The sequence below is a fragment of the Cenococcum geophilum genome (assembly GCF_001692895.1).
Source record: "Cenococcum geophilum 1.58 unplaced genomic scaffold K441scaffold_27, whole genome shotgun sequence".
NCBI classification, from domain to species: domain Eukaryota; kingdom Fungi; phylum Ascomycota; class Dothideomycetes; order Gloniales; family Gloniaceae; genus Cenococcum; species Cenococcum geophilum.
Window position 1 is genome coordinate 1679868 of NW_027137585.1, and position 72089 is coordinate 1751956.

General features: G+C 38.4%; 6 protein-coding genes across 6 annotated transcripts; 2 read left to right on the forward strand and 4 right to left on the reverse strand.

Moving 5' to 3' along the window:
* Positions 1 to 2340: 2340 nt before the first annotated feature.
* Positions 2341 to 4404, reverse strand: K441DRAFT_661773 (uncharacterized protein). Its single transcript, XM_067648927.1, has one exon. The coding sequence runs from the start codon at positions 4091 to 4093 to the stop codon at positions 2777 to 2779; it is 1317 nt and encodes a 438-aa protein (XP_067502920.1). The 5' UTR covers positions 4094 to 4404; the 3' UTR covers positions 2341 to 2776.
* A 148-nt stretch (positions 4405 to 4552) lies between these two features.
* Positions 4553 to 5558, forward strand: K441DRAFT_661775 (uncharacterized protein). The gene is made up of 4 exons (XM_067648928.1): positions 4553 to 4639; positions 4694 to 4857; positions 4909 to 4933; positions 4992 to 5558. The coding sequence occupies exons 1-4, from the start codon at positions 4622 to 4624 to the stop codon at positions 5247 to 5249; spliced, it is 465 nt and encodes a 154-aa protein (XP_067502921.1). The 5' UTR covers positions 4553 to 4621; the 3' UTR covers positions 5250 to 5558.
* A 29060-nt stretch (positions 5559 to 34618) lies between these two features.
* K441DRAFT_145482 (uncharacterized protein) lies at positions 34619 to 35633 on the forward strand. Its single transcript, XM_067640161.1, has 2 exons — positions 34619 to 34756; positions 34811 to 35633. The coding sequence occupies exon 2, from the start codon at positions 34944 to 34946 to the stop codon at positions 35457 to 35459; it is 516 nt and encodes a 171-aa protein (XP_067502922.1). The 5' UTR covers positions 34619 to 34756; positions 34811 to 34943; the 3' UTR covers positions 35460 to 35633.
* A 1343-nt stretch (positions 35634 to 36976) lies between these two features.
* K441DRAFT_566258 (uncharacterized protein) lies at positions 36977 to 38316 on the reverse strand (the record flags this gene model as incomplete). The annotated part of the gene is made up of 4 exons (XM_067643733.1): positions 36977 to 37335; positions 37397 to 37738; positions 37788 to 37824; positions 37882 to 38316. 4 exons carry the CDS (start codon positions 38314 to 38316, stop codon positions 36977 to 36979), a joined length of 1173 nt encoding a protein of 390 aa, XP_067502923.1.
* A 1145-nt stretch (positions 38317 to 39461) lies between these two features.
* Positions 39462 to 43481, reverse strand: K441DRAFT_661777 (uncharacterized protein). The gene is made up of 5 exons (XM_067648929.1): positions 41705 to 43481; positions 41607 to 41656; positions 41064 to 41558; positions 40646 to 41013; positions 39462 to 40554 (listed from the first exon to the last, which is right to left on the reverse strand). The coding sequence occupies exons 1-5, from the start codon at positions 43141 to 43143 to the stop codon at positions 39835 to 39837; spliced, it is 3072 nt and encodes a 1023-aa protein (XP_067502924.1). The 5' UTR covers positions 43144 to 43481; the 3' UTR covers positions 39462 to 39834.
* A 615-nt stretch (positions 43482 to 44096) lies between these two features.
* On the reverse strand, positions 44097 to 45515 carry K441DRAFT_145559 (uncharacterized protein). The gene has a single exon (XM_067640162.1). The coding sequence runs from the start codon at positions 45174 to 45176 to the stop codon at positions 44457 to 44459; it is 720 nt and encodes a 239-aa protein (XP_067502925.1). The 5' UTR covers positions 45177 to 45515; the 3' UTR covers positions 44097 to 44456.
* Between the last annotated feature and the right edge of the window lie 26574 nt (positions 45516 to 72089).

Here is a 72089-nt window from a genome sequence, read left to right on the forward strand (position 1 = left end):
ATAAAGGCATTATAAGAAACTATAGTAGGAAAAGAGTAGAGGAACTAAGGATAAAGTAAGGTTCTACGCTAGTAAAGAACTAGCTATAAGCCGCATTATAGAGTACCTTTCTACTAAGAATTTCCCTAGTAGTTTTAGCCGGAACTCTATAAAAGCTTAGTAGAGGCAAAGTCTTAGAGGACTAAGACCCTTAAAGGGGAAGTAATTATAACGGAATTCCCTAAAAGGTATATATTAGATAAGATAGAAGGAGGTCTTATCTATATTCCAGAAGGAGGTCTTATCTATATTTTAGAAGGAGGTCTCATTTATATTCCAGAAGGAGGTTTTATCTATATTCCATCTATGTTCTAGAAGACACGGTTAGATAGATAAGGGGCAAAGGGTTTTACTAGCGTCTTAGAAAGATTATATAGGGAGCTAGTTCTCCTCTAGAGAAGAACTAGCGATTAGTCTCTAAATAGAAGTAGTTAGAAGCATTTGTCCTTTAATACGTGAAACTTATTCTACCTTTAACTTACCTTCTATTTACCTTCGACTTACCTTCTACTTATTGGTGACACTATCGATTAGATAATTATACGTTCCGGTTAGGCTAGCCTCTTACACATTATATATTTTTTACCTTTTATATTTAAAAGAACTAATATTATAGGCTTAGGAGTATGCACTTATCTAATTTTATATTAGATCTAAACGCGTTATAAATTAGTTATAAATATAGTTAGGGTATAATTTAGATTTTTATTAACTTACCTATATAGCTTTTTATATATCTGTGCCTCTTAAGTTAAGGACAGCGGTAGGTGGACACCCCCTAATTGATATACGGACACCCCCCAATTGATATATGGACACCCCCCACTGATTAAGTTTAGATCCTTCCTGATTAAGTTAGAATATCACGCGAATTTAAGTTATTTGCATCTGTATTACGAAAATTAAATTATTAAAATCGAATTCTTGTATACCTTGATTGCGTAGTACTCTGTAAGGCGCCGTGTGAACTTACCTAGGTGCTACTGCCTCTGCTTGATGTCTACGAACTGCCTGTCTATAAACTGCCTCCGCGAGTATGCCCGCGCTCCGCCTGCGCCTGCGCCCACGCTCGCGCCTACGCCCGCGCCTATATCTACGCGTAGTATACCTAGTATTCTGTTTGAATGCTGATGGCTTGTAATAAGTTGATGTATTAATGCGAACAGAGCCAGGTAGGTGGCCGCGGCGGCACTTAACAGTTAGAGGCTGGGGTGGGGAAAGGTAAGGCAAATGTGAGGTAGTGTTTTCGGTATGAGCGTGCGACGGTTATGCGACGGTCACGCGACGGTTGCGCATTAATGCAGATGCAGATAACTCAAATTCATGTGATATTCTAACTTAATCAGGAAGGATCTAAACTTAATTAGTGGGGGGTGTTTATGTATTAATTAGGGGGTGTCCGTGTATCAATTAGGGGGTGTCTATTTACCGCTGTCCTAAGTTAATATAGTAAGTATAACCTTTATTTAGCGTCTATGGGTACTCTAAAAGGCTTAAATAATCCTTAATTATAAATATAGTAAGAGAATTAATAGATGCCTTAGTAAGAAATATAATATAAAGAACTTTAGGCTAAATATATTTAGAACCGGATTAGAACGTATTTAGGATATATTAAAAACTTACCTTAATATAATCTTATAGCTATATTTAACTCTCTTCTAGTATATAATCTTCTAACCTAAGGATACTGTCTTCCAAATTAATTTTAAACTTATTTTTATTATTACTAGAGAAATCTAGTAGCTAATAATTATTAAATAAATCTATTTAAATTAGAATATATTCTAAACACGTTATAAATACGTTATAACTAGTTACCTATAATAGTTAGTTCTGTTTTAGAGCCGTAAGGTAAGTTATATAGTGGGATGAGCGATTTAGGCTCGGTTGACCACGTAATCTTATATTTTCAGCTAAGGCTGCCCCGTACAGGGATTATGCATTAGCGCTTATGGTAGACCCACCCTTTAGCGTGGTAAGACCGACCTGCATCCACCTTCCAGCTCACCTTTCCGTCCAAACTCCCTTAAACAGTCCTAATTATGGAACTACTCCTGCCACAATTCGCAGTCAACTCTACGCGAAGACAGCCCCAAGGGTGAACTGGCAGCGAGGCCCAGAACTGGGCCACTTCGTTTAATGAAAGCTGAGAGCTGCCATCCGGGATAAGAGGCAAGTACCCGCCAAAGTGGATCATACCTGTGTTACTACCTGAATTTTGCAAACACGATTAAGGACAGGCGTGACGATTGTTCGCATTTGACCTGTCTCCTTTCCCCCGAGAGAGAGGAGTTTAGTGGCGGTTTGCTTTTTTGTTCTTAGACATTTGCGGTCGAACTAGAGCTGAGAGCGGAACGGAGATATGTATCTTGAACGGGATTCTCTTCATCAGGTGCTCTTCTCGCTCTCTCCTCGCTCTAACAACCCAAGGCAGTGACATATCAAATTTGCCAGTCATGTCGTTAGTACGGGTTATGTTCAATATGCTGATCGGGACTGCGTTCCTAGGGGAGCTCTTCCGAAAGGATTCGTGCATTCCTGGAGAGACGGATGCAGGCTTCAGCGGAAGAGATCCACCAAGTGCTGGATCGGGTAGCCATGGTTGCCACTAGCTATTTAACTGAAATGTCTCACAGTCTTGGGTGCCTGCTTGATTGGCACTGCCTACAAATGGTACTGCAGTTCAACATTAGGCAAGCCCTGCGCCCAAGGATCCATTGCCCTCCAAGTTCCACTACTTTGGCGGTCCTACGTATGCTGCATCGTAGAGATATCCCCATTGATCATCGATGGAAATCACTGATGCCTCAGCTATTGTAATGGTTCCGAGTTTCACGCCAGTAAATTTACAATTAAGAAAGTCGCTTGCGAACGTCCCGGACAACGCGCATCCTCCTTTTCCACCGAAAGTCATCGAACACTGATATTCATCTGAGTCATGTTCCATGTATCCTTCGCCTCCGTTCCCCCTTCCCCTCCAGCGATAGTTCCAGGCCGCGCGGTCAGGTGATGGTTTTGTGTACAGGGGAATAAGAAAGGAATCCCAAGCCGGTCTCTTTCGTTTTCGTCCAACAGATGGAGTTGGAAGACTCGGTGTTGCTGGGTCTTCAAATCGAAGCCAGCCTTTGACAGTATGGAAGTCGAATTCTCCAAACATCTGCGATACCTTGGTTCCATTGACCCGATAGATCCTCAGGGTCGGCGGCTCGTTACCATAGTAGTCGCGGTCGTGGAAGTCCGGGCAAGTAACCTTCCATACACCTGTCACATCCCATTCTCCCTGTTTGGCGGCCAGGTCGGCAACAGAGGCCTGCAGCCTTGCCTCTTCCCTTGCCTCCGCGTCTCGAGCTGCCTTCTCTTTCTCTTCGTGTTGCATCTCTTGTGCTAGAATTCGATCTTCCCTCTCCCGTCTGAGCGCGGCAGCTTTGGCGTCCACATCAGCAAGAGTGCGCCCGACGATAATCCATTGAGAGTCGAAGTCGTGGGAGTAAGTCTGAGAATGGATCCATTCGAAATGAAGGCCAATTTTCTGCGCCGCAAACCCAAGGCCTTGGCAGTCCCTCTTGAATACGGAGACGGCCGTCGCATCATTGTCGATGAAGATTGGCTTCAGACGATCGATGCCATTCTGCTCGTCCTTGAGTTTTTGATCACGGTACTGCTGGAGCGCTCTTCGTTGGTTGACGTCCTCCTGAGCTTTCCATTCGACTTTCGCTTTTTTCTCCAACTCGACGAGTTCATTGATCATGGTATTTGGCCCGGATCTCAACCGCGCTTGAACTTCTCCCATGCCGCCAGAAATCGTAAGACCGCGAAACGCGCATTGAGCACGCCACCAGTCTATGCTCTTCTGTTTCTTTCCCCGTGATTTGCTCTTATTGATGACGCCGCTGTTGAAAACAATGGGAAGGTAATCCGACAAGTCAGCCTGGAAGCTGGCGCCGCTTCTTTCAAAATGATAACCATCATACGTGTACTTCAGACGGTTGTGAGTGAGCGTGACTACAGTGTACACATCGAACTTGGGAATCTCCTCTTCGGAGTCGGCCATAGTCGATCTGTTGTGGTTGAAGATGCTTGATTGATTAACTAGCTCAGGGGCTCGTATATATATATGTAGATACGCCACACACGTGATACACAACACGATCGATGGGTGGGTGTAGCTGTGCCGCTGTGATTGGAGACAGAGTTTGAGAGCGAGTCGGTGGCAGTTGTGTGTTTTCGTGCGATTTGAAAGCCGATGTGTCTATGGGTGACTGGGTGGGTTGCTCGCCCATCAGCTTCTTTCTTTGCTTCTTTCGAAGATGGTTGCCATGGGATATCCCGCGAGGCCGGCCCGAAGGCCCCGATGCGCCCCCGATGCCCCCCGATAGGACGCCATCTTTTGCTGAGGTGCACTAAAACGCGAATCGCCCAAACGCGTCGCTCAAACGCGGCACCCGAACGCGTCGCCCAATAATATCCCAAGAATAGCCCCTGAATTACCTTTCTTCAGGGCATGCGAGGTCCAGAATCGGTATTTACCTGCGTACTTCGTTCCAACCACCACCAAAATCTTCCAACTCCAGACACAAGTATGGCGGAATCACGGAAGGAAAGTTTTTCGCTCTTTTCATCCATTGCTTGCCGTCCTAACTTTGCTCTGCAGCGCAGCTCAGCAACCCACGAACAAGAAAGCTCAAAACCCGCTGCCAAGAAAGCAAGGACGGCGACCTCGAAAGCAAAGAAGGCAGCCAAGGAGGTTGGAACATGCTCCTTGAACAAGAAGCAGATCGGAGACCGCGTGAAGGAGTCGCTAGCGTTGCAGAAATAGTACGTACTCGGCAGTGGTAGCTCGGTGTGGATCGTACTGACCATGTTCAGTCACATTCCTCGCATGTGGTTCGAGGTGAGGAGCTTCTGATGTTGTGCTACTGTAGCCCAACGCTCATTTTCTGCCTTTCTAGATGAAAATGGATCTACCGTTCTTCCGGTCATTCTTCGTCGACAACGACAATCTTACTCAGCCATTGACTGTCGTGCCGGAAACGTTCGATGAGAGCACACCCGCTGTTATCATAGAAATGGGCTACCGAGCGGCAGGGGAATTACTGGGCGTGACCAAAGTAAAGGGGGGCAATCGAATGGAAACGACACGTCTCGCAGCGATGTGCGTGATCTTTCGGCCCAAGGAGGGGAAGTGTGCGGTATGGTTGACGGTTTGATAACCGAAATACACCGAAGACTACACGCTCACCCTTTCGCCGCGTTTCCAGCGAAATTTGACCCATGCGATGCTATTGTACTAATACTACCTACCTAAGTTCACTTAGGTACCTGAGGTTAAAGTTTGGACGCTGTTAGCTATACTAAACGATACGCGTACACCCCCCAATTAATACGCATACACCCCCCACCTAAACAAGCTTAGATCCTTCCACTTCAAGTTAGAATATCACGTGTGTTTGACTTGTATGCATCTGCGTCGCGAAAATCAAACTTTCAAAATGCAACTTCTATAACTGTACCACCAGAATTAAGTCTTAATTTCAACTATAGTACATCTTATAGAGTTCAAATCAAAGCTAAAATGCGCCAAAGGACCCCTCAGCAAAATTCTCCTAAAAGGGCAAGGCCCCACGACCTCCGTAAGCCTGTTGAATACTGCCGCTAACACCTTGCAAGTCATCTGCGGTAGCATCTTAACTTCCACCACCATTCTCACCACCTATAATACTCCCTATAATACCACCTACTTGCTCCTAAGTTGATTAATTAGATTGCGCAGCGATCTGTAAGGCAGTACGCGAACTGATTTAACTGCTGCCACCTCTGCTTGTCGTCTGCGAGCTGCCTCCGCGGGCACGCCCGCGCCCACGGGTGGTGTATCCAGTATTTTGCTCAAATGCTAAGGGCTCGCGACGAGTTGAGGTATCAATGCGACGTCTATTTGTAGAGACAGCTATAGAGCCAGCCGGGCGGCCGCGGCCGCGCTCAATAGCTAGAGGCTCTTAGATAAGAAGCAGAGGATCAATAGGTGGGCCAGTAGGAGGATCTAGTAGAGGGCAATCGAACCACCAGTGTACGTCTATTTTAGTGAGCTATATTTTTAGTACTAACGTGGCGCTTCGGTGTAGCTGCCTGTGGAGAGTATCCCTTCGCCTGGTAAAATGTGTCCTACGGTTATCGATAAGAGCCGACCAATAGGATCTGTAGTATTAAAGCTCCGTGATCAAATCTACGAGCTTATAGAAGTCGTCAATTTCAGTATACAATTGGTATATACACTCAATCTTTGGATTTGAGTCGCTCAATATGAGGAAGCCAATAGCCGTCCTTCCTACAAAACGGTATACGGCAAACAGAACAGCCGTATAGAGTTCTTGGAGCTCTGCGAGGCCTCTTCCAATCCTTACTATTGCGAGGTTTGCGAGTAGTATTTAGTAAAAGATCTAAGAGAGGCTTCCTGTGTCCTCTATATTGTGTTTAAGTCTTCCTACCGGCTTCGATATAAGCAGAGCAGTACTTCTGCTTACGCCGCGTAAACAGCTTATAATCCTCCATAGGGTACCATAAAATATCACTTATAGAGTATCGCAATGGCCTCTCCCGAATATACACTCGCCGGCGAGTTCACTGCTTAAAGAGAGCCTACCGAAGGTCCTTCCGGAACTGCTTATGCGTATCACGATAAGCATTAGATGATCGGTATAAGGAGAGTAGAAAGTAATTAACGAGTATAATGTTAAGTAGGAAGTGCCATAGAGGCTTCTAAGTCTTTACATAAGGCCTCTAAGTATTATAATAAGATCGTCTTTAGTTTGCAAGATCTACGCCCAATATATAGTAATTATAGTTGTCTATAAAGGTAGGAATTAGTAACTCTTTAACGACGGCGTTACCGAATACCTTACGAGTTTATTTGGCAGAGCTGGCAGTAAGAGTAGGGCGCCTGCGAGTAGTGGTAATAGATTTCCAATTTATAGTAAATATATAACGTTAGTCAAAAATTGAATTAAGAGGCAAGCTGTATATCTTACCGTCGTCAACTGTGCTTATAAAAAGAACGATTTAGGCGTCCTTCTAAGCGAACTCCATCACCTTTAAGTCCTTTAAGGTTGCTCCGTAGAGTACGCCCTATAGTATTTAGGCTGTATAATAGAGCTTAAGGTAAAAGAGTCTCTCGTCAATTTACTCGGTAGGTACCTTCCTTTTAGTGCCTCCACCGTCAATTAAGACATCGCCTTTAGCGTTACCTAATTTCTCGCGCTTAGTTTTAGTAGTTTAAACGGTACCTACGCCTCCAATTCCTAATTAGCGAAGCCTAGTAAGAAGCTTAACACTTATAAATAGATTATCGATCTAAACTATGTGCCTCCCTAGAGGGTAGAGAGGCTTATTTATATCTATATTGCGCTAAGTAAGTAGATTAAGTATAACTACCTGCGTCTTTAAAAAACCTTTCTCCTTAGTAAATATAGCATTAATATTACGAGGCCTTATAGGGATACTACGGTAGACCTAGCCCAGAATAAAGCCACCAATGCGGCCCACTAGACGGGATAAGCTCAAGAGGATGGCGGCCGCTATCTCAGGGACAGACACACGGCCAATGGACTTATCTGAAGCGCAGTATAAGAGAAGTAGAAGGGCTGGGGTACAAGAGGCGTTTAAGGAGCGGTGGAAAAGGGAATGGGAAAAGTACCAGAGCACGCTCACCCACTATACGACGGCCCAGGCCGAGCCATGGAACAAGGAAGTCTTTAAACGCCACGCGAGGCTTATAAAGGTAGAGAGCACGATTAATACGCTGCTCAGAACCAAGTATATAGGGCTTAACAGATACCTCTACTACTGAAAAGTACCAGGGCACCTAACCCCGGCCTGCCTATGCGGCCACAGCCAACAATCGATGATATACGTAGTGGTGTTCTGCCCTAGACACGCTGCTGGCCGGGCGGAAATGTATTACTATGCTAGAATATTCTTATATAAAGAGCTCCTAACTAAGCTAAAGGCTACTAAGGCAGTTGCGGACTGGTTTATGCAGATAAACCTCCTACTGTACCTTTTATTTGCTAAAGAGCTGGCTAGGGTAAAGAGAGGAGGCTAAGAAGTGCTTTAAGAGGCGGAGAATAAATACTATAGGGATAGCAGAATATAGCAGAATTTTGCAGATAGCAACCTAGCAGAAGTTAGCAGAACTTATTAACCTGGCAGAATTTGGCAGAATTTAGTAACCTAATAGAAGTTAGCAGAATTTTAGCAACCTAATAAAATTTAGCAGAGTTTTAGCAACCTAACAGAATTTAGTAGAGTTTTGGCAACCTAATAAAATTTAGCAGAATCTCGGCAACCTAGCAGAATCTAATAACCTAATAAAAGTTAGCAGAACTTTGGCAACCTAGCAGAATTTAATAAAATTTAGTAACCTAGTAGAATTTAGTAAAGGTTAATATCCTAATAGAACTTAATAAAACTTAGCAAGGTATAGAGCTGCGTACGTTAACGTAGATATAAATAACGGAACCTTTTATACCACTATTAGCCTTATAGGCCACCGGCCTACGCCCTACCTAGATAACTAGAGTAGCCAGGAATAGAACCTAGGCCCTAGCTATACACCCCACCGGATAGACCCAGGAGTACGCATTAAGATGGCTTTTCTATAGCGCCTTAAAAAGACATCTATTTGTGCTTAGCAGTTACTAATTAGAAGAGAGGCTATATAGGCCGTATAATAAGCCATATAGGCCGTATAATAAGAGAAGGAGAGGTTTTATCCGGCCCCAGTGGTACGGTTCCCCTCTTATACATATATATATATATATACCTATATAGACCCGCTGCATAGACCCTAATGGGAGCCACAACAGCGTAATTGAATATTATAATATAACATAACATAACATACGGTAGACCTATAAATAAGTTAGGTATATAGATAAATAAATTAACAAGCTCGAACTATAAAGTGTTACCTAATAAATTAACTTTAATTATATTTTAAGAATTACTATAAAGAGAGAACTATCTACGGTAGGGACTAAAGGTCCTTAAATATATAACCGTACTCCTAGTAAACCTCCTTGCTTTATAATATACGTATACTCTATATACTCTATCGCAGATCTTATAGATCCTATAGATTATATAGATTACATTATATAACTTCACTTACTACTCTTTATTACATAGTTCTACGGGCTCCATTATAGACCGTGCTTTAATTATCCAATAAGATGCTTCTAACTCCTCTCCTAGTAGTCGTAATATTATACTTATAGGGTCCGTAATACTATCCCCCTCCTCTTTATCTTCGTCCTTAAAGATATCCCATATCTCTAAGTCGTTAGTTAGAGGTGTAATGCCCCTTTATTTAATTTAGTCTTTTTGTAACTTATTATACCTAAGGCTCCTTCTTCTTCTTCTACTATCCGTTATACCCGTACAGTAGCTGCGATATTGTCCTTAGGCGAGGTTATAGCAATTCCTTATTCTCGCTATTTAAAAGAGGGTTTAGTCTATGTTATGCTAGCAAGTCTATTATCGTGCTAACCTTCCTCCTATTCTGAGTGTAGAAAAACGAACATTTAATTATCCTATAATGTTTGTTTGATTTCTAATACGGAATATACACGTCGTATTATTATTTATAACCTTTAAGTTCCCTAATTAATTTGTTATAGGGTCTTGTATTTAATCTATTGCTACAAAGCTTAATAATAAGCTCTTGCTCACTCTAGCTAAGTTACATTATTCTTAGGATAGGGAGTAGGAAATCGCTACTGCTTAGTAATAGGCCACTAACGCCTGTCTGGCTGCGTCTGCTCGGCTAATAGTAGTCTTAGTAAAACTTAGCAGGATTTAGTAAAACTTGGCGGAATATAGCACAATACAGTAGATTGCCGTTAGATTGTTATAGATTGTAGCAACTTACGATCTTGTAGTCGGTCTCTAATTCCTAAGTTAGTGGAAATAGGTGGACGTATATAAGGTATTACAGAGGTGTCCCATAACACTTAGATAAAATACCTAGATTAAAATCTATATTTATCCCACTATTTCTTTAGGGTAGAAATTATACTATAAGTAGGAAGGCTATAGGTGTATATATATAGGGTATTTAAATAAGAGTAGGGGTAGAATTATATTATTTTTACGGCACTTGCAAATTTAAAAGGAAGTATAGTATAAGCGGTAAATAGGGTAAGATAGGTAATTAGGATACTCCTATATAGGAGTCTTAAAGTAGTAACCTAATGGTATTTTTTCTCCCGTTAATATAGTATGGGCGTACTACCTAGAGAGGTATACTCCGTATTACCACTTACGTTTAGCTTAGAGGTTTTTTATACCTATATTATGGCAGTAGTCTATATACACCTTAATTAGGACCGCATTAGACATTAATTAAGAATTAAGAATAATATTTAATCGAGGTATGGACATATTAAGAGAGACACGTAAGCCTATATTATTAGATTGCCTATAAATAAGAATCTAAAGTTAGAGAAAGAAAAGAGAAAGAAGAAGAGCAGCACTATTTAAAGTAGGGTTCTTTTATACGGTCCTCTAGTTACGTAACTATATATCTCTACTAAGCTCTACTAAGTATTACGGCACTGACCTAACGCATACTGTTTTATACTGTCTCGTACTATCTTATACTATTTCCTACTATTAGCTAGCCTACTACTAGCGCCTTAGCGGCTGGCCCTACTATTTGTATACAATACCCCCTTTTACCTTCTTCTCCTCTTTATACCATAACGTAGTTATTTAGTCTACTTTATTACAGCACCGTAACAGTTTATAGTATCCCTAATTACGCCCTATTACAACCTTTATTTTTTCCTAGTCTATTATTTCTATTTTCCCAGCGTAATTGCAACCTAGCGCAATTAATAATACTATACTATAAGTCCTAGATAACCCCAGTACAGTTATAAACAATCTTAGTACTATAGCCAGCCTTATAGACCTTAATTGCCTTATATAGATCCCTTAAAATAGGCAACTATAATATAGATAATACCCCATCGGCGAATATACGCGAAGCACTCGCCTGCCTTTTTAATACCTCCTATACCCACATTGCCTAGGCAATTAGGAGTAGCCCAGAGTACCTTAAAAACCTTAATATAGCAGGAACCTTCTAGCACCTCTTTATATATATAACTTTTCTAACTAGTATTAAGAGTAGTCTTTAAGCCGTTTATAATAAAGGCCAAACTATAAGGTCCTAACTTAAAGAAGCTCAGCATAAAATTAACTCCCTTAAGACGCTTAAACTACGTATATAATAATACGAATAGTAAGCCTTTATAAATACTTAGACTATACAAAGTCTAAGCCTTTAGATTACTATACTTACCCAGACTATTACCGATAAGAATACCGCTACTAGATCTCCTTTTTTAACTAAGCCCTATAGAAAAAAGTGTAAAGTAAAAAGATTTAACCCTATTTAATAGCAAGGGATCACTAACTAAAAAGTAAGAAATTTTTAAAATATAGGAAATAAAGATTTAAGGCGTTTTCCGGAGGAATATAAAGTGCTTTAAGACCCTAATGGGCGAAGTCCTCTATATATTAGATATGCTAATAGATAAAGCTTATAACTATATTAAGCATGGCCTTAATATGCTACGCATATACCTAAATAACTTAAGTAAATAGACCTTCTCTAACTAAGAGTCTATATTTATGTATATAAGGAAGTACTATAAGACTATAGATATAACCTAAGCAGCTAAAAATAAGCTAGATACCTTAAGCTAAGGTAAGCGTAACTACTAGCCCTAGAAAGTAGAGCTTAATAAGTTAATAATTAAAGTAAATAAGACTAAGGAACAAAAAGTAGATCTACTTAAGAAGAATATTTCCTCTAAAATAAAGGACCTAGCCCTTACCCTTAGCCGTAAGATTAGTAATACTAACTATAAAGGCTAAAGTAAGTAGATAAATATATTTACTTATAACCTTTAGAACTATACCTACTATATTAAGCTAAATACCGCTAAGCTAAGTACCGCTAGCGGCTATTAACCTATATTACCGTAGAATAACCTAATAAACCTTAACGCCGTTAAGTTTAGTAGTAGTAGTAATAGTCTCCCTAATAATGTTTAAAGATATTATATGGATAATAGACTTTATATAGCGTGTAGTTAACCTAGCTACTAGAAAAATGCTTATAACCTTTAAAAGAACCTAAATCCCCTTCTAATACTACCGCGTTAACCTCTTTCTAGCCGCGGCAGATTCTTTAACAAAGGGGATAGTAATTAAGGCGGTAACTGTAGATAAGGACGTAGGTTTAGATATAGAAACCTACCCCTATAATTTCTCTCCCTAATATAGCCTTAGCTAATAGTCTCGTACGTAAACTATAAATAAGTACTTTATACTACTACTAATTATAAGACCGGTTATATTATTAGTAAAGTACCCTTTAGTATATATACACCGTTAAAGACCAACACGTTAAAATATACTAGCTAAGACCATAGCTACTAGCCAAGCCCTATAATTTAGCTATTAAAAGGCTAACCCTTAGACTAAGTTGCCTTTAAGGGTTAGAACTATANAGGGAGGAGGATAAAAGGATTAGATCTATACTACTAGATTAGTTAGACCTTATTTTAAGCTAGCTACTATTTAATTTTAGAATAGTAAATAGTAATAGGAATACTATCCTTATTTAAATCTACCTCTCCTTACCGCGTAACCTACTCCTATAAGTTCTTATTAAAATAGTAAGCCTTATTAACACTAGTAGTATAGCACTAGTGTTTATAAATAAAGACTTAATTATAAAAAAGCACAATATTATAATAAAAAGACTTCTAGTTTTAAAACCACTCCGCCTTACTAATAGACTCCCATCTAGGTTTATTACCCACTACTTTATAGTAATAATAATAATTAGCTACTATATAGAATCTATACTCTTCTATATTATAGAATTATTACCCTCTATACTAGTAATTCTTAGAATGCCCTAGCTTAAAAAGCATAACCTAAGGGCAGACTTCCCCGCCCTAGAGCTTAAGTTTAACTCCGATTACTATGCCTATAACCATCTCCTATAGCACATTCCTAACTATAACTAAGTAGTACCACGCAGACGTATTACATAGCTAACACTTAGATACCGTCAGCTAATAGTAAAAGAGGTGCCTAATACTAGTAAGCTAATATACGTAGTAAATTAAGTAGAGATTCTAGAAGACTAGACTACCGCTTTATCCCTTAAAAAATAAATACCGCTAAAACCACAAGTCCCCTATATATACTCGCTTAACCTAAGTTAACTAATAAAACACCTAACCCTAAGTTATTTGCTATACGTATATATAACCACACGTATAATAGCTAAGGGCGTTATAGCTAAGACTAAAACTAGAGTAATTAAGACCTCCCTTTTATAACGCCTAACCTTACACCTATCTCCCGCGCGTACTATATAGGGCCACCGCCTTATTTCCGCCCCCCTAGGCTAACTAAGCTATACTAGCCTAGCTATAGCACTAGAGAACTAAACACACCCTAACATAGACGATATTAGATGCACTTATACCATTAATTTCACCTAGTTCTATAAATAAAAAAATGTAAAGGTAATAAGGATTTATATAGCGGAGCTAGTAAAACTAGTTAAATAAAAAGAGTATTAATAGCTGCTTAAGGAGCTGCCTATAGGCCTAATAGAAGTACTAAACCTATTAAAAAGGTCTTTCCGCTAGCTAGTAAAAGGTAATTATATAATAAATAAAGCCCGTAAAGCGCTACCCCTTTATTTTTATAACTTCTTTAAGATAAACCTAAAAATAAAGTCTGAGTCTCTATGCCGAAAGATAGTTAATACTAATATTAAGAAATTTTTAAAAGGCAAACTAGGATTAACCCGTAAAGATATTTTATAATACTTATTAAAAGAGTTTCGCGAATATATTAAATACTTCCTCTCTAAAAATATAGATAAGCTACCCCCTTACTAACTATAGGACTATTAAATTAAGATTATACCTAAAAAGTAGGCCCCGTATTATAAAAATAAACCACTTTTACCTACTAAACTTAGTTATATAAAGAAGTGGATTAATAAGATGCTAGATAAGGGTTTTATCCGCGAATTAACCTTACCAGTTACTGCACTACTTCTCCTTACTACAAAACCTAGTGGCGGTATATAAATTTACTATAACTACTAAGGCCTAAATATAGTTACTATTAAGAATTAGTATCTATTACTATTAGTCCGTAAAATACTTAATGCACTCTATAGTGCTAAGTACTTTACTAAGCTTAATATAATTACTACGTTTAACTAAATCCGGATTACGGAAGGCTATAAATAGCTTATAGCATTTATTACCCGGTTTAGGCTCTATAAAATATTAGTTATACTATTTAGTCTTTATAACGCATCCGCTATATTTTAAAACTATATTAACTATATTCTATATAACGCCCTTAATAACTACTACACTACGTATCTTAATAATGTCCTTATCTTTTTAAAAATATACGTTAAGTATATAAAATATATAAATAAAATTATCTAGAGACTTAGTAATGCTAGACTCCAGATTAATATTAATAAGTCTAAGTTTTATGCTACTAAAATAAAATACCTTAGCTTAATTATCTTAACTAATAGCATAACTATAGACCCTAAGAAGGTATAGGCCTTATAGAAATAGAAGGACCTAACGTTAGTTAAGGAACTATAGCAATTTCTTAACTTTACAAACTTCTATTAACGATTTATTTAAGGCTACTTTAAGGTAGTTAAGCCTATAACTAGGCTACTAAAGAAGAGTATTAGCTAGTTATAGGGCCCTAACTAAATATAGGCGTTCTAGACCCTAAAAATAGCGTTTATTATAGTACCGGTCTTAGCGTATTACGACTATATAAAGAAGACTATAGTAGAGATAGACGCCTTAAACTAGGCTTTAGGTAGAATGCTCTATTAAGCCAATAAAAGTAATAAGCTTAAGCTAGTCGCATTCTTCTTTACTAAGCACTTAGCCCCTAAATATAACTATAAAATATATAATAAGGAGCTCCTAGCAATTATTAAGGCACTAAAAGAATAGTGCCCTAAACTATAAGGAACTAAGTAGCCGTTTAAAATTATTACGGACTATAAAAACCTCTAGACCTTTATAATAATAAAATAATTAAACTAGCGCTAAGTCCGCTAGGCTAAGTTTCCTTCCTAATTTAACTTTATTATTACCTATAGGCTTAGTACTAAAGCTATAATCCTAGACGCTCTTAGCCACCTCCTAGGCGTTATACCTGCTAATACTAATAACAAATATCTATAATACCAAGACCGCGTTATCTTACTACTAAAGAAAGTCGACCCTATTATCCTAAAAGAGCTACTAAGCGAATCCCAAGACCAGAATATTAAAGACTTTATTGTAGTAATAGACCCAGAGCCTAAGAAAAAACCCTTAAGGAGCTTATTAAGAATGCCTATATAGAAAATAAACTCGCTAAGAATATATTAGCTACGCTACGCGAATAGAAAGACTATAAAGCACGCCGTTAGCCTAAGTAGATTAGGAAGCTACTCCGCTATAATAAATCTAAATATTTAATTATTAACAGCCTAATCTACTATAGGAATTAAGTATTTGTCCCTAATTACCTAAACTCTAACTAGAAGTTATATACTATATATATAGTTTAGGCCCTATAAGTTACCTAGGCCGCGTTAAGACACTAAACCTCCTTAATTAAATATATTAGTGGCTAAGTATTTTATAGTTTATAGCTACTTTTATAAGAAACTGCGCTCTTTACTTCCGTATAAAGACCCTATACTTAGTACCACCTAGTTTCCTAAAACTACTAAAACTACTAGTCCGCCTATAAACTAATATCTCTATTAACTACGTTGTTAACCTACCTAAGTGCCTTTATAACGGTAAAACATATAAACATATTTTTATTATTGTTAACCACCTAATAAAGATAAGACGCTTTATTCCTATTACTAGCCTAAATACTAAAAAGCTTATTAAAGTATTTATCTATACTATCTATAAGTTACACAGCGCTTTAAATACTATTATTTCTAATAGAGGCTCTTTATTTATTTTTAACTTCTAGCATTACCTAAACTAGCGCCTAAAGGTAACCCTAAGCCCTAGCTCCGTATAGCACCCTAAAATAAATAGTTAAACTAAGATTATTAACGTAGTAATAAATAAGTACCTACGCGCCTTTATAAGCTTCACCTAATATAACTAGGTAGATTAGCTCCCCCTTACTAGGTTTACTATAAATAACTAGGTTAATAAAACCACGAGAATCTTACCGTTTTTTACCAACTATAGCTATAACCTATATCTAGGTATTAAACCAGCAGGCCCCTAGCTATTAGCCCTATCTATATATATAAAGAAGGAGTACTTATAAACTATTACTATTACTAACCGCTTTAAGCGCATTCTAACCTAGCTTAAAGCCCTAGCTTATATCTCCTAGCGATGCTATAAAGATAACGCTAATATAAAACAATATAAGGGTATAATATTTAAAAGGGATAATATAGTTATAGTTAGCCTTAAAAATATAAAGACTAACTAGCTTAAGAGGAAGTAGAATAATAACTAGGATAGACCCTAGCCCGTCCTAGCTGCCTATAGAGGAGTAGTTATAGTTAACCTCCTAAACTATATCTGTATTAATAAGTCTTTCTATACTTTAAAAGTCCGCCTTTAGTTCCCTAAAGAGATCTTTAGTTAAGTATATATTAATAAAGAGGAACGTTATAATGTTATAGGTAAGATAGCTAAAAGGGATAATAACGGTAATATCACGGATAAGTAGGAATTTAAAAAAATCCTTAATATATATAATAAATAAATAGACGAGCACAGCTTAATATATTATATTAAGTAAAAGTATTATAATAAGGAAACCTAAGAACCCAAAAAATCCCTAAAAGGGTACGAGTATATACTACTAAAGTTTTATATATAATACCTTAAGAAGCTAGGACCCCTAGACTAGGCACGAGATAAGGAAAAGTTATACTAAAACTATAGCCGACCATAAAGATAATTTATAGTGGCTAAGATTTTATAGAACTTTAACCGCTAGTTAAAGTTATCTAATTAGTTAGTTTTTTGCTAAGAAGCGCTATATAGTAGCGGTATAGAGTTCTGCTAACTTTATTTGTTAAACTAACTAATTAGGATTTTCTATACCTAGTATAGAAAATCGCTATTAGCTTAGTTAAGAGTAGTAAGTAAAAGTAATATCTTTATAGTAAAAACAAGTTATTTATTTAGTTTAGGGACTAAACCTTTTAGGAAGGGAAGTATTATTACTGCACTAACCTAACGCATACTGTTTTATACTGTCTTAGACTATCTTATACTATTTTCTACTATTAGCTGGCCTACTACTAGCGCCTTAGCGGCTGGCCCTACTATTTATATACGATACCCCCTTTTACCTTCTTCTCCTCTTTATACCACAACGTAGTTATTTAGTCTACTTTATTACAGCACTATAATACTGAGTTCTGCTAAATTTTACTAGTACTATAATATATAGCTTTCTTTATCTAGTTCTAGTCCTATATTTAGTAAGCACCATTTATAAAAATAAAGCTTTAATTAATATTATATAAAAACTCTAATTAAATTAGAAAGCTTTCTGCCCTTAAATAGTGGTACTAAAAGTAATAGCGTATATAATAGCTACGACTATTACTACTAGCTATTTGTTAGGTAAAACCTAAGTAGATAGTTATATCCCTTAGCCCATCAATTTTCGTCTAACGGTTATCGATAAGAACTAGCCAATTAATTGTGCTGAATTTAACTCCCGCACTAAGGAATAGTTTTATAGTAATTTAATATATACGCCCAATTTTGGGAGTTAAGTCGCTCGATATAAGGTTAATAGCACTTATCCTTCTTACAGAACGGTATTTTGCATTGTAGTAGGTAACTAATTAATGGAATCTATGGGTGTACGCGTTGTTTTAAAACTAGTGTTCGCGTACAGACCACTTGCTTGTTGGGCGCTAACAGGTTAAGGGATAGCTATAAGGTATAGGCGACCTAGGGGTAACCTAAGGGTGACTTACCTATAAGGTATATGCGCTATACATACTTAGGGAAACCCCTTCCTTACCTTATATACAGACTCCTCCTTTTCCCTTAAGGATTTGTCTATCTATATAATATATCCTATTATTCTATTAATTGGACTCCCTATCTATATCTTTACCTTATACTATTACTATTCTATTAATTTTAGTAATAAGTAATAAACTAAAATAATTCTTTTTAAAAGCGCGTTATATAGTCTTAAAATAGTAGAATATTAAAAATAATAGCAATAAACTAAGCTCTTACTTAAGGTAATTTAACTTATTTTTTATATAAAGCTTTTAATTTAATAATATCTATACGTTAATATTAGCTTTATATAATCTTTCTAGAGAATATATATATATATATTATTATTGCTACTATTAATAAGGTAAAGTTAAAGTAAAGAGTTAATGTAATCTATAAGCTAGTGGCCTATATAAACAAGTAGCCTACTCTACTAAACACGTGATCGTAAAATAAGGCAATTAATTAACTACAAATAACTGAATTTAATGTAGCTATCTACTAGCTAGTTGCCTGCCGTCTAGAGCACAAACGTGCTATATATTCTATTGATTTGCATATACTCTACTTATATACTACCCGTTGCGGTCACTCAGCCGCTACCTCTACTACTCCCTCTACTGCCCCCTTCTAGGCGGCTTGTATATAAGATAGCCCTTCTACTCCTAATAAAACATCCCCACTAGCTATATACGTGCGCCTAGTTACCCTCTTTTATTTTTAGCGCTGGTTTTCTATATATAGCTTTTAATTTTTAGTTGTAAGTAAGATAGAGCTTAATATTACTATTTTATAACCCTTAATAAGCTAAATAAGGGCCTATTCTGTTAGACTTGGTAGGCTATATATATATATAAGGTAGTATTGCTAGGGTGTACGGTAGGGAGCAGGCAAGCCAAGCATAAGTTACATAGGGAGTCGATAGAAGAGGATGATATAGTAAAGAGTAGGCAATAGCCTTATACGGAGACGAACTGATAGGGGAGGAAGGAGGCTTACCTTAGCGAGCTTAGACGCGATTTTTTAGCTAGCATTGGAATAACCTACGCCGTCTTCCGAATTGCAAAATCACGTCTGAGAGGGTTTAGCGAGATTTGTTAAAATCCTAAGCAAAATCTATAAAACGGAGATTGCGGATATCTAATTTATTTATTTATATAACGCGTTATTATTACTAAAAGTTTATATATTATTTTTAGGACTTAGGGCTTCTAAATGGTATAAATTTTATAATACGGCTATTGCTTAGTCCTGATATTAATTTTGTTAAAGTTAAAAAATACGTTATTAAAAGCCTAAGCACGTATTATATCTTATTAAATAGTCTACTAATATTAATAAAACTATATAGATATGTAGACATCTACTATATAAAGCTATTACAACACCTAAAAGGTGCTATAGTTGGGTCCTTCCTTAAAAATATCCTCCCTTAGCCTAGAGTGCCTCTACTACTACTAGGCGTTATATCCGTATAAAAAACCCACTATAGCTCTAAAGAAAACCACTAGATGTTAGGGTCGGAAGCCTATAGTTAAATGGGAATGCTAGCAGGTCTTACGGAGCTCGTGGGAGCTAGATAATTATATATGGGAGGATCTTACGTCCCTAGTAGAGAGGCAGTTATAGGACGTATAAGACGAGCTTCTGGCCTTATAGGAGGCAAGCAAGGACGAACAGTTAAGCGCGATAGATAGAGCTATTAATCTTCTATATCTGTATAGCGGACGACTAAGTTAAATTAAGGTATTAAGACGGGTAATATATAGGCGGAGGGACTTATTCCTAGCGGCGAAGATATTATAGGGTAAGAGTATAATAATGCAGGCGATTCCATTACTTGTTTAAGCTTCCGTTACTATTATTATATTACCTCTAAATATAATTAGAGAGGAGCAGCTGTTAAAAATACGGGCTATCCTAGGAGCAAATCCCGTATTTATATATGCGGAGGTAATAAAAGCGTATATAGATATCCTAAAACATATTAAGGCGGGTTAGTTTACGCATATTCTAGTATTACTAGAGTTACTATTAAGTAAACGGTTCCACTATATCCTTACTTAGCCCGCTTTTTACTTATATATTTCCTTAATTATAATTAATAAGTATTATCTAGTTGCTAACTAGAGTAAGAGCTTCCGGCCCCATTATATATAGCTCTTTAAGGTCCGACTACTGCTTAGTCCAATAGTACCGTGGTTTATATATACTGCAACACTTAATAAGGAGATATATATAAAGGTAATGAAGCTAGCGGGGTTTTATTAGAGTATGACGGATCTTAAATAAACGGATATTAATTAGCCTGACCTATCTATTATTAGGGGCTATATTAAGAGGAGGGATAAGAACAATTATAAGGCACTATTCTTTGTTATTAAAGAGGCATTTAAGGAGGCGGTAGTAGAGGAGGATTATATATCCGCGACCCTTAGCTAGATATCCGTAGGGTCTAGTAAAATATCCACATTATCTAGCCAAATGCCCGTAGCGCCTAGTAGGATATCCGCTACCTTTATTTATTAATTAGTCGGGCGGATCTAAAATCTGGTAGGAGGTACTATACAGCTAAAGGGAAGAAAGGTTTTAAGTCCTAAATTAATTCCTAAGATAATTATCTTTCTTTATGCCAAAAATTATATCTATAGGTGTATAAACATTATCCATTTGTGGCTTATAACTAAGGGCTATACTATAAAGTAGGCTAAAATAGCAGTATAGAGTTATTATACGATATTATCCAAATATAATAAGAGTAGGGAGTATTGAAATTTCTATATAGAAGACTTACCTACCCGCATTCTTATTACGTTGGACGCCCTAGCCTATAGTGCAGATATTCTAAATATTATCCGTTCTATTATATATGGTTATTATCCCAACAAAAGCCTAAATATAATACTGCAGTAATTTGGACGGGCCGCCTAACGTAACAGTATTACCGGATATATAATTATCCTTATTAAAGACTAGTATAAAGGTGCTCTTATAAATATTGCACCGCTAAAGCAAAAGTCTCAAAAACCTATAGCCCCTCTATTTACTCAACTTGGTTATAACTTTATTGCCGCTAAAATGGCAATATAGGAGGATAGGGCAGCGGATTTCGCCAGTGATCTGGCTTTATTCGTTATAATTAATAGTAATATTATCTTGCAGGTATCCGCTTAGGAGGAGGAGGATTAAATACTTAATATGAATATAATATTATTAGCCCTACTAATCGAGCATATAGAAAAACAGAAGAGGGTAAAGACTAATATAGAGAAACGGGCGGTACTTCTAGATATATTATACGAGCTCGTAAATAAAGCTACTAGATATCTACGTAATATTCTACTTAAGCTATATAAGGAGACAAGTCCGTTATCTAGAGGTCTACGCTGTTACTTTAATTGTAATAATTTATTGCAGGCTTATAAGGAGTATAATATTGTCGCACTATATACTAGGAATACTGCGAAGAGTAAGTATTTAAAGGATATATTTGTAAGTGTTAAGAAGTGAATTAAAGGATAGCTTAATATAATATACTAGGATATAGTTTAGAGTCTAATTTCTAGTTATATTATATCTAATAATTAAATCTACGTACTTTGTATCTAACCTCCGCTAACTTATAAGGGCCTTAAGCGGATATTGCCTAAATAGAATTACAGCTTCCTAGGAGATAAAGTGGACGCGCTTATCCGCTTTATTTATAAGGAAGAAACGCGATACTTTAGTACTAGTGTCTTATAAGCTGCGTTATAATCTAGTAAACGTGTTGCCGTATCTAGAAGCTCGTCACAGACGCCTTTGCTATTAGTGGGTTAATAGGGACCTATTAGTGCATTAACTATAAAGAGTGCTAGTCTTAATCAACCGTTATAAACCGAAGTATTACCGCCCTTACAGCTATTATTAGTATCTAGCTCGCAAACTAATATAACCGAGTTTTAAATATCTTAGCTTGTATTAACCTAAGACTTATAGGCGAACTGGTCCTAGACTATATATGCCACTCTATTGCAGTCATCTTAACGGCTAGATATTTAATATCCGTATACTCTGAATATACGGCTGCCTGCTTAAAAATCGTCTAGTGCATATCTATAGAACCCTTAACTTGACCTTCGGCATCCTAATAACTCCCTACAGCGCCTCCATTGTTCTTAATAGCTTCTTAATATAGCTCCGCACTATTCTCACAATTCTCTACTACCTTAGTTTGTATCTCAGAACCTAGGTATTAGTCCGTGGTGTAGCCTTTAAGCTCTATAGCAGAAATCCAATAGTATTATTAGCTTGAATATAGGTGGCGCTAGTTTACAGCGTGGTGTTTGATCTCCGTAGCGATCTCCACAGCAATCTCCGTAGCGATCTCTACGTGCGGTTATTGCGAATCAATATAGCCTTGTTAATAATCCTACTGGCAATAGTCTATTATTGGTAGCAATCTGCGGTAATCTAGTATTAACAGCGACGGCAAACTGCCGTATTATGGCACCCTCTATAGCAACTTAGTAGCAGAATACTAAAAGGGAATTAGCCTATATAGCGGGTGTGGACGAATATCTATAGGGTTAGTATAGTGGTTCGGTAGCTTATCTATTAACCTAGGCTTGTCGCTTATAGCGGCTTTTAAATAGTTTGTCTAACTAATTATATATTAGTGCTTAATAACCGTATACTTCGCCTAGTAGCTTACTAGTACGGTTAGGAAGCTTATCCTAACGCGCAGACTTACGGGCCAATGTATTAGCCACTATAGAGTTAGCTCCCTTCTAGCCGGTAGAATTAACTAGAGGTAAATCTGGCACTTCCCGCCGCTCTGCTTAAGTAAGAAGTACCACCTCTACTTGTATAGCTAGTGCTAATACAACTCTAAACCAGTCTCTTTAGCTAATCCTCCCCTTTAGTACTGTACTAGCTAGCAGTATGACCTTAAAAAAGACGCTAAGACGTCTATTTACTAATATTAATGGTAATATAAGTGTAAATAGGCCGCAGCTAAAGCGCCGGATATTAGAGCTTATAGCGTAGCATTAGGTCTTAGCCCTTAGAGCAATCCGGATATTAAAGCTTATAGCGTAGCATTAAATCTAAATCCTTAGGGCAGCCTAAGTGTTAGAGCTTATAGTGTAGCACTAAGTCTTAACTTTTGGACGGGCCTAAGGTTTAATATTCGCAATATAGCACTAGATCTCCGATTACGAAAAATTCCAAAGTTTAATATCTATAGTGTAGCACTAGTTCCTAAGTAGTAGGAAATCCGGAAATTTAGAATTCGCAATATAGTATTAAATCTCCACTCCTAGAAAATCCTAAGGCTTAGGATTTAAGTTATAATACTAGATCTCCGCTCCTAGGAAACTCTAAGGCTTAGGGTTTATAGGCTAATACTTAATCTCCGCCCTCTAAACTGGGCGTAGCTTAGAATAAGTATATATAAGGTAGTTAATGTTTACTAAGGTAAGTCACTATAGCAGCGATTACTTATTAGTAAGCTAATTTAATAAAATCTATAGCGCGGATATTCACCTTTAATTAACCTCCGTACCTTTTACCTCATAGCATTGCGTCGTAAACTTTATCATTGTTGTTTTATCTACTATCCATTAGTATACTACTATCTATAATACCTTCTTTTACACCTCTAAATACGTCCGACAGCTATTTAGTTAAAGAACTTAATATACGCGACGTTAACGATGAAATAATTAAGGACGCTTTTAAGGACGCCCTTTTTTTTACTAATCCTTTAGGGTCTTTACCTAAAGAGTAAGCTTTCTAATACTAAATTATGCCTGCAGCTAATATAATTTTAGGAAATACGTACTAAAGCACTCTTTATTAGATCTAGCAGAGCACCATAATAAGGTTATTGCGAAATCCGCCAGAAATCCGCTTACCTCTTCACTACCTACCTCTTTACCGCCTACTTTTTTACCGCTTGCCTCTTCGCCGACTACCTTTAAGCCGCTTACCTTCCCACCGCCTACTGCTTCTAAGAAGTTTAATCCTTATCATGCTTCTACTTCTCTTAAGAGGTAGGCTAATAAAATTACTACGCAAAATATTTAGTATAAGATAGCCTTTAAATCATATATGTTAGCTATACTCTTTTAGTATTTTATCTACTAATTTACCTCTTATAGTAACCTAACAGAAATATTAGAGATTTTAGATAATAATAAAGAGAATAATCTTAATAACGCCGACTTTCCTAAAAGCCCTCCTCTATTCTTTTATAATCTTTACAGCCCTTATAAGCTCCGCAGTATATAGACGGCCTAAGCTATAATGTCGGATATTAACATAAACGAGCGCCTTCCTATTTAAGTGCCGTTAGTAAATAAATAGTACACCCTAAAAGCTAGTGCTTAGGAGAATATAAAGGAAGCTCGCTAGCGGATATATACCCACGTCCAAAATATTAAGGGTAGCTCTAGTATGCTACGCGATCCGCTATATACTCTATATATTAAGCAAGACTATAAATATCGCGTTTATAAGCAGAACTTTAGGCTATATTTTAGAGGTACATGCTTAAGATATCGCTTAAGTAGTAAGTCGTGTAAAAAGGTATATGCTAATAGTATACTATTATTCTATTAGCTAATACGCATATAGGATAGTTTGCTAAAACTAGAGCCGGTTATACCTTAGCATAAAAAACGTATATAATTAGTTTCTGCTAGTAATCTAGCTAGAACGCCTACCAAGAAGGTATAATATCCGCATTTTAATAATACGGATATTACTAATATCTATATAACTTTATACCTGCACCATCCCCCCTTTAGAGACCTCCCCTTCCCCTAAGACTCTTACTTATAGTGATATACGCGGCCGTAAGGGCACCTATTTTGCCGCTGCTTCTCCTACTCTTTTACTAATTCCTAGTACGCCTAGTACTGCTCCTAGTACTACTACCACTCCCGCTAGCATAGAAAATATTAGGGTATATTTAGCAATTGCTGTTTCCGCATATGTTAATATAGTTTATAAATAGGTAACTAAGATAGTAAAAGATGTTCGGGCTATAGATCGCTAGTTAGGTAAGCTTAAAGATTCTCTAAGTAAAATAAAGGATAGGCTTGCGTTTATAAGGCGTAGTATTATAGCACTTATATATAACGCCGGGTTACTAGATATAGAATTTAAGTAGATGCCGGTTAGTAGTTACTACGAGTTAGCTATTACTACGGGTTAACTGTTATTACGGGTTTAGAGTAATAAAATAGTAGCTCTTACCTCTTTGCTACTATATATATAGGAATTAAGTCTCTACCTTATATTTAATAGATATAATTAATATTATAATATCTATATAANCTAAGATAAAGATATCCGTATAAGCTAAGATAAAGATATCCATATAAGCTAAGATAAAGATATCCATATAAGCTAAGATAAAGATATCCATATAAGCTAAGATAAAGATATCCATATAAGCTAAGATAAAGATATCCATATAAGCTAAGATAAAGATATCCATATAAGCTAAGATAAAGATATCCATATAAGCTAAGATAAAGATATTTATATATCCGCACTGTTGATAATTACTAAGGTAAGTTACTATAGTAGCAATTATTTGTTAGTAAGCTAATTTAATAAAATTAGTAGCGTAGATATTTACCTTTAATTAACCTCTATACCTCTTCTTCCTCTACTAACCTTCCACCTTATAGCACCACATCGTAAACTTCATTATTGTTATTTTATCCACTATCCCTTAGCATTCTACTATCTATAATGCCTTTATTTACACCTGTAAACGATATTAATGCGAATAATAGTAGCCAGGCAGTTAAGAAACTTAATATACGCGAAATAAACGAGGATATTGTTAAGCGCGCCATAGCTACTCTTACTAAGCCTTTAGACTTTATTCCTAAAGAGTAAGCTTTTTAATACTAAATTATACCTATAGCTAATATGATTTTAGAAAATATGTACCAAAGCGCTCTTTATAGGATTTAGTAGATGACGAAAATATAGATAGAACGAAATCTACTAAAAATTTGCGCATCTTTTCGCTACCTGCCTTTCCGTTGCCTGCATCTTTACCATAAACTACTTTACCGTCCGCTTCTTTACCGTCTACCTCTCTACTGCCGCCACCTAATGCTTCTAAAAGGAGACTAGACAAGGCTTATTTATCTTCTTTTCTTAAAAAGTAGGTTAAAAAGGCTACTAATACGAATCTAAAGGCCAAGATAGCTATTAAATCGTATATATTAGTTATACTATTTTAATATCTTATCTACTAATTTACCTCTTATAGTAACCTAAATATTTATAAGGTTTCTTTAGATAGCGAACCTTTAGATAGCGGCAAAGATAAAGATCTTAATAACGCCGACTCTTATAATCTTCGCAGCCCTCGTAATCTCCGTAGCCCTTATAATCTTTATAGTACCACAAATATAAATAAGCGCCTTCCTATCCAAGTGCCGTTAGTAAATAAATGGTATACTCTAAAAACTAGTATTTAGGAGAATATAAAGGAAAGTCGCTAGTGGATATTAACACACGTCTAGAATATTAAGGGTAGCTTTAGTAAGCTGCGCAACCCGCTATATACTCTATATAAGAAGCATAGCTATAAATATCGCGTTTATAAGAAGAACTCTGGGCCTTATTTTGGGGGTACGTGCTTAAGATATTATGTAGGTAGTAGGTTGTGCGGAAAGGTACGTGCTAATAGTATACTGTTATTCTATCAGCTAATACGCGTATAGGAAGGTTTACTAAATCTAGAGCCGGTTATACCTTAGGGCAAAAAATATACAAAGTTAGCTTCTGCTAATAGTCTAGCTAAAACGCCTACTAGGAAGGTATAATATCCGCGTGTTAATAATACGGATATTACTAATATCCACATAGCTTCGTTCTCGCACTATCCCCGCCCGCGCCACTACGCCTCCCCCTACTAAGACCTCCCCCGCTATTAAGACTCCTACTTACAGTAGTACGCACGGCCGTAGAGGCACCTACTTTACTACTACTCCTCTAACTCTTTCGCCAATTACTAGCACGCCAGGTACTGCTATTACTGCTACCACTTCTGCTAGCACTGGGTCTATTAGGGTATATTTAGCAATCGCTGTTTTTACGCGTGTTAATATAGTTTATAAATAGGTAACTAATATAGCGAAAGATGTTTAGGGTATAGATCGCCGGTTTAATAAGTTTAAAGATTCTCTTAGTAAAATGAAGAATGAGCTTGCGTTCCTAAGGCGTGGTGTTATTATACTTATACGCAATACTAGGCTACCAGATATTAAATATAAGTAGATATAAGTTAGCTATTGCTACGGGTTGGCTATTATTGCTAGTTTATAATAATAAAATAGTAGCTTTTACCTTTTTGCTACTATATACGTAGGAATTAAGTCTCTGCCTTATATTTAATAGATATACTTAATTAATATTATAATATCCGTATAAGCTAAGATAATAATATCCATATAAGCTAAGATAAAGATATTTAAATAAAGAGTCTATTCTAAAGGTTAAGTTTCTGGAGTATAAGGTATTAGTTTTACTCTATTTTTATTTAGAAGATTATATATTACAATACTATTTTTAATTCTTATAATATCCGCACAGAGCTATTATATAAAATTAGAATATCTATAGATACTCCGCTTATATTGGAAGTATATCCGCAATTAAAATAATATATTACTATTACTCTTAGTATTTATTAAGCAACTTATACACCAACTATTATATATATTAGCAGAGGTATAGGTATAATATTAGGACAATAAACTATATAAATATATTTAGTAGCTTCTCCTAGTACCTCTATATTCTTATTAGCATCACTAAAGCTATATATAAGGGGATTAAATAGCAAACCAGCTGTAGTTAATAGGAAGGTATTAAATGTATTTACGCCGTCCTTTATAAGTTTCTTATATCCACGCTATAGGAGCAAAGAAGCCTTAAAATCTGCTAAGCGCCGCCTATATTATATAATTAAATCCTTCCTAATCTAATCTGTAAAATAGTGGATATCTAGCGCTAGAGACTTAGTCTTATATTCGCTGTTTATACACTCGCTAAATATACGCTTAAAAATATCATAGAGCGCGCTAGTATAACTTATTATAAGAACACTCCACTTAAATAGCTTGTCTATACCAAACGCCAAATTCCCACACGTCTAGAGCAACTCCTTAAGTTAAAGATTTAGCAGTTTATTAAGGCGATCCGTCTCAAAGAAGCTATCTAGCCGCCCTTAGAGGTTAACTAAACTATTAGTAAGAATAGCCCGTTAAAGCACTAGATTATAAGCGCTTGTCCTAACTAGTTGCTATAGGATTAGTATATTATATGTATAGTTCTTTAATAAGCTTCTAGCAAAGTATAAGCAAAGATAGGGGATTATACGCTTTAGTAGTCCAATATCCATATACTTAATAGCGTATTTTAGAAGCTTATAAGTATTAATAACCTACAGAAACCAGATATAATTAAAGAACTCCATATTATAGTTATTAGCGGCGAAGCTTAATATATCTATAGAGGATAACGTCGCTGCTAGCTAACGTGCGTTAGCAGGTAGCCCCGAATAATTAGACGTGCGCTAATTTGCATCGCGGCATACATCTCCTAAAAAAGCCGCTGTGTGGATATCCTTAACATGCTCTAGAAATTGCTGCGGAGATAGGTTTTATATATATCGCTCGGCCTCACCATCTGCCTTAATATTACACTTATTATGGATATAAAGTAGGAATAACGCAATAACACAAGCGTTAAAGCTTTAGAGGATTAGCTCTTCCATATAATAAAATAGGGCCTTTTCCCTAGGAATATTACGCCGTCTTAGGTGGTTTATATAGGTGTAGAGCGCTAAAAACTACTACGCGGCTTGCTTACCCCTATAGAACGTACGCATAATTATATATAGGAAGTTTAATCGTATATGCTATAGCCCTAGAATAGGCAACACCCACTTATAGCTATCGTACGCACCTTCCGCCTTAACCCGCTCCTCTTTATATAATTAGATAAGCTTTACAGTCTTCTAATCTCCATATACTAGGAATAGCCAGTCATTAAAAGCGGTTTCGTAATTATACTGCAGTTGGTCCAGAAAGATATTCTCTATTACGCGATAATTGCTGTTAATAGAAGCCTTGCTATCTAAAATAGGTCCTAGAGTTATATACTCTGTCTTTCTATAAGGGAGAATATTAACTGCTAGTATACGCGGATATTTAATATCCGCGTTAGAGTTAAATATACTATTAACCGCAGTAGGATACGCGCATTAGATGGCGTCCGTAATAAAACTTATAGATATCCGCTTCTAGAGGTTATTAAACTTATTCCCAGCTATATTAACAACCTTATCTAGCTTAAGTTAACGGGTGTTGTTTAATATCAACTGCTTAAGGCCCCCTTTAGGCATATATACTCCGCGTAAGATCTTTCCTATAGTATGCGAATTAAACTTACTAATCTCGCCAATAACCTAATGTTAAGTCTTTTAGTAATAGTTAAAGTTATTATAGATAATATAGACATTATTATAAATAGATAGAGACTTAATTAGTTTCTTAAGGGTTATTAGCACTAGAAGTACTAGTAAAATTAATAGAACCTTCCTTAAAACATTTAGCTAGCCTAAGCTTTTTAGCGTTAAGAGTTATATAACTATTAACCAGACTAAGGCTATATAGGAAAAATAGCATATAGCGCTTTATACCAAGCGCCTAAAGATATAGACTAAGTAGATAGGCAAAACCGTTTATAGAGTTCTAGGCAAACCCTAGGAGGAATATAAAAGCAACTATAACTATATATCCGCTATACAGATCCTAACTACGTTCCTCTTTATTTAGTGTGGATATCCCCTTAATAAGCTAAAACAGCAGCGGACCATGCTGCTAAATAAACTTAGCTATATTCTTAAGGTTAATATCCTAAAACTCTATATCTGGAGTCTATATGTTAAAGGGGCCGCGTTATAATTATAGTTAGTAAAGCTCTTTCCGGATACAGCGGACAGTATAGGTTACTAGCGTTATATAAATATTAGCCCTATTAACAAGTTCTTCTTATATTTTCCTATCCTCTAGTAAAGTAATAAGTAGGTCCCCTACTTTCTTCTTCTTCCTATTACCTCTATGCCCGTTCTCACTTTCTAAGAACTTAAAGACCAGCCTATAAAAAGACCAGCCCTATTAATATAGAAGGTCCCTAATAATATTAACCTTCTTTTGCTTTAATGTCTTTGTCTAACCGGTAGGTGGAATATCCGCTAGTTGTGGAGAGGGCTAGCGGCGTAGGCGTTTAGCGTTAGTGTTTACTACGTGGCTTAGTGGTACAGAGGTAGAATTAGAGCCTCTGCGGTAACGAATTCCTCTTAACGTCGCGCGTATATAAGGAGCTGAAGATCTTATAACTTATAGAGTAGGCTTTTCTCTATAATTTGGTGTGATTTTTATATTAATAGGTATTGTAGGAGGGTAGATTAATTTTGTTAAAGTTAATAAGGTTTTCTTATATAAACTATGTTTAGGTTTTCCTATAAATCTCGCTAAAGTCTCTCAGACTAAGAAAACGATTGCCGTCCTAAATCAGCTTAGCGGACGGTGCGGATATTCCTATATCCGCACAATCGATTTCTTGGTCTAAGCTCGCTAAGGTAAGAAGGAGGCTGCAAGCCTAAGGTGCTTATAAGGAGGTGCCAAGGGCTAGCCGAAGGCTAGCCTTGGCGACCCCTAAGAGCCCCTAGGCGATGCAGCTAAGTAAGGGCTAAAATAACCCTTATAATATGCTATTTAAGATAGCGCTTTAGCAGGTCCGTCTACTTCTATAGCTTAGTAATATTATAGGGTGTTTTAGTTACCTGGGATGTATCTAATCACGGACATTAGGGTAATAGTATCTAATATTTAATATATAGCAGTAATAGTACGCGATCTAGATCGTATAGAACTAAGCTAGTAGCTATAAATCCTACCTGTATATTATTCTAATATAGTACTACCTACCTAGCCTGCCTGTATATAGGCGGGAATTCGCGTTTATTAATATAGTTAATGCCACAGCTTATAATCTATTTAATAAGGCATTTATAGGCCTACTTTAGTACTAAGAAACAGCCTATATCTAGTAGCTGTAGTAAATGCAATAAATGCGCTAGTATATAAAGAATAACTATCTAGTAATCTAGGCAGAACTAATCAAATTCGGGTAATACGTGGCTGTTATAGCTATCTAGTACTAGTAGCCGATGTGCACTAATAATGTGATCCTTTATATGCTTATAGAATACCTATATTAGCTAGGTTAAACTAATCTTATTTATTATCTAGCTATTGTTACTAATACCAATTAACCAGTTATATGGTATAATATTATTTTTATACTACGTAGCCTAGTATATTACTACCTTAAAAATAATAAGTAGTGGAATTGCGATCCCTAGGGCATTAATATATTTAATAATTATAATCTATTCTTAATTGCCTAGTTATATAGTTTTAGGCCAGCTAGCCCTATTAGTTCTAGTAACAACTTTTACAGTTATTATAACATCTATTTAGTAGCCGATTTTATTAAAATTCTAAATATCCTTATCTAGAATCCTATACTATATTTTTATATCTTAAACGCGTTTAAACTATACTTAAATAAGTGTAAGATCTTCGTATTTCGCCTGTTAATAGTTATACTTATAATTATATTTGGGTTTTAGATTATTATAGTAGTTAATAAAATTCTATACCTAGTTTTAACTAATAGTAATAGGGTTGGTCTGTCTAGTACATTAAGTAGCGAAAATACTAGCCATCTACTGTATGGTTATAATCTTAGGTAGTATACTACGTTAATTTATTAATAGAATCTACTACTTAAGACTCTCTTCTTATATTAGAATAAGACGGCAATTTAAAGCAGTAGAACGGCACTATAGTCTAATACCGCTAACGCGTTGCTTAACTGTCTTCTAGAACACATTATATGCCCTCTTAATACCTTATAAGGATGTAATTTAGCCTAGCTTATAGGCTTAAATGCCTAGGTTAACTCTACCCTCTAGGAAAAGGGCCTCTTACTATCATAGTGCTGCTATTTAGGTGGTTATTAAATAACGCGTCGCGCGTTAGGTGGGGTGGGCCACTTACTTATATAGGCCACTAGCTTATAGATTACGTTAATATTAAAAGATTATATAAAGGCGCGCTATTACGTAACTAGATTACGTAGCTTAAGTTATATAATTATATTATAAAACTAACAATCTATGCCAATAATTTGTATAATATTTATTTTGAAATAAGTATATTTCTATTATAATAAATTTTCTAAATTATTGCTAATATTTAATATTGACACTATAAATATTAACAAATGCTAATATTTCAATTTTAATTTTTATATCCATTATATTATACTACGTACAATACTACGCATGCAGCCTCTAGGCTATGGCGCTATAGTTCTATATACATAAATCCTTTCTAGGCAGCTTAACATGTACTAGTAGCTAAGTGGGCACTCCAGCCTGTTTTTAAAAATGCTAGGGGAGCTGCTAGTCTATTGGTGTTTTCGTCCTGATATTTTGCTTACTATGGTCTAGTTTACACCAAGAAAATCGCACTAAGGAAATCCTGGCTCTTTTATCTATTTCTGCCGTATTCTGCCGTTCCTAGAGTAGAAAAAGCGCTTTAAAAGATAGATTTTTAACGTAGTTTTGCATATAAGAATAAGAGAAACCATATAGCTTACTAGCTTGAAAGTAGCTACCAATTACCCCTATACGACTGTTTTATTCTGTACCCTATTCCTTCTCCTTGCTAAAGAAATGGGCAGGGAATTAGTAATTAGTAGGTACTCTCCCCAAAAGTAACCTACTAATGCCAATATTTTATTGGCTGGAGTTTCGCTTATTGAAAACCACGCCGGTTGCATCCTAGAGCCATCGCAAGGCATCTGTCTCCACTGACTCTATCCCAGTCGAATAGATTCCTCCAATAGATAAATTCCGGTATTGGGTTGCTGTGGGTAATCCTCTGGCTCGGATGCGGTGAACGGTGACCTTTCTCGTTGACGTATACCCGATCTTGCCCATCCAGGAGCACATATTCATTATCGGTTGCGTTCGACTCACCGGAATTCAGGGATTCAGACTAGGGCGGAGCATCTCGAGGTGGGTTTGATACTACTTGATAAAAGAACTTAGGGAATATAGGTGCAGGGGAGAACGGCATACTCTGTAATGGATTTGGCTTGCGCGGTGTACTCATTTTGGTGATATGCTATGGTTGACTCTTTCCCTGGTTGATTTAGATTTGTGTCGCCTCTTCCCAGATCATGAAAGGATTGTGCCATGAACGGGACCGAAGTGTTGAGTAGGGCATCCTAAGGGTGGAGTGGTTCCTATGGCGATCATGGTATAATGAAGGAGTTACTGTAGAGACCTTTTGCTCGTGAAATTCATCTACAGTGAATTGGGGCGTCGTTGGCTTACCTGAAAACCGTATGGACCATTCACTCCGCTGGAGAGATCCGTTCGAGGGCTAACGTTATGCTATGGTGAGAGATGTGAACTGGTTCCCTCTGCGTGAGCAACGAGAGGAAGTCATACGAAAAAGGGGACAGTCTCTGCGTTATAGCGTGAAATTTAAGAAATACATGAATGCTAACATAACGGAACAGGTAGTAAACTGGCTGCAACGTAGAAATTGAAGGAAACTTAGCCTATGAGTGTCTTAGGTGGTGCTAAGGCGTGGATTTAACAGTCTTCTGGTAATGCTTTTGTGCATGTCTTCAGTCATCTTGGCAGAGTGTGACGATGGCTGCAATAGTCTCTCAAGTGAGATCTCAGAAAAATTATATAAAATAATGCCTTCTGCTTAGCCAGCTGTGCCTTGCCCAGCCGATTGTACTGCGTAGCGCAGAAGGGAAATCTATATAGGATACAGAAAACTCCCTGTCAAAGTATGGACGACGGTTCCCAGAGATCATCGTATGACCTGCTGTTGGTTGGCTTTTGAAGATTAGACAATGTTGACAATGTTGACCGCCTTGGACTCCATGAATTTCTTGGCCCACTTTCGCTGTACGTGGTGTTGATACCAAACCAGTGGAGTGGATAGACTACTCTCCGACCCCTGGATCCCTAAAGTGATTCGGGTGGATTTCGCTAGAAAATTCGCTAGCGGCGAACGGCTTCGCAGAACCATAACTAGCCAATGGTATGTTTGCAAGGCTGTATTGCCGTCAAAGTCATGCGCTTGGAATAGAAAACGCGCTGACAAGTCGAGCTATTGAGCATCCGCCGCAGAGTAGAAACAGATGTGGCGCAGCTGAAGGCAAAAGCCAACCAACATCTCACTGAATGTAATGGAGTTGAACCAAACCAGTAGGAAAGTTAGAAGCTTAATTCAGCGAGACTCGGTAAGGAAGAAAAAGCAATGTTGATTCCAAAACGTATTTTGGGCGATACACATCGCCAAGTTCTACTTCCACCCCTCAGACTCGTCTATTTTGGCTGCCTGAGGTTTGGAGTTCTGTTCGCTCAGCTTACTGTTACATATCACATGGTATGGAACAATCCGTCTTCAGCTACAGGCCAAGCACTCACCTCTGCACGACAGCCATTCAAGGTGACAACGCCTGCGGCTAACTACGCAGCGCCCACATACCAAGAACAGCGCCATCCAGCCGTTGCGCCGCCTACCTCCAATTAACGTACAATTAACATCACAACTCTCCTTTCGCATTTCATAAATGAGGTCTTCGATGACATCCAGGAATAGAAGCACAGTTCTTATGGCGCGCATACGAGTTATGGGAGGTCGTACCTGTATCGTGGGCTTAGATCGAAAGGGGATAAATATGAGTCTCATAATGGCCCACATGCGGGGAAGGGGGGATTTTCGACTCGCTGTCAGGAATACGCCCATGTCGCGAAGTCTGGTAGACCCGTTACCTTTAAAAATATACCCCTATCTCCTAATTCCTCTTATAATATCTCTTACTATCTTCATCCTCTGCCTCACGTCGATCCACATGCATAAGAATACCACTACCATGTTCTGTTGCCCTAGTCCCAGTAAATATAAACCAAGACTTTCTCCATCTTTCTCGATTGTCGTTTCTCTACTTTTCTTCCACGTCTCTTGTGTGGCGTCCGAGGGGAATGAGGCTAATAGCATCCGGCGTACGTGGATCCCCATCCCTAGCCTTGTTCTTGAGCCATTCCTGCCAATATTGTTTCTCCTGACTTTCTCAGTGTGCCACTAACAACCCGTCTTTCAGTCGGCATTGGGCTTGGACTTGGTCTCGGTATACCCATCGGTCTATTCATAATCGGCATCATCGTATGGCGGGCAGTGCATCGCTGTCGCCAGAATCGGAGGGCTAGCACTACTGACAGTGAGAGCGGAAGAGGATGGATAGCGCTCCGCCGTGGAAGTTATGGAATTGAGGAAATAAGGATGTCATGAGCGCGTTGCTGTATGTAAGGTCGGGGATGGAAGATAACCATGAGTCATGGCGCTGGCCGCAGCTAGACAAAATGTCGAAAGAAATGATACCCTAGAGCAATAAAGAGGGCATGGCATCAAACTGGAATTTCTTATCCCTGTGCTAATGCCACCGGTAGCTGTTGATATCATTTTTACGTTCTTTGCCCTCTCCCCAGGTCGCCATGAATGGCAATTTGAACACTCCGGGCTTCTTCCAAAAACTTCTCAAACGCTTCAACAGTCAATTAAATCCCCTCTTTGCCATTTCCTTCGACCCCCATACTGCCCTCGCCTGTCAGCAATGCACGCTAGCCGAGGACCGGCGAATGAGCAAGAAGTCATGATATGCACATGAAAATTGTCTGGCCGCTGGCAAGTCCTCCGGGCCTGCTAAAAGATACGCTCCAGCTGGCAAACTAAAGGTAATGCGTGCAATTGATGCACACCGATAAAGGGAATCTAAAAATGTGCCTACGCTGCCGTAATTAGCTCTTGAGACTACTGTGAACTGTGGTAAGAATTGCGGGCTGACCCTACGTTAGCGTACTAGAACCCGCACCCGCGGCTCAAGGCGTAGTCTATCATCTTAGCAGCCTAACAGATTCAACAAAATCTTGGCATCTCATTCCTTTGCCAGTGCCAAAGTCTCAGTTTAATACCAAAAAGCTGTCTCCCAAGGAGGGCTGGGGCGAGCTGCCTTGGGCAACGGCATATTGAAGCTGGGGGGCTGGATGAATAGATCTGATTCCGGAGGAGCTTGTCCCAGGCTTTACGAGATTGTCGGCAATGTTGTTAAAGAGACCTGATGTGAAGACTACTGACGTAGCGGCAGACCGGCGCATTCGGCTGCTTCTCCGAGCCTCTTGTGTGCGATGCGTCCCATGTGAACGCAAGACAACGGTGTTTGGCTTATGACCTGGGATTTTCCCTTGGAGAAACGTACCGCGACGGGCATTGTGTTGTTTGATCTTCCTTTCTTTATGTCTAGCCAGGAAAGACTGACTGAAATCGTAACAGCGGAGCCTTAGGAAAGTCCATGTTCCGACCTAAAAGATTATAAGTGTATGGATTCCTGCTCACGGTGCCGTGTGAATATTTTCCCGATAATTGCAAATATACCATCAATCTTCGCTGATAATGCTGGGAGGAACTGGTTTTGTGGCATCTCTTTGATAGAACACAATGCATGATAAAAAGTAATAACCCTACATGGCATAATGTAAAGAATCCAGTTGCTGCGCCTCGCTCAAAAGAATTTAAATCATGTCGTAAAAGTACACCAAACCCCTCGGATCACGGCGAAATCGGCACATTTCCCACAATCGTCCAATCCGTACCGTTATTCAGGACTTCTCTCAACGCGCCACCAGCTTGGAAATAACACCTCGTCATGTCCTGGCTAACCTCCAGCGGAAGGTTAAACCATGAGCTTGGTGTTAAACACGTTATTGATGTGCCGTTGTCCGCGCCTTTGAATGCCGTAAAAGTGGACGGGCCCTTCCAACCTGATGCGTCGTCCTCCCACACGACCTGTATAGTGCTAGCTGTGTCTTGATAGAGGACGTATTGGTTGAGGTCGCTACTACCATTGCGCGCGGATGAGAACACAGCGATGTTTGCGGCAGAGGGGATGGATCCCGAAAAGGTTCCAGCTGTGCAGCGCGCAGTTAGCGGGTGCCCTCAAGGAGGTAGGAAACTAAATGAATGACATACCAGTAGCGAATAAACCAGAGGTCGAATTCCGCGAATAATCAATTACTTTACCATCATCACGCTGATAAAATACGCCCATCTCGGTGAGGTTTTGCGTCTGCGGTACAATCACCAGCCCGCCATTAGCAGACGCGCTCACGTTGACCGGCGCCATAGACCAACATCCAGGCACTGTGCAATCATAGACGATCTCTTGTAGATTATTCGATGAATCCTCCCAAATAATAAACGGCCAATATGTCGTTAATCGCGTTTGAGAGCCAGCAGTTATTGTATTCTGGGTTAAGCTTCCGCTTTTGCCGGTTCTAGTGGTGTTATCCCAATTCCATTCCACGATATGGTCTTGTGGTTCGTTAGCAACACGTCCGATCGAACTCTGGGGTACACTCACTTTGATTATCTAGGTAGAATAATTCTATTTGATAAGTCTGTTATTCAAGCTATTAGCAAAAGAAAGTGGCTCATATGAAAGGAAGGAATTGTACCGTATCTGTCGCATAGAAGCTATGGTTGAAATTTGTAACAGCCAAAGGACTTCCAGTTTTGGCCGTGGTAAAGTTTGATGTCTGTGTCCAATTCCCGGTGCCCGATTCATAGGCAGAATATGAGAGGTAGTTGTCATCGTTCTGAAAGTAAACACGAATCGAGAAGTTTCCCCCAGTTCTCCAACCAGTAACTGCCAGCGGAGAATTTTCACGAATTCCAATCGGCCTGGAAGTACTCGTAGGTGCTGCTGTAGGATTGCTTGTTGTTGTGGTTGCAGGTTGTGCGCTGGAGTTGTTGCTGTTATGGTTCAAAGTTGTGCCAAGAACTCCTCCTAGGACAGCGCCTACGATTATTAAGACTACTGCAACGACAAGAATCCATAGCCGTCGCCCATGAAGAAAGGAGTTTCGAGGTGCTGGTGGTGCTTGCACCATCTCTTTTTCTGGAGCATAGTACGCATACTGCTCTACAACCTGGGGTGATTCATTGTACCGAACATCCACGACCTCTAACCCTTCAGGTGGGACGACTGCCTCCTTATGGGCATCATTATCTTTCTAGAGACGCGTAAGCCGAAAGATTATATATTAGGCCCATCAAATAGTAAGGTTCTTTACTTACACTCATATTCCAGGTGTTGGGACAGCTCCCTTCATGACGCTTCCCGAAAATCGGGCAGCGAGCTTGAGGAGGGGATTTCGTGGAGGGAACCCTCCATTGTATTGCGGACTGTCAGCAATTTGACGTGGTGTAAGGTTGCGGATCCTAATCGCCAAGCCTCGTGCACTAGTCTTTGATATGCACTGAGTCCCTCGTACCCAATGGGGATGAGCCCGAGGTCATTCAAGGGGCCTGGTCTGGCGCTGAGCCGGGCAAGGATGGATGTTGGTGGCAGCGGGCGAGCTTGATGCCGTTAAGCTGAATTTCTGTCGTGGGCCGCTGTGGGGCTGGGAGTCCGCGTTTGAAATTGACGTCTCGTAGGGGTTTTGGATGTGGAATTCTGCCTTGTCAAGTATTATCACAGCTATCATCACAATCACCTGCCAGGGGAGGGAGAGGTGCAGGAACAAAAGTCCGGTGACCTAAAGCTTGCACGTGCCGAATTCTTTGCGACAGCGGAAATGAATGAGGATTTGTCCGGGCTGATGGTAAGGTTTGCGTTTTGTGGGGCTGACCCTTGAGCGATTTATTTCTGTACAGGCGAAACAAACGTACATGACTACGAGGGCGCGTAAAGACCATTATCCCTTAACCCGTCAAAATTGGTCCTTACGGTATCGATAAGAGCTCACCAATCAAACCGGTTGAATCAAGCAGCCGTTCTCAAAAATACGAGGCCTTTGACTTCGTTGAGAACAATGTTCCGCACGGACCACCTACGCTAAGGTAAAGCCTTTAATTTTTTAAGGTTAATCGGAAGAGTTAAACCTGGAATTCTCTAGTTCTAGTGCGCATAAAGCGGAATTGCTTTGTGTTGCGTGCGCACACTGGAGGTGTAACAGACTGTACCGAAGCTCGTGATGATGACTACAATATCTTAGCTGTTGAAGGTCAACACCACGTCAAGCTTCCCCAGCCACCGCCCAGGTGCATGGTTTCATCAGCCGTCGCTAGTCCCTAGTAGTAATAGCTGATCTAAAATACATCGCTGGCGTCCTCAGTCCAACGCTCGTCTTACGGGATTAGAATCGAAGTTAGTATACCAATGAAAATAACCGAACATCAGTACAGGGCTCCAAAATGTCTAACCCATATTCACATTGCTCCAAGCTGCGGCTCGCTCAATTAGACAGATGGAAAAGTAGAAACATCCTAAGGGTATCATTATCACATCGTAGTCACACTCGCTCGTTCACAAAAATAGTGTGAAGAAATATAAAACACATCTGCAGATACAGATCCGAGAATCGCATGGCCGCCTCAACTCAAAAAACCTCAGGTCTCTCAAGATTCTACGCACTCCCTTCCATACTCAACAAAACATCTAGCAAATCGTACCCTCCGACGTCCGGCCCGAACGTTGTTTGTGTGATCTCCGCTCCATAGTTATTCAGAAGTGGGTCTAGCGGGAGTGCCAACCAGTCCGGCGCATAGCCATCTGCAGTATTGTCACCGCCTAGGTTAGGCGTCGCAGCTCCAAATTGTGCACCACCAGCACCAGCTCCACTAAAGTCGTACCCGTTTGGCCCAAAGCCCGGCGGCGGCATGATGGAGATGTTGTTTGAAACCGGATCATACGTTTCCGTGGAAATACCCCAGAGTGGATGATTGGGGGTTGCGCGACCACTGCTGATGCCAATGGAAGGACTACCAGGGCCTGGAAGGCCGTGATGACCATATCCTGTGACGCCCCCACTCCATTGCGTACCTAGATGTCCTGCTTGCTGCGCGTGAGTTTGTTGCGGCGGGGGCATCAGAGGCGTGTGTTGCCCAGTGCCAGCCCCCGCGTGAGGAGGCGAATGACTTGGGGCTCGAGAAATGCCAGTGGAACCATTGGCAGCCATGCGCACAAAACGAGAGCGAATGCGGTTAGTGAGAGTGTCTAGAAGGTCGGCAAATCGATTGCCAACATGAACATCGTCGACGATAGAAGTGCGAAGGGCAGATACGGCACGGTCCATAAGGCCGAGAGAAATAGCCACGTCGTCTTCTGTTGCGCCGAGAGCGAATGTCTAAGGTACGAGAAAGTGTTAACAAATGCTAGGTAAAGCAGCGAAACGAGAGGCTGTATAGTATCAAAAGAAAGGGGGGATGGCGCCTTACCTTCAAGAGGATGATTGCCACAGAGACGATCCTGAAAAACGTTCGCACAGGCGCATGTTTGAGGTAATCTCCCGGATAGAGCCCGTCAACCACAACTTTGAGGACATTTCGGCTCGCATCTATGACTTCCTTGATGTAATACTGATCGTTGCCGTACCACTTGACCAATGTAGAAAACGGTATCGCACCGCCATCCTTAGAAGTTGAGCTAGACGGCCCATTCGAAGCGCCGTTGGGTGGCTGCAGATGAGTTTGCATGGGCGTGTTATGTGTACAACGCTCGACAACAGCTTGAAGAGCAAGAGAATTGAGGTACACGCGGCAATATTCGAATTCAATTGTAAGGATATGTCGTAGCTGCGTTGGTACTGTTCAAATGTCAACATCGTAGCCCTATTTAATAAAATATCAGTCTTACTCTGCAGGGATTGCTCGAAGCCTCTCCTCCAATCCCTTAATGGCGTTTGGAAAAATCGTAGTAGTTCCACATATTTACCCGATTTGATGATGTCTCTCGTCTGGCGCCGATTAGGAAACATCTGATGATTGCCCATCTCCATAATTTTCGCAATCTGCTGCCAAAAATCGAGTACTAAGTCCTGGATAACATGGCGAGTCTGAGTAGCCACTGGTTCATAAGGATGTCGTTGCCCATCGGCTCGCATCATTTGAGACTGTCGTTGGATTTCTGCCATTCGCTCTTGGTAGAGCTGGGGCGGAGACTTCATAGGCGAGTAATCCCGCTCAACTTTTGGGAGCATGGAGGTTAAACCAAGCCGTCCACTAGTTTGAGTGACATAGATGAGTAGCAGGTCCTTTAGATGATTCTTGCGGCGGAAATAGGCTTTGACGGTTGAGTGCGGAAGATTTTGATTAGCTTGCTCGAATTCCACTTCGCTCGTCTCGTCGAAAACTGCAGCATGTTAGTGACGCAACAGAAGGGCAATTAGTTAGACATTACCTCCAATTTCAAAAGCTAATGCCATAGCATTTCCGAGCAACATCCAACACCTGGCGTCATCAGTGACTTCTCCCACGTAAAAGCTCAAGGAGGCTTACATTCGGTCACTTCGCCAACAAGGCTCGAGCCAACTATCAATACGCTGTCCACCAACACCTTTGTACAAGTCAGGAGAAACCCCATTCCCAGAAGCACCGCCGTTGGGGTCCAGCGAGGCCTCGTCGGGGACCATGAGTTCATCATCATCGTCTCCGGGAGGGAAATGTAGTGCACGAGGGTGCCATTCAGTTAAGAGCATCAAACTTTCCACAGTGCCAAGTGTCCGGAGGCCTTTTCGCGAGAGGGGGTTGACATCAGATCCAGGTTGCTGTCCTGCTCCACAGAACCCTCCACCAAATTGCTCTTGTCCCCAGATCATCCTATCAATCATACCTTGGAGGTAAGACCAAAGTTTCTCGTGGATAGCATACGGGCGGGACATAGCTCCAGGACCAGTGAGTCTCGCGTATCGTGAGGAAATCGTGAGCAAGGTCACAACTAACATTGGCTCTTCTCTGAGAAGCTTGGCATGCGTGGCGTGATCTCGATAATCCGGAACCACAATAGGCGTCAGCGGAGAGAGATAGGTGTAGAAGTAATCCATGTAGGCGATAGCTTCCTGCGCGGTGAGCCATCCCGCTCGCACAAAGCGGAACCTTGACCATGCTTTCACAGCCTCAGCGAAGCTCGCATCATCTGATGGATTCTCCCCATTTATGTATGAGCGAGTGATAGCTGGGTCGACTGCTGGGTCACCTGCTGTGCGAGATTGATTGCGCCCATCTATGCCTCGGACACCATTGGCTTGAGGGCTTGGGAAGCTCGTCTGGGAGCCTGGAGTGTTACCAGTGCCCATCATGGGACGTTGAAGACTGCCGGAACTTCCTGTCCGATGGTGATCGATGTCCCCATTGCGGCCTGCGGCCTCAAATAGGAGGTTTAGCGCATCATGCCCGCTATAGACCTCCTTCTTCTGCAGTATTGCCGCCGTCGCATTATTGACCTTCTGATCCTCATCATCGTTGGACGCATTGGGATTTGCGGTCGGGCGACGGAGGGGTTCGAATCTGCCCACCGACCCACCAGGTGTCAGAGGCTGCTCTTGCTGAATCGCTGCAGTATAAGCAGTCGAGGTGCTTGAGCGACTAATCTGAATAGGATCAGGACGTGGTGCGCTGGCAGGAGTCCCATCAGGTGGCCCTGATCTCAATCTCTTTCTCCCATTTCGAATCTCGTAATCTGATATTTCGCCGTCGTCGAGTCCATCACCTCCATCTGCCGGTTTGCGCTTCCTCCGCGTGGCAGAGAAATAACATTCCTTACTTTCGCGCCGGCATCTGACGCAAGGTGGGTCGTGAGGGTTATCTACCGGACCAAGGTCACATCGCACTTTTCGACGGCGACAGGGGATGCAGGCTTGGTAGGTGCGAGTATGGGCTTGCTGCGGGCCTCTGGGAGGAGGGGAGGCGTTCGATATGGTGGTTGAGATAGTGGACATTTCTGTTCGGCTTGCGACGGGTTACGGACAGCCCTGGTCTGAGGGCGAACGGCGGGACGGTCGAAGCTAATATGTGATACAAGTAACAAAGAAGCACGGCACTGAGGAAATCCAATAAATGCGCAAAAAGTCAATCCAGGATGCGCGAGAAGAAGGACGAGTGGTGGATGGTGACCTGCGTTCAGACGTTCAGACGGACGTTCCGTCGTCACCGAGATTTTGCGCTTCTCGCTGCCTGGTGTTGGCCTCTGAGCACCCTGACACTGGCTGCCAATTCGCCTTGATCAGGCGCATGCCTCAATGAACGTCCAGCAAGAACCCGTAATATCAGAAAAGTAGTATTCAACGTGATTTGAAGGGTCAATTGTGAGGCCCATGCCATTCTACAAGAAGCCCGCCGGCCGCTACCTCCATGTCACATGGATTAGTAAAAGTACAGTGAATTCACTGAATTTGGCTACACCATCGATACGCTTGTCTTCGCGGCACCGTTTATGCAAAGCTTCAAATAGTAGCATATCTCTGCCCTTGTTCATCTTCGCATTTGCTTTTTTGAGCTGCAAAGCGGAACAGGTCTTCTCACCCCCACCTCCTCTCATCAAGCCAGTCCCAGCAAAACACATTTACAAACCTCTTCCCTAAACTTCCGCCTGCGTTCGCCTAATCTGTCGTTGCTCCAATTCCTTGTAAAAATCTTCCATGTCCTCCTCATCCCTGTAGATGAGTCTCAGTCCGTCCCTGTGCAGAAGAAGCATGAAGAAAGCAAGTATGATCTGAAACCCAAGAGCGCCAGCAATCATGGTGTAATAGAAATACTTATGTTTTTGCTCCCACTCGTCCAAGCCTAGTGTGACCTGGGCATTTTTAAACCCTAGTGTCCGGCGAGCAGACCAGCAATCACCATCCTAGACGAGACTTAGCAAGACAGGCTAACTAGATGAGGTGGAAACGACCTACCTTTAAAGGGTAGGAATAAGACAAGGGTCATCGGCGTGGCGAACATAGCATCTTTCATAGTGATTGCAAAGAATAGGTGTTTATCCCTCTCGCACTTTGCTTCTGCGTTTTGGCTTCGAGAACTGTCCGTATATTTACAAAACATCTGAGTTAAAGCACAGCTGAAGCACCAGGCCATAAAGTAGGACAACTCTATGATCGAGCGGCATCCGAGACCTACAGTGGGGTTGAACCAGGACATTAAAAATGAGCAGCGGAAAGGAGTGCTAGGCCAAAGACGAACATATCGTAGGGCTCCTCAAAAGATTTCTGTGAACGCCAAGTATACATAGCGCCATTCCAAGGCTTTAAACTGGTCAGCGGTAAGTCTCCTTGGTCAGGTCTAATGTGTTGGGAATGCTCCAGCAGCAGAGCTCAGAGTAATTGCGGACAAGAGCTAGTAATGCTACTCTCGGAGAGCTATTGCGAGGGAAGTGGACTGGCGTGCTTGTTGAAGCTTTCCCACTGGCCATCAAAGTAAACATGGGATATGCGTAAGCAATAATAGTTAGCATAGATCGTCGAGCACTCTTGATTCGGGTTTGGGAGAGAACCGTACTAGCATGATTGCATGGTATCAGGATATCCTCACGATCCTCTCTAGTGAGTCGGTCGTCCTGAATGAAGTTTACGAGCTTTCTTGCGAAGAACCCTCCCGGTATTCCTTTGCTTGTTACGCGATATTTCGGATCGAAGTCATCTAACGCAAAGCATATGACTTCTAAATGCTTCAAGTCCTCCTGATGCATGCTTTGGGGGGGGGTTATATCTCCCAAGACATGTAAGATTATAGATACGTAATTGAAGAGCAGACTCCGTCCACCGTTAATGAGATGCCGGATTGTCATATCCAGTAAGGATTCTCCCTCCGATTTGTCCAGTATACGCACATCGAAGTGGCTGAAATGCATATTACCAATTAGGGCAAAAAGCGGTATAACCCATGCAAGAATACCAGCAATTACGCCCCACTTGCCGTATGGTGTCCACCCTGTTCCGCATTTCTCATAGCATTGTGGGAGGCTCATAGTGCTCATATTCTTAGGGAATGTAGTTGAGCAAGTCTCGGTTCCGATAAAGTTTCCTTTGCGGGCGATGGCAGATGCCGGGGTGCATAGGAAGAACGGATATGACTGTAGTATTTATGCCTAGCACGGTGGGAATTTCTCCTCTAGAATTTAGGACCGATCGAGGTTAATCTAGATTTCAAAGATATTTCACTAAAATGCACCTTCGGTAGAAGACAAAGACAAGACCGTAAATAAAATACCCCGGGCAGAACGATATCGTCGGGAGCAAAACGATTGATGACGTTAGGCCGTGGAGTGTTTATAGAAGGAGTTAGAGCAGAGGGAATGAAATGGGTCAAAGAAAAGGTGGTACACTTGGTGATGAGAAAGCATGGAAATTGAGCGTTGACCAAGTACGATCTAGGTACAACGCTTGGGCCAGTTTAAGGGTCGTGCAGTAACACCGCGTGTAGTTCTCATCATGGAGACTCAAACAAGAGCCTCCTATTGGCTGAGCCTTATCGATAACATGGCGCCCGAATCAGCGGGTTAAGGGATACTAACGCAAGCTGAAAGACACAGCCAGAGCTTTCAGGTAACACCGAGGGTTAGAAAGAGACAAAGATGCGTAGTGATACACCGGCTAACCACCAATATTCTATATCTGGTATGTCCACCATGTCGCTAATACATCGAGCGGCCCTACGGCGAAGAGGAAGCTCGCACAGCCACAGGGCTGAAACGTCACGGCTCTTCCGACCCCTCCGCGCGAACAGATGCGGCCCTGACAGTGAGATGGCTTATAAGTGGCTTGCTTGGGCCTGTACTCGGGCCCCGTCGGGTTCTTCGAATGCTGCGCAGCCCCCACCTAGTGGGGGCCTACGCCCTCAATACAAAAACACCCTCAACACAAAATAATTCGTAACTTTATATATATTAGGCCAATTGCCACCAAACTAGGCTAGAATTAAAGCTATTCGCATGGCGAATCTATTGGAAGGGCCCCTTCTATCTAATCTTCTTCTAGTGTTGTACTTTAGGGCCGTTTTGCCACGGCGTACGCTTTTATCTTAGCCACGCGTTTCCTTCCTACCTAGGTTATTAGGCCTATAGCTTTACATATAAAGCCCCTCGTGCATATAGGAAGGGCCTTAGGCCTATAGTTATATACCTAAAACACGCGCGATAGAGGGCGGTAATTGCCCTTAAAGATATATATAGGTTGGAGTTTCTTTTAGGTAAACTTTATAAGCGCAGAAAGAACCTCTATATAGAACTTTTACTTAGCCCTTTTTCTCTAGAGTTCTAGCTTAGCTATAAGAGCTAAAGCTTCTTCCTATTAAGCGTTATCTTAGCGTTATTTCTTTATACGCTAAGCGTCCTTAGCGTATATAGGCCCTCTAGCTAGGAGGATCTTCCGGCTACCTAATTTACGGCTATTATACGCAGCCTGCGCAGCCTACGTCTTTAATAGCTCTCCTTTAAATAAGGCGCTAGTATAGGCTTATACACGGGCGCCCTTAAGAGTTATCTTAATTGCTTTAAACAAACGATAAGGCAACTTGGGCTAAATCTCGTTATCTAAAAGAGCGTTAGATTAGCGCTTTAATGTATAAATAGTTAACGGAGTATACCAACCTTAGCCGCTAGGTGATGGAGGTGTAGGCTCTCTATCTATCTTAGCCATATATTAGTTAAAATCCTATATATCTTAGAGGACCTAATATATATCATCCGTTCTAGGGCTAGATTGCGCCGTAGAAGGGCCTTTAAGGGCCTTTAAGGCCCTCTCTAGTTTATCTAGGATGGAAGGATTAACGTATAGGTGCTTAGCTTCCTTATATACTTACACTTCTTGGCGCTATAGCTACGTAAGAATAACCTTAGGTTTAAATAAAACTATTCTAGTCTTCTATTAGGCGCCTATAATAGTACGCTAGGTAAAGGTCTTATAATAGATCTGGCCTATAGCTGCTAGGAACTTAGTTCTTATAAATTCCCTTCCGGTATACTAAGCTGCCGTATTAAGAGCCTAGCTATAATAATATTTAAGCGGCTAAAAATAACCTATATCTAATAGCTGTATATTACGGACGCTTTAAGTACAATGTTACGACTACTTAGAGAAGAGACGGAAGAAGCTAGTTGGTTAATTTAGACACGGTCCAGAATGGAGCCGATAGAACTATGTGACAAGGAATGGTAACCAAGGTTATATAATGTGCTACGTATTAAATAAGAGGAACGAGAGGAACTTATATACCTTACGTATAAGACGTACATTATGTATAAGAAGGATTTTATAGGAGTACGGTCGTGTATTTAAGGACCCTCGGTCCCTACCTAGATAGTTCCTTCTTTATAGTGATTCTTAGAATATAATTAGAGTTAATCTATTAGGCAACCACTCCACTAGTTATTATTACGTTGTTAACTTTTATACTTGCATTTCCTATATACCTAGCCTATTAACGAGCCTATTGTAGTTCTTGCTATAAGGTTCCGTTATATAATTACTACCTAGTTATAGTATTAATATAAGAAGTCGAATAATATGCCACTAAAAGCAGCCACTATAATGCCATTGACGGCAGCAACTACTTTAAGGATAGGAGATGATACTAGTATAGCGGATACTAATTTATAGCAACCTGTGATGGTTAGATAGCTATAGGAAATAGTTAACTAGCTAATAGCTAATAATATAGTATTGGAAGAAAGACTTAACGGGATAGGAGTAGTAAAGATTAAGCTACTATTAATTAAGAGATTTATAGGAGAGAGGTTAAAGNTTAANGGATTCCTTATNNAGATNTACTTTAAGGTCTTATANGAGGGAGNAAAGTTACCTATACCNATGGATTGGATAGCCTANNTAGGACTATTCTTATTAGGAAAAGNACTTAAGTGGTTTAAANTTTACCTTATAGAGATATAGGCAAATGGAATGATGACCACTAACTAAGACGTGCGATTTATNTTCTTAAGTTGGGAAGGATTNGCAGAANNACTNANNTAGATATTTAGAGACCCGGAAGAAATAACTATAGCGGAAAGAAAACTCTAGAACCTTATATAACGAACTTTAGTAATTAAGTATATAATATAGTTCTAGACACTAGCAATATAAGTAGAGTGGAATAATAGGGCGCTTATAGCATAGTATAAATAGGGACTTAAGGCTAAAGTCTAGGATGTAATTATCCTAATGGAAGATGTGGATACCCTAAGGGAACTAATAAATTAGGCGATTAAGATTAATAATTAGATCTACTAAAGGGAATAGGCTAAGAAGGGCTAGGATAAAGTTTTATAGTTATATAAGGCGTAGAGTACGCAATAATAAAAGCTAAGTTAGAAACTATAGTATGGCGCAGAGCTAATAGACCTAAGTAGTACTAAAGAAGCCTATAAGAGATAGAGTAAACTATGGAAACCTAGAGGATAAGGATTAAGTAATTAAAGGTCTAAGGAGCAGAGGCTAAATTAGGGATCTTAATAGTAGAAGATATTTAGGCGGACTCTATAATAAGAGAAATGGTTTAAAGAAGGAGCTTATATAAATTGCGGAAAATAGGGTTATTATGTTAGAGACTATAGAAGTGGGCAGAGTTACTATATAGTAAAGGGTATAAGACTAGTAGACGATATATACGTATAAAGGGACGATAATGTACTGTGAGGAATAAAAGAGTGTTTAATTAGAAGTTTTGCGTTTTGTTATAATAACGTATACCGAATTTATAAGGACGCCAAGTACAGCGTAAGCTATTGGCTATAAGAGCTAGCACCTATAGGATATAGAGGAACTAATAAACTAGTTTGTAAATTGGATATTAAGGACGATAAATTCGACCTAGGCAAAATATTCCGTGACGATAAGGTAATAAGGGCCGCTTACTAGGAGTAAGTAGACCTTGGAGATGTTATACTAGAGGTAGAGGATGATTCTATTATAGAATAAGGAATATTAGTAGGGATCGAAACCCTACTAGACACGATATCTATCGCTTCGCGAGACGCAAGAAAAGTAGGATAGTAAACTACTTTGGCACTTAATAAAGGCAAAAGGCTAAAGGCTTAAGATTTTTAAGACGAGATAAGGTAAGCTTAAGGACCTATAATGGACGGAAACCGATAGAGTAGAGTAGTGGCTTAGTTTAAAGATATATGAATAAGCTTGGGATAAGAATTCCTAATAGTATAAGATTTTTAAGACGAGATAAGTGAGACCTAGGACTCTTAAGATGAGACAAGGACACTAGTCAAGCCTAGTTGAACTAAGGTAGGAGCTAAGCTTAAGATAGAAGCAAGCTTAGGATTAAAGAATCTAAGGAGTTAAGAATTTAGAGTATAAATTAGGACACCTATAGATAAGAGGCTAAGAGCTTCTTTATAGATTAGAGAATCTGCGGTATAAATAGTAATTAGACTAGGAGATAGATATATAAACCTAGAAGACTTATTAGGGGAGCACAGCGTTTAGCCTAAAGATTAAAGAATTAATACCAAGATTAAGAAGCAAGATAACTTTAAGGATTAGAGCGTAAGGCGCAAACCAAAAGAAACTATAGAAGAGTTTAGGCAAAGAATTATTATATAGCAAGAACGGAAACTAGATAAAAGATCTAGCATATTAGGACGTATAAAGGACAGAGCACCAGTATAAAGAATTACCAATAGGCTGAGAGCAGGTATACTAAGAGCTAAGTGGCTTACCAAACTAGAATAAGAAGAGGATTTAGGGATTCCTACTAGGTTCAAGGAATAATATACTAAAGGCTGTTATAACACAGTAATAAAGAGATATTTCCTTACGGACAGACCGTATATACTCTAGCAGCTATACTAAAAGTGGTATAAACAACGACACAGTAATAAGTGGGAAGATTTCTATATATAGTTAGATAAAAAAGTTATTTAGGACCACCCAATTATAGAGAAGGCCATAATATATATTAAAGGAGCCTTAATCATAATATTAAAGGATCTAGAGGAACGTTTAGAGGACTAGAGAAGCAAAAGACGCATCTTAGTACCTATAAATAAGGTCATAACGTTTAGATTAGTATAATAAAGGTTTAAACTTAGGAATAAAGACGAGCTAAGAGTTAACCTAAAGTACCTAGCACACTATATAATATTATGGATTACGTACATAGACGATATATATAAAATGTATAAGAATCTAAAAAAAAAGAATCGGAAATACCCTATAAGGATATACTGGATAATAGATAAGTAATAGTATAGGAATGCTAAATATATATATAGATGGCATCTAATAGAGGTCCAAGAGGAAGAAAGTTTAGTACTTTAACTAGGAAGATTTCTTACGGAAGAATGCTTAGACGGACAATAGTGGTGGGAATACCTAGAAAACACGTATCTATAGCATATTAAAGATAAAAAGCAAATAAGGCATTAGCTAAAGAATAAGCTAAGTGCACTAGGATTAAGCAGCCAACAGTTAGGAAAAGTAGAGGCCTATAGAACTAGAGGGAGCCAGTAGTAGAGCCTTAGACCCTTAAAGGAATTTAANGACGACACCTAAATTTATAAATTAATTGGTAAGATTAGCAGTTTAAAGCGCTAATAGATAGTAGAGCAACGCAAAACCATATCTTACTAGCAGTAGTTAAGAGAATAGGACTACCTTATAGACAAAAGGAGTAACCTTACCTATTAGTTACAATTTTAGGAGATCTAATAACCTATAAAGGAGGGATTATCAATCTCAAAATAGGACCTATTTAGATAACTATTAAAGGAAAACAAATTAAGATGTCTTTTAATATCCTACTATTGGGACAGGACAAGGCAATATTAGGTATGCCTTAGTTATAGGAATATAATCTAAGAATCGATTAGATTACAGGTTAGGTTAATATTAGAGATACTTAACGCCGCAAGATATAACAACAAGCTAAGTTAGTATAGTACTAAGTAGGAACAACCTATAAAGAAATAGAAAAAGGACTAAGCTATATACTAAAGAGATACTATAAATATAGTAAGAAACTATAGTCACCGGAAAGTAAAAAGCTATTAGAATATATAGCATAGGACTATAAAATAAAATTAAAACTAGGAATAAGTCTAAGGTTCTTTCTAATCTATAAGCTTACTAAAGAAGAAGGTAGAGCGTTAAAAGAGTTTGTCTAGGAAAATCTATAAAAGGGATACATTAGACCATCGCAATTATTAGTGGGTTATCTAGTACTATTCGTACTAAAGAAGAATGGCAAACTAAGGCTGTGTATTAACTATAGATAGTTAAATAGCATTACTAGGAAGGATAGGTATCCTTTACCCTTAATTAGCAAAATCTAAGACAGGATAGGTAACGCGTAAATCTTCACAAAGATAGATCTAAGATGGGTATACTATTAGATTAGGATTAAGGAAGGCAATAAATAAAAGGCAGCCTTTAGGTTAAAGAAAGGACTATATAAACCATTAGTTATGCAATTTAGGCTTATAAACGCACTAGCAACGTTCTAGAAGCGTATTAACAATATATTAAAAAAATACTTAGATAAATTCATTATAGTATATCTTAACGATATTATTATCTACTTAATAACTAAGGAAGAATATAGGGAATATATTAAATAGGTTTTAAGGAGACTACAAGAAGAACAGATGCTAGTAGTAATTAAGAAATGCGAGTTCTTCACTAGGAAGACCGATTTCGTTAGATTTATTATTAAACTAGGCTAACTTAGTATAGATTTAAAGAAGATTAAGGCTATAGTGAATTAGTAGGAACTAGAGAACGTTACACAGTTAAAATCGTTCCTAGGGTTTTGTAATTATTGCAGAAATTTTATAGCGCAGTGGTTAAAGGACATTAAGCTATTTACGCGGTTAATAAAGAAAGAAGAACTATAGGCATAGGGGGAGAAGTAAAGGAGACTCTTTAAAAAAGTTAAAGAGTTATTTACCCAGGAGCTAGTTCTTAAGATCTATTAACTAGGACTAGAGACAGTTATAAAAATAAATATATTAGACTATATACTAGGGGCGTGCTTTATATAAAGGCATCTAGATAGATAGCACCTAGTAGTATACTATAGTCGGAAGATAACACTACCGGAGTTAAACTATAATATCTATAATAAGGAGTTATTAGGTATAGTTATAGTATTAAAGAAATAGAGAGCGTTCTTATAAGGTATAGAGAAACTATTTATGGTTAAGACGGATTATAAGAACCTAACAGAATTCCTAATAATAAAGGAACTTAACTAAAGATAGGTTAGATAGGCAGAGATGCTTACGGAATACTATTTTAAGATTTAGTATATTAAAGGTACAGATAATACGCAGGCAGATGCTCTAAGCCGTAAAGCTAAACTATAGAATAAGAAAAAGCCATTAGGGGCTTTATTGCGAAAGGATATAGACAGACTAATTAGGTATAATTATCCAAAAATTATAGCAACTTAAGAAGATAATAAACCAAAGAAAGTCTATAAGACACTAGAAAGCTTTTAGGTATAAAGAATTCTAAAAGCATAGCTAGAAGATCTATAGACGGATATATATAAGAATTAAGAAGTAAAGTATATCCTAAGAAGTATAGCAGAGTAGTTTGTAGAGGACTTCTATAAGGGACTAACCTAAGAATATAATAGAGCTACGGGCTTAGTATTAAGACTCTAGAAGGAGTATATTATTAATAGAATCTAGAGAATAGCTAAAAAGGTTATAAAGGAATATCTAGATTGCTAAAGAAACAAACCGATAAGGCATAAGCTATATAGGGGGCTATAACCTATTAAAATACCGGAGAGACCATAGGAGGTTATATTATGGGACTTTATTATTAAGTTGCTAAAATTAAAAGACCCTATTACCGGATAGGATTATAACGTAATCTTAGTAATAGTAAACAAGCTTATAAAGTAGGGATACTTTATAGCATATATAGAAGAAATCTTAGCGGAAGATATTGCTAGAATTTACGTTAAGGAAGTATTTATAAAATATAGAGTATTAAGCAAGATTATATCGGATAGAGATCTAAGATTCGTAGTAATATTTTAGGAAGTATTTTTAGCGGAACAAGGAGTTCGAGCAGTAACTTCCACCGTATATTATTCGCAGACAGACGGTTAGACAGAAAGGTTAAATTAAATGCTAGAATAGTACCTAAGGCATTATATTAATTATGCACAGAATAATTAGGTATCGCTATTACCAGTTATATAGTTTGCATATAATGTAATACCCTAAGAAGGGATAGGCATATTACCATTTAAGGCAAATTATGGATATAAGCTAAGAATATTACTATTACTATAGCAAGCGAAGAAAATAAGTAGTATAGCTAAAGAAAGAATAAAGATATTAATAAATCTTTATATAAACCTTATAGAATTAGTAAAGAAAGTATAAGAGAGAATAAAAAGGTACTATAATGCTAAGAGATCTAAGGGACTAGATCTTAAGGAGGGAGATAAAGTATAGCTACTATATAAAAATTTTAAGAGTTAACAACTAAGTAAGAAATTAGACTATATTAGACTAGGACCTTTTAAAATTATATAGAGGATTTTACTAGTTATATTTAAGTTAAACCTACTAGCCAAAATAAAGATCTACCCTATATAGCATATCGCAATGCTAGAGCCAGTATATGGAGATATTAAGCCACCAGTCTATAAGGCAGACACGTATAGAGGATAAGAAGAAGATAAATAGCAAGTATTAAAGATCGTTAATTATAAGGATATTAATAATAAGACATAGTATAAGGTTAAGTGGATAGGCTACACTAAGACTACCTAGAAGCCACTAGAGAATTTAAAGAACGCTATAGGAAAGGTATAGGAGTATTAGAAGAAATTAGGTTAGGCAGTATTAATAAGGAAGAATTACTAAAGAATGAGTTACCTAAGGGGGACCCAAGAAGAGTAGTTGCTAAACTACTTAGATCTGTTTTCTTCTCTATTAGAGGAGAATCCGTTCTTTTATTACCTAGTTCCTATAGACCTTATTCTATAAATTTCCACTCCTTAGAATAAACCTTCTTATAAACCTTCTTAAGACGAAGTAGATAAGCAGACGCCGCAATTTGGGTATTTAGGGCCTTTTATTCCGCATTACGGGAACGTTTTAACTTAGTAAGGGCTTATAATAGTTTACTATCTAGCCGCGTAGTAGTAGATTAAATATAAAACCCTAAGATAAATTAATTAGGGAACTAGATAACTATTAAGAGTAATAGGTCGCGTATATTTAGTATTAAAAGTAGAGCGAACGTCACAGGATAAACGAATATTTACTTTAGTACACTCTAAGTAAGAGAACGGTTGTCGCGAAGATAGGTTCGCCAACGTAATATAAACTAACCCCTTTTTCAAACAATAAGAATATAGAGACGGTATGATCTTACTAAGAGATAATATTGCAGCAATAGTGCGAGCACGACGTTGGGCGTGTAAAGAAGAAATTGCTTTAGGTATAATAAGTAATAATATTAACCAAATTAATTAAACGGATATTATACCTTTAGTAAATAACTTAGAGATATTTTAAATCTTCAAGGACAAAGATAAAGAGGAGGGAGATGGTATTACGGACGCTTTAAGTACAATATTATAACTACTTGGAGAAGAGACGAAAGAAGCTAGTTAGTTAATTTAGACACGGTCTAGAATGGAGCCAATAGAACTATGTGACGAGGAATGGTAACTAAGGTTATATAATGTGCTATATATTAAACAAGAGGAATAAAAGGAACTTATGTACCTTATGTATAAGACGTATATTACGTATAAGAAGGATTTTATAGAAGTACGGTCGTGTATTTAAGGACCCTTGGTCCCTACCTAGATAGTTCCTTCTTTATAGTAATTCTTAGAATATAATTGGAGTTAATCTATTGGGCAACCACTCCACCAGTTATTATTACGTTGTTGACTTTTGTACTTGCATTTCCTACACACCTAGCCCATTAACGAGCCCATCGTAGTTCTTGCTATAAGGTTCCGTTATACTGCAGAAAATACGTTATATAAGGGGGTAGCCCATATAGATGTATTCTATGGCCTTAAGTATATATTATAACTTCGTATATGTTATAAGAGCCGTAACTATCTATTAAGAGGAGCCGATTTCTGCCTTAGATTAAGCCCTTAGTTTAGTAATAAAAATAGCGTATATAATTAAAGGCCAATTTATTATTACTATAGCCAGTTTCCAATCTAGCTAGTACTAAATAGCTAGCTAGCAAGTCCATAAACTATTCCTCTATTAAATTCTAGCTAGAAATAATTATTATTAGAGTAATATAATTACTAATTAAGTATATAGTTTCTACTAAAGTTATAAGCTCTTAACTATTTAAATAAGGAATAAATATCTCTTATCTTTTCTTTATCTAAACTAATTAATTCTTTATAATACTAAGACGTACGCCGTACTTATTAAAGTTCTAGAAATTAGCTAGTATAATTCTATGTTCTTAGTAATAGACTAAGAAGTTATTAAACTATCCTTTAATATAGGTAGGCTCCTATACCTTTTTCTAGGCAGTCTCTATAGGCTTAGCCTTTATACGCTTATATAAGGACTTATCTAAATAACGTTATAGCTAGTATATCCCAACCTATAGAGGAAGTTCGTTATTATTATATAGGGTAGTATAATTTTAGGCTAAAATTAAATTGGTCGTATTACACACTATCTCCTTTTAAATTCCAAATTTAATACTATCTATATAGTTAAGAAATTGCTTTAAGGTAAGCTCCTCTGCATTATCTAAGCGCCTATTAGGTGCATAATGCGTAGACTTACTATTATAGCCTTAATAGGCCCTCTAGAGCTTATTATAGTTACATTTCCAATTATCTAAAACTTACTTTAAATTGGGCTTATATGGCAGGGCCTTAAGCTCCTTTACAATTTCTATAATCCTCTAAGCTTTAATAGTATATACATTAACCTTCCGGTTTGTCATTTTGGGTGCGTAGGAAGGTTATAGCTGTAAAAATACGTGTAGGATTATATATATAGGATTAATTTTGTATTAAGGGTGTTTTTGTGTTAAGGGTGTAGGCCCCCACTAGGTGGGGGCTGCGCAGCATTTGAAGAACCCGACGGGGCCCGAGTAGTGTGGAACTGTTGAACTCGGGAATTAAGGCTGGGTGCTTAAGTCTTGACAACCCCTGGAAATCGTCGTTGGTGGCTATCCAATTATAGAATCCGCCGAGCACATCCGCCACCCTAGCACGCTCATCGACGACACGCCATTCTTCACTGTACTTTATATGTCCGATATGCACCGTATTGTGTCTTCCATAGCCGCTCTCTATTATGCAGCTTCTTCGAATCTCATTAGACGAATGCCGTGATCTTTCATAATTAGGGCTCGTTTACTACCTTTTTTTCACCTGTTCGCGCCACCTGTTCGTCGCCCAAAAACCCCACCTTGAACGAATAGGTGGATATTTCCAGGTCGATCAAATATCCAACAGGTAGGAGCTGCTTGTTTGCCTCACCTGTTCGGTTTCCACCTGTTGGCCCGTCTTGGCAGCTGGAATTAATGTTCCACCTGGCCTTGCCGCTATTATAGTTAAAAGTAGTATAGAATGCGCGATTTTGCCCACCTGGGTACCGAACAGGTGGAATTCCACCTCGATTATGATGGTTTTTTGAAGGATTGGACACATCACATGATTCTAGTTTATTTGTATCGGGGTTCATGTTAGAGATTTAAAACAAAAATTAATTTGGTAATGGTGCATTCAGCGTGAACGGCTTCTAAGTTTAGAGGGGTCAAACGGGAATGCTGGCTTCTCTCGGCTCTGGACAGTCCTAGGCTTTAGAATAGCTTGATCGTAGACCATCGAATATGAATTTATAAGTCCCTCAACAGTATCCGGCTTTAGTCAAGCTCCAGGGAATTGCCAGAGTTGATTGTGTTAGAAAATATTATATGCAACAATGGTGTTGTGTCTTGGCCCTCGGCGGGGCGGAATTTCCAGGCCCCGAACCCCTGTTCTTGGCTCAGACGTGATTCCGTTGGTGCGGATTTTCAATCGGTCCGCAAGCCGACTAACTACATTTGAAGCAATTAAGGCCAGAGGCGCACCTGTGACTTTAACTACGATTACCGAAATAATCTATAACGAAAACTCCCCTCACCAAGGTCCATTTCCGTCTTTGGACCTAAGCAGCCGCCGCTTTAACCTCAGCCGAGGGTGAGCAGCCCTAAGCACGCCCTAAGCGCGCAAGGGGTGGGCCCTTGGGCCTAAATTTGGGAATCGGCTAAAGATGCCCAATATAGCCTTGAACCAAAATTTCGGCCAAGACTGCTGCAACTTAGCTACCCCTTAAAACCTATTGCTAACGCATTTACGCTTAACCTAGCTTTAGATTTTAGGTTATTATACTATAATTATTATTATTAAAATTATATAAAATAGCTATATAGTATAAAATGTTCCTTATTAAATATTTCAACACAATGCAATCGCCCGCCAAAGAAACCTGCGAAACAAGCCCAACAGAGCTCCCACGAGCTCCAGAGGACTACAGAAACCCTTCCTATTAAAACCACACACCCTAATTTGGCGTTAGTGGAGGTATATGTGGTGTTTTCTAATATACAGCCCCTAAAACCGGATCACAATAAATAAACAAACCCCTAACCCTAACCTTAACCCCAACCACCCCAACCACCCTAATTGAACAGCGCGCCTTTTAAGAATGTGTTCTATAGACTATACAAACCGTAGAATAAACCCAGCAGGCACTACAGAAACGATCTCTTGATGCAGACGAGGAGCGCTCCACTATGCTCTCCTTCCTCACCACCGCGATTATAACCCTCTAGACAGCCTTCGCCACCTCAGCGGAGCTTATCTGGACCTAAGGAACCCAGGAGCAATATGCCCAGGACATAAAGGCAATCCAGACAGATATTGGCGCCCTTAGGAAGGCCGCAACGATGGCTACGAAGAGCGGACTGACGTCCATAGGCCCGCTATTGTACGCACACGTCGCTGCTACTATACCTATAATGCCCCAAGCTATAAGACAAGTTGCCTATAAACCTACAGAAGTATATGAGATTATAATCCGTATAAGCGACGCCGCTGACCGTAAGGAAACCTTAAAGTAGAATAGCTAAGCCCTAGTATATAAACTCTAGGCTATAGGACCCCTAGACACCCATAGAATATAGGCCGTAAAGAAGTTATAAAGCGGTAACGTTAGGGCGTATGTTATGGATAAAGACATAAAAGATAGGTTGCTATAAGAAATAGAGTAGACGAAGGTCCTTAGACGCTTTGCTATACTAGCTGTTCCGCTAGTACTAGTAGAGGTCTATACGGTATTTATAAGCCTTGCTATCTAAGGCCTAGAGGCTAAGTAGATAATAGAAGATATAATAAAGCAGAACTGTACTATAGCGGGGCTTATAGTAGAAAGGCTAGCGTGGAAAAGGCTAGGAAGAGTTTAAATGGGATAAAAGGTTAAATTATTACTTATTATAGGTATACAGTTAGAAGAATTAGCAAATGCGCTATTTAATTAGGGCCTCTTCTTAGGAGGAGACTACTACCTAGTTATAAGGCACGAGATAATGTTTCTAGTAACGCAGTGCTTTAAATGCTAAGGCTTTAACTATATAGCTAAGAGTTATAGGAGAGAAGCTAGATGCAGACGCTGCGCTGGGCAATATAATACTAGTGAATGTATAGGAGATCTACCTAAAAAGTGTATTAACTATAAAGTAGACCACGAGGCATGGAATGGGGCGTGCAGTGTTAAGCGGACATAGTAGGAGAAGGCTGCAGCAATTAGGGCCTATACGCTAACACACTATATAGGCACCTATAAGGCACCTACGAGCGGATAGCAATTATAATCACAGTATAAGATTACTACTAAGGAGGTTTTACAACGAGCTAAGAAAAGGAAGCTAAAGGAGATAGTTACGTAAGAGAGCTCCATATAGGCAGAGGAAGCCCCCTAGAAGGTCGGCCGGCCGTGGACTTTTAATTATTTTAGGAAGGAAATGGGCCAGAGGACCCTCTAATTAATACTCTAAATAGCACTATATAGTAGTATATACGCCTTAATTTAAATCCTAGTAACCTAGGAGCCTCTACTAAATACGGAGCTTAATATAGAGGTGGAAGCAGAAGCCTAGCATCAGGAAATTTTTTTTTGGGCACGTTGTCGCAAGCGAAAATCGGGGTCTGCAAAACCTGCGTAAGTCGCAATTTTGGCAATTTGCGGCAATTTGCAGCAATTTACTATAAATAACACAAGTAGCCTGTGCAAATTGCTGCAAAAATACGCAAGTAGCCTGTGCAAGTTGCTGCAATTGCTAAAATTGCTAAAATCGCGACTTAAGCAGACCCTAATATTTTTGGCTGTAATAAAAATACCACAAAGCTCCGCACAAAAGCTCTACTAAGGCTCTGCACGAAGCTCTGCACGAAAGCTCTAACACAAAGCTCTACACCAAGCTCTACACGAAGCTCATACACGAAGCTCTACACGAAGCTCTAACCGAAGCTCTACACGAAAGCTCTACACGAAGCTCTACACGAAGCTCCCTACACAAAGCTCTACACAGCACGAAGGCTCTACACGAAGCTCTACACAAAGCCCTACACGAAGCTTTGCACGAGGCTTCTACACGAGGCTCTACACGAAGGTCTGCGTACAGAGGCTCTGCACGAAGAGGCTCTACAACAAAGCTCTGTACAAAGCTCTGCACGAAGCTCTGGCACACGAAGCTCTACACAAAGCTCTACACGAAGGCTCTACACGAAGCTTTGTGCGCGAGGCTTTAACACAAGGCTCTAACATAGAAGCTCTGCGTAACAAAAGCTCTACACGAAGCTCTGCAACGAGCTACCTGCACAAAGCTCTACACGAAGCTCTACACACAAAGCTCTACACGAAGCTCTACACGAAGCTCTACACAACACAAAGCTCTAAAGTCTACACGAAGCTTTGCACGAGGCTCTACACGAGGCTCTACACGAAGGTCTGCGTACAGAGGCTCTGCACGAGGCTCTACACGAAGCTCTGTACGAAGCTCTGCACGAAGCTCTGCACGAAGCTCTACACAAAGCCTGCACGAAGCTCTACACAAAGCTTTGCGCGAGGCTTTACACAAGGCTCTACATAAAGCTCTACGTACAGAGGCTCTATGCGAGGCTCTGTACAAAGCTCTGCACAAAGCTCTACACGAAGCTTTGCACGAGGCTCTACACAAGGCTCTACACGAAGCTCTGCATAGGGCTCTACACAAAGCTCTACGTACAGAGGCTCTGCACGAGGCTTTACGCGAAGCTCTGCGTACGGAGGCTCTACACGAAGCTCTGCATCGGGTCCCCGCTATATTCCCGATAGCCTCTACACGTGCCTCTACCAAGATACCCCTTATATACACCTAGGTAGCCACCTTATTTTCTACCCTTCCTTATATCCTCCCTACCTAGGGAGACACCAGAACGACAGCTAGTAGACGACCGTCGCCAGAACCAGACGACCACCGTTCGAACGACCATCCAGCGAACGCCACGAACGATTCAATCAACCGATCGATCGAATTGAACCAGAGCTTTAATATCGGCCCGTCGCCGAATCGAATCAAGGCCTCCTAGGTAGGCACCCCAGACAACCACCGTTCGAATATACAGCCAGCGAACGGCCGTAGAGAACGATTCGAATTAATACGATCAATCGATCAATCGAATCAGGCGGAGCCTTCGATCGGGCCGACCTTTCCCCCAAATTACAGACAGGTAGGCATAGACNGTAGCACAGANAGGAGGCACAGACGGTAGGTATAGACAGGTAGGCATAGACAGGTAGCACAGACAGGTAGGTACAGACAGGTAGGCACAGACAGTAGGCATAGACAGGTAGGTACAGACAGTAGGCATAGGCAGGTAGGCATAGGTAGGTACAGACAGATAGATAGACAGACAGACAGACAGACAGACAGGCAGGTAGGCAGACAGGCGGACAGGCAGACAGACAGACAGACAGACAGACAGGCAGGTAGGCAGACAGGCGGACAGGCAGACAGACAGACAGACAGACAGGTAGGCAGGCAGGCAGGCAGGCACTAGGCCTAGTTAGGAAATCGGTATACAGCCAGCAGATCGTTAGGAATACCGCCAATTGATAATTTAGAGCCTTTGTAAAGAGTATCTCCCTTATCTTAATTGCTTAATAAATAGCTCTATATTTTATATAGTTATATAGAAATATAAAATATGTAAAATATAAAATGTATAAAATATATAAAATATGCAAAATATATAAAATATATAAAATATACAAAACGTGTAAAATATATAGGCTCTACGCGTTTGCTGCGAGTTGCTATAAAATACGCAGGCTCTGTGCAGTTTGCTGCAAGTTACTGCAAAATACGTAGGCTCTGTGTAGTTTGCCGCAAAATGCGCAAACCGCATAAGACTATATACGACTGCCGCGACCGTACAGTTTGCCGCAAATTGCCGCAAACTGCAACAACGAGCCCGAAAAAAAATTTCCTGATGAGATCCGGAGAGAGGTATTTAGAGGCTTTAAAACTGCGTTATAAGGAAGCAAACGGACGCTAAAGGGCACCGACTTAGCTAACTTAGAGGCTAGTATGGACCTCTTATGCTAGGACACCGGAAAATACTTACAATTATATAGTATAATACTAATAATAGTAGGAACGGCGTACTGCTCTACTTCCTATAAGAGGTAGAGTAGGCGAACCCCTAGCTAGATATATTAGCTATCTAAGAGCTATAGCGGAGGGATTAAGGAAATATGATATATACTATAAAATCCTACTACCTAGTATATGCGGGAGTAAGCAATATAAGGGTCTGCTTTTATATAAATAAGGCTATTAATATAAATAAGTGGGCGCCTATATACCACTTAGCGGACGCATATATAATTAAGCTAAAGGGCTGCGAGAGGACTATCTAGATTTATAATATTTATAACCCCTAATAGACAAACAGTAGTGTCTATATACTACTAGAGCTGCTAAGGGCCGAAGGAGAATATATACTGTTAGGTGATTTTAATCTATACCACCCCTTCTAGGGAGGTATAATAGTAATATGCGCGGATAACGCGGCGGACAACCTTATCCGCGCTATAAAGGCAGCCGGCCTAAGCCTAGCTATTAAGGTGGGCATAGAGATATAGGTAAAGGATATATTAAGGAGCACGCTAGACCTAGTGTTTACCTCCCCCTAGATTACTAATAGGCTGCTGCAGAGTTAAAGATAAAACTGCTGGCATATAGGGTCCAACTACTTTCCTATTATTATGGAGGTGGACGTAGAGATGCTGGAGGGGCCCCCCTTACCTAGGAGACCGCTATAGAAGAAGGCTAATTGGAAGGTAGTATAGAGTGAGCTAGAGGGCCAACTCTAGCCCCTATATAGACTCCCGTGCGATATAAGAGATAAACTAGACATACTAGCGGAGGCTATACACTAAGTAATTAAGAACACTATAGTAAAAATAGTACCTAACGCGTGGCCCTTGCCGTAAGCCTCTAAAGTATGGTTAGAGGAATGTATAGAAGTAGTAAAGGAAACCTAATAGGCCTTCTGGGTATAGAAGGTCTCTTAGTTAGTACCTAACTAGATTAACTATAAAGTTATATAAAATAAGAAAAAAAGGGTAATCTAATGAGAGGCTAATAAGCTATAGAGGAGGACTGTTAAAAAGCTAATAAACAACCCTAAAGGGATGTAGAGGATAGTAAAATGGGCGCGTATAGCGGACGGGAAGCTAAAGGCCCTACTATAGTTTCCTCCTATTAGCAGACTAGGAGAGGAGACCCTATACTATAATAATAAGGAGAAGGCCACTATTCTTATAGAGTAGTTCTTTCCGCTGCTAGTAGAGGCGGACCTTAGCGATATACTAGGGTTTATATACCCAGAGCCGCGAATAGCGAAGGAAGTAGTTAAGAAGGAGGATATTATTACGGCCCTAAAGGGGCTTGCCCCTAATAAGGCCCTAGGTCTAAAGAAGATTACTAACTAATTCCTTAAGATATGCGGAGAGTAGCTAGCCCCAGTGCTGGCTAAACTCTTTAGCAGCTATATAGCAATTAGACATTACTTAAAACCGTTTAAAGACTCTATTATAGTAGTCCTCTAGAAACTATAGAAGCTATCCTATACTACGGCAAAGGCCTACTGGCTAATCGCGCTGCTTAACACCATTAGGAAGCTACTTAAGAGAATAGTAGCTAGCTAACTATTTAAAATTGCGGAGGAGATGGGTATGCTATTGGCTAGTTAGATAGGAGTAAGGCCGGGGCGCTTAATATAGATAGCACTAGAGCTACTAACCTAATAGGTATATATGGTGTAGAGGAGTAGCCTAAACCTAGTAGCCTTATTACTTAGCCTTAACATTTCCGGGGCCTTTGACTAAGTCTCCTATAAAAGAATAATCTATAATATAAAGGCCTAAGCCGTGCCCTACTAAATAGTATAGTTTATAAAGTTCTTCCTTAAGGATTAAACAACGAGGCTCTTAATTAGAGGATATATAGCACAAACAATATAAATAAACACTAGTATACCCTAAGGCTTAGCGCTATTACTAATCCTATTCCTCTTTTTTACCTATACACTCCTACTAGAGCTATAAGGGGGAACTACTATAGCATTTAGATTTATTAACGACTTTAATATACTAACGTATAGCAAGACTATAGAGGAAAACTATAAAACTATAGAAAGGGCGTATAAGGTATATACGGCATGGGCACGCCAGTATAGGGTAGTATTTGCCCCCGAAAAGTACTACCTTATCTATTTTATAAGGAGCTATAAGAAGTTTAATATAAAGGCTATAGCTAATATATATGGCTTTACGGAAGGCCTAGCTAGTAACCTATATATATTAGGGATATAAGTTAACTTAAAGTTTAAATAGGGACCGCACGTTAATATCGTTAAGATAAAGGCGATTACCTAAATGGCCGTACTAACCTGGCTTACGGCCTCTATATAGGGCGCCTCCTTCTAAAAGGCGCGGATAATATACTCCGCTATAGTCCGGCCGGTAATCTTATACGGATATAGTATCTGGTACTTGCTACCGGAGTAGATAAAGCCTAAGGAGATAAGTAAAACTAAGCTGCGCTAGCTAGGCGTAGCACAGAACCTATGCCTCCGCACTATTGCGGGGGTGTATAAATTAACGCTAATAGTAGTACTAGAGTATGAGATGGGGTTTCCGCCGCTCCAAATACACCTTAAAGAGCTAGCTATAGCCTATACGGAGAGGACGCGGGAAGGACTAGCAAGAGAGTATATTAAGAGGGAGTATAATACTATACGGGCTATAATAGCCTACTAACTCTGGCCTAGAATAAAGCTATTAATATGGCCCACTAGACGGGATAAGCTTAAAAGGATGGCGGCCGCTATCTTAGGGATAAATATACGGCTAATGGACTTATCTAAAGCGCAGTATAAGAGAAGTAGAAGGGCTGGGGTATAAAAGGCGTTTAAGAAGCGGTGGAAAAGGAAATAGGAAAAGTACTAGAGCACGCTTACCCACTATATAATGGCCTAGGCCGAGACATGGAATAAGGAAGTCTTTAAATGCCACGCGAAGCTTATAAAGGTAGAGAGCATAATTAATACGCTGCTTAGAACTGAGTATATAGGGCTTAACAGATACCTCTACTACTAAAAAGTACTAGGGCACTTAACCCCGGCCTGCCTATGCGGCCATAGCTAACAATTAACGATGTACGTAGTAGTATTCTGCCCTAGATACGCTATTGGCCGGGCGGAAATATATTACTATACTAGAACATCCTTATATAAAGAGCTCCTAACTAAGCTAAAGGCTACTAAGGTAGTTGCGGACTAGTTTATATAGACAAACCTCTTACTACACCTTTTATTTGCTAAAGAGCTGGCTGGAGTAAAGAGAGGAGGCTAGCAAGTGCTTTAAGAGGCGGAGGATAAATACTGTAGGGATAGTAGAATATAGTAGAATTTTGCAGATAGCAACCTAGTAGAAGTTAGCAGAACTCTAGTAACCTAGCAGAATTTAGTAGAACTTATTAACCTAGCAGAATTTGGTAGAATTTGGCAACCTAATAGAAGTTAGTAGAATTTTAGTAACCTAATAGAATTTGGCAGAGTTTTAGCAACCTAATAGAATTTGGCAGAGTTTTAGCAACCTAATAGAATTTAGCAGAATCTCGGCAACCTAGCAGAATCTAATAACCTAATAGAAGTTGGCAGAACTTTAGCAACCGGGCAGAATTTAATAGGATTTAACAGAATTTAGTAACCTAGTAGAGTTTGGTAGAGGTTAATATCCTAATAGAACTTAATAAAACTTAGTAAGGTACAAAGCTGCGTATATTAACGTAGATGCAAATAACGGAACCTTCTATACCACTATTAGCCCTATAGGCCACCGGCCTATGCCCTACCTAGATAACTGGAGCAGCTAGGAACAGAACCTAGGCCCTAGCTATATACCCCACCAGACAAACCCAGGAGTACGCATTAAGATGGCTTTTCTATAGCGTCTTAAAGAGACGTCTACTCGTGCTTAGCAGTTACTAATTAAAAGAGAGGCTATATAGGCCGCATAATAAGCCATATAGGCCGTATAACAAGAGAAGGAGAGGTTTTATCCGGCCCTAGCGGTACGGTTCCCCTCTTATACACGTATATATATATACCCATATAGACCCGCTATATGGACCCTAACGGGAGCCGTAACAGCGTAATTAAATATCATAATATAACATATTAAATATTCTTTTATTCTTTTAAATTTTTTAATAATATTTCTGTTACGAACGCTTTAAGTATAATGTTACGACTACTTGGGGAAGAGTTGGAAGAAGCTAGTTGGTTAATTTAGGTACGGTCTAGGATGGAGCCAGTAGAGCTATGTGACGAGGAATAGTAACTAAGGTCACGTGGGGTGATCTATATAATCTATATAATCTATATAATCTGTAATAGAGTAGATAGAGCACACGTACATTACGTATAAGAAGGATTTTATAGGAGTACGGTTGTGTATTTAAGGACCCTTAGTCCCTACCTAGATAATTCCTTCCTTATAGTAATTCTTAGAATATAATTAGAGTTAATCTATTAGGCAACCACTCTACTAGTTATTATTATATTATTAACTTTAATTTATATTACCTATATACCTAGCCCAATAATAAGCCTATTATAGTACTTGCTATAAGGTTCCGTTATATAATCACTACCTAGTTACGGTATTAAATATAGAAAGTTAAATAATATACCACTAAAAGCAGCCACCATAACGCTATTAATGGCGGCAACTACTTTAAGGTTAGGTAATACTAGTATAGCAGATACTAACTTACAGTAACCTATAACAGTTAGATAGTTATAAGAGATAGTTAACTAGTTAATAGCTAACAATGCAGCTATAGAAGAAAGGGTTAATAGGATAGGAGTAGCTAGGATTAAGTTACTATTAATTAAGAGGTACTTAGGAGAAAAATTAAAGCTTAAAGGATTTCTTATATAAATGCACTTTAAGGTTACGCAAGAAGGGGTAAAGCTACTAATACCTATAGATTGAATAGCCTATATAGGACTATTCCTATTAGAAAAAGCACTTAAGTAGTTTAAGCCTTACCTTACGGAGATATAGGCAAATAGGATAATAACCATTAATTAAGAGGTGCGATTTATATTCTTAAGCTAGAAAGGGTTTACGGAGCAACTTATATAAATATTTAGAGACCTAGAGGCAGTAACTACGGTAAAAAGAAAGCTCTAAGATATTACGTAATAAACCTTAGTAATTAAGTATATAATACAGTTCTAGATACTAGCAATATAAGTAAAGTGGAATAATAAGGCGCTTATGGCATAGTATAAGTAAGGACTTAAGGCTAAAGTCTAGGACGTAATTATCCTAATAGAAGATATGGACACCCTATAGGATTTAATAGATTTAGCAATTAAGATTAATAATTAGATCTACTAAAGGGAACAGGCTAAGAAAGGCTAGGATAGAGTTCTATAGTTATATAAGGCGTAGAGTACGCAATAACCAAAGCTAAGTTAGAAAATATAGTATAGCGCAGAGCTAATGGACCTAAGTAGTACTAAAGAAGCCTATAAGAGATAGAGTAAAAAACTATAAAAACCTAGAGGTTAAGGATCTAGTAATTATAGGACTAAGGAGTAGAGGCTAAATTAGGGATCTTAGTAGTAGAAGACGTTTAGGCGGACTCTATAGTAAAGTTAATAGTTTAAAGACGGAGCTTATATAAATTGTGGAAAATAAGGTTACTTTATAAGGGATTATAAAGATAGTTAGAGTTACTATATAATAAAGGGAACTAGACTAGTAGTAGAAAATATATACGTATAGAGGGATAATAGTATACTGCGAGGAACAAAAGAATATTTAATTAGAAGTTTTGCGTTTTATTATAATAACGTATACTAAATTTATAAAGACGCTAAGTATGGCGTAAGCTATTAGCTATAGGAGCTAAAATCTATAAAGTATAGAGGAACTAATAAACTAGCTTGTAGAACGGATATTAAGAACAATAAATTTAATATAGGTGAAACATTTTATAATAATAAGGCGATAAAGGCAGCTTACTAGGAGTATATAGACCTTAGAGATATTATAAAAGAGGTAGAGGATAATTCCACTATAGAATAGGGAACATTAGTAGGGATTAAGACCCCACTAGATATAATATCTATCGCTTTATAAGACGTAAGAGAAGTAGGATAGTAAACCACTTCGGCACTTAATAAAGGTAAAAGGCTAAAGGCTTAAGATTCTTAAGATAAGATAAGGCATACCTAAGGACCTATAATAGATAGTAACCGATAGAGTAGGGCAGTAGCTTAGTTTAAGGATATATAAATAAGCTTAGGACAGAGTTTCCCATAGGCATAAGACTTTTAAGACGAGATAAGTAAGATTTAAAACTCTTAAGATAAAATGAGAATACTAAGCAAGCCTAGTTAGACTAAGGTAGGAGTAAAGCTTAAGTTAGAAGCAAGCTTAGAATTAAGAATCCTATAGAACTAAGACTTTAAGACACAAATAAGGACTATTAATAAGATTAGAGAATCTGCGGTATAAATAGCAACTAGACTAGGAGATAGACGCATAGACCTAGAAGACTTACTAGGGGAATATAGTGTTCAGCCTAAGGATTAGAAGGCTAATATTAAGATTAGGAAGTAAAAAGACTTTAAGGATCTACTTATAAGACGCGAAAAGAAAGAAACTATAGAGGAATTTAGAGCAAGAATAACCTTATAGCAAGAATAGAAACTAGATAAGAGATCTAGCACGTTAGGACGTATAAGGGATAGAGTACTAGTATAAAGAATTACTAATAGGCCGAGAGTAGGCACACTAAGAGCTAAGTAGCTTATTAAACTAGAAAATAAAGAGGATTTAGGGATTTTAACTAGATTTAAAGAATAATATATAAAGGGCTGTTATAATATAGTAATAAGAAGATACTTCCTTACGGACGAGCTGTATATACTCTAGTAGCTGTACTAAAAGTAGTATAGGCAAAGGCATAATGATAAGTGGGAAGATTTCTATATATAGCTGGACGAAAAAGTTATCTAAGACCACCTAATTACAGAAAAGGCTATAAATTATATTAAAGGAGCCTTAATTATAACGTTAAAAGATTTAGAGGAATATTTAGAGGACTAGAGAAGTAAGAGACGTATTTTAGTACCTATAAATAAAGTTATAACATTTAGATTAATATAGTAGAGGTTTAAACTTAAGAATAAAGATAAGCTAAGAGTTAACCTAAGACACTAAGTATATTATACGCTATTATAGATCGCATATATAGATAATGCGTATAATATATATAAAGCACTAAAGGATAAGCACTATAAGTATCTAATAAGAATATATTAGATAATAGAGGAGTAAAAATATAGGAATGCTAAGTATATATATAGCTAGCATCTAGTAGAAGTTTAGAAGTTAGGAGACTTAATATTTTAACTAGAAAGATTCCTTATAAAAGAATACTTAGATAAATAATAGTAGTGGGAATACCTAGAGAATATATATCTATAGTATATAGAAGATAAAAAGCAAACTAAGTATTAGCTAAAGGTGGACTAAGTATAAATAGGATTAAGTAGCTAATAGTTAGGAAAAGTAGAGGTCTATAGGACTAGAGGGAACTAGTAGTAAAGCCTTAGACCCTTAAAGGAATTTAAGAACAACACCTAAATTTATAAGTTAAATAGCAAGATTAACAGTTTAAGGCACTAATAGATAGTAGAGTAATAAGGAACTATATCTTACTAGCAGCAGTTAAGAGAATAGGATTACTACATAGAAAAAAGGAGCACTTTTACCTATTAGTAATAATTTTAGGAGATCTAATAGCCTATAGAGGAGGTATTATTAATCTTAAAATAGAACCTATTTAGTTAACTATTAAAGGGAGATAAATTAAGATATCTTTTAATATATTACTATTAGGGAATAATAAGGTAGTATTAGGAATACCTTAGTTACAGGAATACAATCTAAGGATTAATTAGGTTATAGGTTAGGTTAATATTAGAGATACTTAATAACGCAAAATGTAATAATAGGCCAAAATAGTATAGTACTAAGTAGGAGCAACCTATAAAGAAACAGAAAAAGAACTAAGTTATATACTAAAGAGATACTATAAGTATGGCAAGAAACTATAGTCATTAAAAAGTAAAAAGCTATTAGAATATACAGTATAGGACTATAAGATAGAATTAGAACTAAAAATAAGTCTAAGATTTTTTCTAATCTATAAGCTTACCGAAGAGGAAGGTAGAGCATTAAAGGAGTTTATTTAGGAAAACCTATAAAAGGGATATATTAAACCATCGCAGTTATTAGCGGGTTATCTAGTACTATTTATACTAAAGAAGAATAGTAAACTAAGGCTATATATTAACTATAGATAGTTAAATAGCATTACTAGAAAGGATAGGTATCCTTTACCCTTAATTAGCGAAATTTAAGATAGGATAGGTAACGCGTAAATCTTTATAAAGATAGATCTAAGATAGGCGTACTATTAGATTAGGATTAAGAAAGGCAATAAATAAAAGGCAGCCTTTAGGTTAAAGGAAGGACTATATAAACCATTAGTTATACAATTTAGGCTTATAAACGTACTAGTAATATTCTAAAAGCGTATTAATAATATATTAGGAAAACACTTAGATAAATTTATTATAGTATACTTTAATAATATTATTATCTATTTAATAACTAAGGAAGAATATAGGGAATACGTTAAATAGGTCTTAAAGAGACTATAAGAAGAATAGATACTAGTAGCAATTAAGAAATATAAGTTCTTTACTAGGAAGACTAATTTCGTTAGATTTATTATTAAACTAGGCTAACTTAGTATAGATCTAAAGAAGATTAAGGCTATAGTAAATTGGTAAGAACTAGAGAACGTTATATAGTTAAGATTATTTCTAGGGTTTTATAATTACTATAAAAGGTTTATAGCGCAGTAGTTAAAGAATATTAAGCCATTTATGTAACTAATAAAGAAAGAAGAACTATAGGTGTAGGGAGAGGAATAGTAAAAACTCTTTAAGAAAGTTAAAGAGTTATTTACCCAAGAGCTAGTTTTAAAGACGGTTATAAAGATAGATATATTAGATTATATACTAAGGGTATACTTTATATAGAAATATTAAGATAAATAGCACCTAGTAGTATATTATAGTCGGAAGATAACACTACTAGAGTTAAACTATAATATCTATAATAAGGAGTTGTTAGGTATAGTTACAGCACTAAAGAAATAAAAAGCGTTCTTATAAGGTATAGAGAAACTATTTATAGTTAAGACGGATTATAAGAACCTAATAGGATTCCTAATAATAAAGGAATTTAACTAAAGATAGGTTAAATAGGCAGAGATGCTTATAGAATACTATTTTAAGATTTAGTATACTAAGGGTACAGATAACACGTAAGTAAATACTCTAAGTTAGAAAGCTAAACTATAAAACGATAAAAAGCTATTAAGGGCTTTACTGCGAAAAGACACAGACGGATTAATTAGGTACAATTATCCGAAAATTATAGTAACTTAAGAAGAATTAGAGAGAATTTATAAGTTACTAGAGAGCTTTTAGGTATAAAGAATTCTAAAGGTATAACTAAAAGATCTATAGATAGATATATATAAAAACTAAAAAGCTAAGTATATCCTAAAAAGCATAGCAGAACACTTTATAGAAGACTTCTATAAGGGAATAACTTAAGAACACAATAGGGCTATGGGCTTAGTATTAAGACTCTAAGAGGAGTATATTATTAATAGAATCTAGGGCTTAGTATGGAAAGTTATAAAAAAATATCTAAATTACTAAAGGAATAAACTAATAAGGCATAAGCTATATAGAGGGCTATAACTTATTAAGATACTAGAGAGACTATAGGAAGTTATATTATAGGACTTTATTATTAAGTTACTAAAGTTAAGAGATTCTATTACCGGATAAGATTATAATATAATCTTAGTAATAGTAGATAAGCTTATAAAGTAGGGATACTTTATAGTATATATAGAAGAAATATTAGTAAAAGATGTTACTAAAATTTATATTAAAGAAGTATTTATAAAATATAGAGTACTAAGTAAGATTATATTAGATAGAGATCTAAGATTTATAGTAGTATTTTAGGAGGTATTCTTAGCGGAGTAAAGAGTTAGAGTAGTAACTTTTACTATATATTATCTGCAGACAGACGGTTAAATAGAAAGACTAAATTAGATACTAAAGCAGTATCTAAAACACTATATTAATTACGTATAGAATAATTAGGTATTGTTATTACTAGTTATATAGTTTATATATAATA

What these genes read in the sequence shown, in the direction of transcription:
- K441DRAFT_661777 (XM_067648929.1), bottom strand. Translation starts at nt 43,143, where the DNA reads ATGTCCACTATCTCAACCACCATATCGAACGCCTCCCCTCCTCCCAGA. An exon ending in CTTCGAGCAATCCCTGCAGA is followed by an intron (nt 41,014 to 41,063) that starts GTAAGACTGATA and finishes ACATTTGAACAG; the next exon opens with TACCAACGCAGCTACGACAT. An exon ending in TGGCAATCATCCTCTTGAAG is followed by an intron (nt 40,555 to 40,645) that starts GTAAGGCGCCAT and finishes CTCGTACCTTAG; the next exon opens with ACATTCGCTCTCGGCGCAAC.
- K441DRAFT_661775 (XM_067648928.1), top strand. An exon ending in TCGCTAGCGTTGCAGAAATA is followed by an intron (nt 4,858 to 4,908) that starts GTACGTACTCGG and finishes GACCATGTTCAG; the next exon opens with TCACATTCCTCGCATGTGGT. An exon ending in TTCCTCGCATGTGGTTCGAG is followed by an intron (nt 4,934 to 4,991) that starts GTGAGGAGCTTC and finishes CTGCCTTTCTAG; the next exon opens with ATGAAAATGGATCTACCGTT.
- K441DRAFT_145482 (XM_067640161.1), top strand. Translation starts at nt 34,944, where the DNA reads ATGAGGTCTTCGATGACATCCAGGAATAGAAGCACAGTTCTTATGGCG.
- K441DRAFT_145559 (XM_067640162.1), bottom strand. Translation starts at nt 45,176, where the DNA reads ATGAGCACTATGAGCCTCCCACAATGCTATGAGAAATGCGGAACAGGG.
- K441DRAFT_661773 (XM_067648927.1), bottom strand. Translation starts at nt 4,093, where the DNA reads ATGGCCGACTCCGAAGAGGAGATTCCCAAGTTCGATGTGTACACTGTA.